The 70,674-nt window shown below is 47.2% G+C and overlaps 2 protein-coding genes across 5 annotated transcripts; both read left to right on the top strand.

Annotated features, from left to right (window-relative positions):
• The first annotated feature begins 13,794 nt into the window (after positions 1-13,794).
• On the top strand, positions 13,795-44,270 carry INCENP (inner centromere protein). Of its 4 annotated transcripts, none has more exons than XM_024255850.3 (19): positions 13,811-13,955; positions 18,049-18,199; positions 18,668-18,781; positions 19,683-20,491; positions 27,782-27,833; positions 28,657-28,714; positions 28,832-28,949; positions 30,177-30,228; positions 30,646-30,763; positions 30,855-30,986; positions 31,444-31,455; positions 34,898-35,007; positions 35,085-35,205; positions 35,544-35,666; positions 36,582-36,826; positions 38,406-38,484; positions 38,669-38,776; positions 39,987-40,137; positions 41,693-44,270. In XM_024255850.3, exons 2-19 carry the CDS (start codon positions 18,060-18,062, stop codon positions 41,905-41,907), a joined length of 2,757 nt encoding a protein of 918 aa, XP_024111618.1. In that variant the 5' UTR covers positions 13,811-13,955; positions 18,049-18,059; the 3' UTR covers positions 41,908-44,270. The 4 variants fall into 4 exon arrangements, with proteins under 4 accessions (XP_024111620.1, XP_024111619.1, XP_024111618.1 ...); XM_024255849.3 differs by having other exon boundaries at positions 35,544-35,678; XM_024255852.3 differs by lacking the exon at positions 31,444-31,455 and having other exon boundaries at positions 13,795-13,955.
• A 14,832-nt stretch (positions 44,271-59,102) lies between these two features.
• LOC100462628 (elongation factor 1-delta-like) lies at positions 59,103-59,627 on the top strand. The gene has a single exon (XM_002821669.4). The coding sequence runs from the start codon at positions 59,103-59,105 to the stop codon at positions 59,625-59,627; it is 525 nt and encodes a 174-aa protein (XP_002821715.2).
• Positions 59,628-70,674: the final 11,047 nt, after the last annotated feature.

Here is a 70,674-nt window from a genome sequence, read left to right as displayed (position 1 = left end):
TCCTCTAATTGGTAAATATTCCTCTAAACTATTAGCAACCCCATGCTAACTCCGTGAGTACTGACAACCTTCAGATTATCCGTGGCTTCCGTTGTGCCTTAGAGAGAGAACACACTGGATTGCCCCCAGGTTAACTGGCTACTCATGACAGTAATTCTTCACACTAAACCCTCAATAAAAGCCTCTGGCCAGGTGCAGTGGTTCACGCCTAAAATCCCAGCACTTTGGTGGGCCAAGGCAGGAGGATTAGTTGAGGCCAGTAGTTTGAGACCAGCCTGGGCAACATGGTGAGACCACATCTCTACAAAAAAGTAAAATATTACCTGGGTGTGATAGCATGTGCCTGTAGTTCCAGCTACTTGGGAGGCTGAGGCAGAGGACTGCTTGAGCTCCAGAGGTTGAGGCTGCAGTGAGCTATGATAATGCCACTGCACTCCAGCCTGGGTGCCAGATTGAGACCCTTTCTCTGGAAAAAAAAAAAGGGCTGATTATGATTTTCCTCATGTGCTCTGCTTATGAAAGAGACTGAACAATGATATGCACACGAACATTCTAGTCTGATGAAATTTTATTCTTTACTGCAAGTTGATAAAAGGCATTCTTTTTTTTATTTTAATTTTTATTTTTGATTTTTTTTTTGAGATGGAGTCTTGCTCTGTCGCCCAGGCTGGAGTGCAGTGGCGTGATCTCGGCTCACTGCAAGCTCCGCCTCTCGGGTTCACGCCATTCTCCTGCCTCAGCCTCCCAAGTAGCTGGGACTACAGGCGCCCACCACTATTCCCGGCTAATTTTTTGTATTTTTAGTAGAGACGGAGTTTCACCATGTTAGCCAGGTTGGTCTCCATCTCCTGACCTCGTGATCCACACGCCTCCGCCTCCCAAAGTGCTGGGATTACAGGCGTGAGCCACCGCTCCCGGCAAAAGACACTCTTATTAACCTTCCGTCTGCACATTTTTTAGTTAGTGTAAATGAGCCTCTCAGCCATCATCATCATCATACGGCAACAACTAACAATAGGGAGCCTTGGAGACTTCAACACACAGGCCCTCAAATAAAATACAGTACGGGTGACTTCTGCTATCATCTATGATGGAGGAACCGGTACAGAATTAGCCTTCCCACCATAAACAACAGAAAAACTAGATGAAAAATATGAGGCAACTCTTCCAGGCACTGGACCACAGGAAGAGAAAGACTGTAATTCTGGAAAGAATGGGGTTTGAGACCAGCTTCGCCAACGTGGTGAAACCCTGCCTCTACTAAAAGTACAAAAATTAGTCCCGTGTGGTGGCAGGCACCTGTAATCCCAGCTGGGAGGCTGAGGCAGGAGAATCCCTTGAACCCGGGAGGCGGAGGTTGCAGTGAGCTGAGATTGCGCCACTGCACTCCAGCCTGGGTGACAGAGGGAGACTCCTTCTCAAAAAAAAAAAGTCCTGTAGAGCTGAGGAGGCAAAAGATGCCAGACTCGAGAGCAGACAGTAGGCTACATTATTATAAGTATTATTATTATTATTTTGAGACGGAGTTTCGCTCTGTCACCCAGGCTGGAGTGCAGTGGCACTATCTCGACTCACTGCAACCTCCGCCTCCCAGGTTCAAGCGATTCTCCTGCCTCAGCCTCCTGAGTAGCTGGGATTACAGGCGCCTGCCACCATGCCCAGCTAATTTTTGTATTTTTAGTAGAGATGGGGTTTCACCATGTTGGCCAAGCTGGTTTTGAACTCCTGACCTCAGGTGATCCACCCGCCTCGGCCTCCCAAAATGCTGGGATTACAGGCGTGAGTCACTGCGCCTGGCTTATTATTATTATTATTATTATAATATTTTGAGACGGAGTCTCACTCTGTTGCCCAGGCTGGAGTGCAGTGGCGCAATGTCGGCTCACTGCAACCTCTGCCTCCCAGGTTCAAGTGATTCTCCTGCCTCAGCCTCCCAAGTAACTGGGACTACAGGCACACCCGCCACCACGCCCGGCTAATTTTTGTATTTTTAGTAGGGACGGGGTTTCGCTAAGTTGGCCAGGCTGGTCTCCAACTCCTGATCTCAGGTGATCCACCCGCCTAGGCCTCCCAAAGGGCTGGGATTACAGGCGTGAGCCACTGCGCCGGGCCATAAGTATTATTTTAAAAGCAAACTAAACTATAATGCTTAGGGATGCTGCTTGGATGGTAAAGCAATAATATGATTACCATATTTTTAATTTAAGGAGGGCGGGTATCGGAAGGGCTCAGGAGGCGTCTGGGAGGGTATGGAAGCTTTATTACTTGACCTGGGAGGTGGTTTTTCAGGAATGTTTTTGATAAAGTAATAAGCTGCTTAACTGTTTTGTGCACTTTTTAAAAGATGTGCTCTGTATTTCGCAACACAAATGGATTTTTTTTTTTTTTAATAAAAAGAAAACTTTATTCGGGATAAGCTGGGGGTGTCCGAGAGAAGCCAGGACCCACTCCCAGGCACATCACCATCTGCAGCCCGACCCCCTCCTCAGGCCGGGTGAGCGGCCTCGCGGGTCGCCAGACTCCCAGAACGACGGCTGCAGGCCCCAGAGTCCACGAGGGTGGGTACAAATCCCCTGGGCATAAACAGCCCGGGATGGACACCATCCAGCTCTGCACCCCCTCTTCCCGCACTCCGCTGGCAAACTCAGTAGCCTCGGACCGTCTGCGCCTGCGGGGACGACTCTGCTGCGCATACGCCCTCTGCCCCGCAGGAGCTGTTAACAGTAGCTGCAGTTTAAAGAGAGGCTGGCTGTGGGGTTGGGACTGCAGTCATGTGTCCCTTGGACTGCGCTGCAGGTTCCTAAAGGGGCAACTATGTTCAGTTCTAGAAATGTTCCTTTTTTTTTCTTTTCTTTCTTTTTTTTTTTTTTTCCTGAGACGGAGTCTTGCTCTGTCGCCAGGCCGAAATGCAGTGGCGCGATCTCGGCTCACTGCAACCTCCGCCTCCCGGGTTCCAGCGATTCTCCTGTCTCAGCCTCCCGAGTATCTGGGATTACAGGCACGCGCCACCACGCCCGGCTAATTTTTGTATTTTTAATAGAGACGGGGTTTCACTATGTTGGCCAGGATGGTCTCAATCTCTTGACCTCGTGATCTGCCCAACTCGGCCTCCCAAAGTGCTGGGATTACAGACATGAGCCACCGTGCCCTGCCCCCCTTTTTTTTGTTTAGACGTATTCTCCCACTGTCACCCAGGCTGGAGTGCAGTGGTGCGATCTCGGTTCACTGCAGCCTCCTCCTCCTGGGTTCAAGTGATTCTCCTGCCTCAGCCTCCCCACTATCTGGAATTACAGGTGCGCCACCACACCTGGCTAATTTTTGTATTTTTAGTAGAGACTTTCACCATGTTGGTCAGGCTGGTCTCGAACTCCTAGCCTCAAGTGATTTAACAGTCTTGGCCTCCCAGAGCGCTGGGATTACAGGCGTGAGCCACCGCACCCTGCCAGTTCTAGAAGTGTTCTAGCGCTGGGGTTAGCAGACTTCTGTAAAGGGTGAGATAGTAACTATTTAGATTTTGTGGGCCAAGAGACAAAATCCAGGACATTTAAGAGAGAAAAAATTGCCACAATTTTTTAAATTGATGAAATTAAAAATATAATAGAGTACATATATTTTTAGTATAGGCCTACTAATGAGAAGTATGGAATTCTTTTTTGGGAGTGGGGTATGGAGGATAATATTTTCCTTAATAGTGGCTCAAAGTTAGTGTTCTCTAGCTCTAAAACACAAATTGATTGCAATGTTCATCTGTTAATACAGATTTACTGTGAGATTTTACCCACTTCATTTTTTAAATGTCCTTTACTGCCAAAAACTGGTATGGGGCCCCCAGCATATGACTTCAATTGATCATATGCATCGCCAGGATAGGAGGGAGGCATTTATAGAATTCTATTTGATTCTTCTCTTGATAGTTGCCTTTTTGCAGGTCATTATATTGCAGATTAATCACTGCCAATAGAAGGTTAGGTGGAAGTGTGGTAGGAAGTGGAACTCCAGAGGTGGGGCTTGGACATCAGACCTAATTGAGGACTAGTTAAAGCAGGGATGGGGCAAAAGCACCACCCCGTAAGACACACCCACCAGCAAAGGACATGAACTGACACTTCTCAAAAGAAGACATACCTGTGGCCAAAAATCATGAAAAAAAGCTGAATATCACTGATCATTAGTGAAATGCAAATGAAAACCACAATGAGCCATTCTCACACCAGTCAGAATGGCTATTATTAAAAAGTGAAAAAATAACAGATGCTGGTGAGGTTGTGGAGAAAAAGGAAAGTTTTTACACTGTTGGTGGGAGTGTAAATTAGTTCAACCATTGTGGAAGACAGTGTGGGTGTGGCAATTCCTCAAAGACCTAGAGACAGAATTACCATCTGACCCAGCAATCCCATTACTGGGTATATACCCAAAGGAATATAAATCATTCTGTTATAAAGACATATGCACATGTATGTTCACTGCAGTACTTTTCACAACAGCAGACATGGAATCAACCTAAATGCTCATCAATAATAGACTAAAGAAAATGTAGTACATATACACCATGGAATACTCTGTAGCCATAGAAAGGAACAAGGTCATGTCCTTTGCAGGGACATGGATGGAGCTGGAGGCCATTATCCTTAGCAAACTAACGCAGGAACAGACAACCAAATACTGCATGTTCTCACTTGTAAGTGGGAGCTAAATGATAAGAACACATAGACACATGGAGGGGAACAACTCACACTGGGGCCTACCAGAGGACGGTGGGTGGGAGGAGGGAAAGGATCAGGAAAAATACCTAATAGATATTAGGCTTAATTCCTGGGTGATGAAATAATCTGTACATCTGTATTAGTCCATTTTCACACTGCTATAAAGAAATACCCAACACTGGGTAATTTATAAAGGAAAGAGTTCCACACGGCTGGGGAGGCCTCAAGAAACTTACAGTCATGACAGAAAGTTAAGGGGAAACAAGCAGCTTCTTCACAAGGTGGCAGAAGAGAGAAGAGCGAAGGAGGAACTTCCAAACACTTATAAAACCATTAGATCAGGTGAGAACTCACTCACTATCATGAGAACAACATGGGAGAAACCTCCCCCATGATCCAATCACCTCCCTTGCTCGACACAAGGAGATTACAGGTCCCTCCCTCAATACGGGGGGATTACAATTCGAGATGAGACTTGGGTGGGGACATAGAGCCAAACTATATTAACAACAAAACCCCATGACACACATTTACCTATGTAATAAACCTGCACATCCTGCACATTTACCCATAAAATTAAAACACATGCCCACCAGTGTGCCATGCCAGTTGACCATTGCCATGGCAACACCCCAAAGTTCCTGCCCTTTTCCATGGCAGAGAGACAACTGGGAAGTTACCACCTTATTTCTAGAAATTTCTGCATAATCTGCCTCTTAATTTGCATATAAACAAAAGTGGTTGTAATTATGACCGCAGAACTGCCTCTGAGCTGCTGCTACTCTGGGTGCACTGCTTATGGGGCAGCCCTGCTCTGCACACTGCCGCTTCAATAAAACCTCTGGCTGGCCCTTGATTTGTTTCCTAGGCAAAGCCAAGAACTCTCCCAGGCTAAGCCTGCCCTGCATTAGAAGCTCCTCAGTTGCACAGTTGACTGGAACTGTAGCTTAAATTTGAAAAATGTATCTGCTGCGAATTTGTGTGGGAATGGAGATTTTGATTCTTGTTTTGACTTTTGACATCATAAGAACCATGTAAAGCAATTTGACTTGTGATTCAAACAGTGTAGCCATCATAAAAATGACATTACTGCAGTATAAGTTTTGCATATTAGTGCTGTTTTGCCTGGTAATTTTAGGTTGAATTCATTAAGAAACATTACCAAGTCTATAGCAAAAGCTAATTTTCAAAGCCACTCAGTGTTCCTTAATAAGGGTTGAGGGCAGTTCTTATTCAGAAAAAATTCAGCTCTGAGCTTTAACAATCACTGTGAATCCCTTGAACTGCTGTGTAATAGGGCAAGCAAAGATATTCAGTTTCTATTTGGACAAAAATTCGTGGAGCTGAAGACGGCTACGGCACGAGAGTGAATTAAATTTCCTGTTGAAACTACAGGTTCAATAACACATGATAGATTCAAATATTTTCAGGAAAGTATCTACTGATATACAATATGATGAATAATCATAGGTTTTTAACACCTTACACTGTCACAAGGTTTGTAAATTTGTCCAATTAACCTTTTATCTGCTCTATACATTTTTACCACCATCAATTGTAACACATCCTAGCAGATTCCACTACAGGTTGTACTGAATTAGTGTTTCCTCAACTTCTATGAAAATATTCCCTCCTATAGTTATTCCATGCAGTCTATTCATAGAGGCTAACCCTGCAGTCATGCCAGCCTCAGCACTGACTCCTCAAGTAAAAAACAACTGAGAAGTATCAGTAACATCTGTCAATTCATGAAGAGCCAAGAAAAACCACCTAAAATCACTTTACTTGTTTTTTTAATTAACTACTGTATTAGTTTCCCAGGGCTGCTATAACAAATTGCCACAAACGTGGTGGCTTATAACGACATTCTTCTGGAGGCCAGAAGTCTGAATCATGGTGTTAGCAGGGTCATGCTCCCTCTGGAGGCTGGGAGGCAGAATTCTTCTTTGCCTCTTTCAGCTTCTGGTGGTTGCTGGTTTCCTTGGCTTGTGGCCACATCACTCCAATCTTTGCCTCCATTTTCACATCATCTTCTCTTCTTCTCTATGTCTCCTACAAGAAAACTTGTCATTGGATTTAGGACTTATTGAGGTTATCCAGGATGATCTCATCTCATGAACCTTAACTTAATTACATCTGCAAGGGTCCTTTTTCCAAATAAGGTCACAGTCACAGTTTCCAGGGACTTGAAGTGGATGAATTTGACATGAATATATATTTTAGAGGGCTTTTCTTTGGCCCACCACAACTATTGATATTGCTCCCAATGTCCTCAACTCTCTGAGCAACTGTTCTCACCGAAAGGCTAATAGTTTTATTTTTTAGAGGCAAGGTCTTGCTCTGCCACCAAGGCTGGAGTGCAGTGGCATGATCATAGCTGACCACAGCCTCCTGGGCCCAAGTGATCCTCCTGTCTCAGTCTCTCATGTAGCTGGGACTACAGGTGTGTACTACCATGCTCAGCTAATTTTACCATGATCAGTTTTATTTTTTGTAGAGATGGAGGTCTCACTTTGTTGCCCAGGCTGGTCTCAAACGCCTGGCTTCAGGTGATCCTCCCACCTTGGCCATCCAAAGTGCTGGGATTACAAGTGTGAGCCATCTTGCCTGGCCTGGGCTAAGAGTTTATTTTCTCTGGACACATTACTTGGCTGCTGCAATCAAACACAATTTAATCAAATTACCTGCAGAAAACAGTTTTCCTTGCTTGGTTAACAAATGAGGCACTAGGAAACTTACTTTGGTTGCACTCAAATTTTCATTTTTTATTTCTGTGAAGAAATTCTACTGTGATAAGATATAATGTTTTATATTTTATAATTTTTTGAACACTGCTTTCCTGTGAGTTGGGAATATTATAAGTGCTTAGTCTGATAATGCTGCTATATATCGTATTCCTTTAGCACAGCTTACTATCATTGCCTAATAAACACACTGCTTTGCCATCTAATTAGATAAAATAATCCACACTCCACTATTCCTTAATAGCACAACATTCTAAATCCACTTTTTTGTTTTGTTTAGGCTGATGGGTTTGCACTGGTAATTTTAAAATACTGTAGTATGGCTGGGTGCAGTGGCTCACGCCTGTAATCCCAGCACTTTGGGAGGCCGAGGTGGACGGATCACGAGGTCAGGAGTTCGAGATCAGCCTGCCCAACATGGTGAAACCCCCTCTCTACTAAAAATACAAAAATTTGCTGGGCGTGGTGGTGAGAGCCTGTAATCCCAGCTACTTGGAAGGCTGAGGCAAGAGAATTGCTTGAACCCAGGAGGCGGAGGTTGCAGTGAGCCGAGATCATGTCACTGCACTCCAGCCTGGGTGACAGAGCAAGACTGTGTCTTGGAGAAAAATAAAAATAAAAATAAACAAAAAAAACCCCCGTGGTACGGTAACACGTGTGGCACTTGAAATGCTGTTGAATTATAACTATGCCACTGCAATTTGTAGTGCACCAAGCAGCAGTTCTAAATGATGCATACCAGAAATGGTCTTTACTGCACCTATTCAAAAGCAGCCATAGGTAGTACAGCATTGTCTAATATTGGCTGTGTTCCAATAAAACTTTATTTATGGATGCTTAGAGTTTTCATCTGTCACAAAATATTCTTGTTTTGATTTTTTTTTTCAACCATTGAAAAATGCGAAAACCATTCTCAGCTTGTGGGCTATACAAAAACATGGTAAGCCAGATTTGACCTACCTGCTCTAATTTTTGGGCCCTGGTTCAAGATCTAAACTAGGAAAAGAAATGTGTCGGTGTCTTAGCCTCTTTTCTGTTGCTTATGACAGAATACCTGAAAGAGGGTAATTTATAAAGAAAAGGAATTTATTTCTTGACGTTATAGAGACTGAGAAGCCCAAGGTCAAGGACCTGCATCTGGTGAGGACCTCCTTGCTGATGGGGACTATCTGCAGAGTCCCAAGGTGGCACCGGGCATCATATGGCAAGGGGGCTTAGCACAATAGCTGAAGTCTCTCTTTCTCTTATAAAACCACCAGTCCTACTCCCATGATAACCCATTAATCCATTAACCCATTGATCCATGCATACATGAATGGATTAATCCATTCACGGGGTAAAGCCCCCTCATGACCCAGTCACCTCTTAAATACAGTCTGAGCTCAACTCCACTAACCAAAAGGTGGGAGTGCAATGCTGCTATATATTGTACATACGGTTTTTGTTTGTTTGTTTTTTTGAGATGGAGTCTCACTCTGTCACCCAGGCTGGAGTGCAGTGACACGATCTTGGCTCACTGGAACCTCTGCCTCCCGGGTTCAAGTGATTCTCCTGCCTCAGCCTCCTGAGTAGCTGGGATTACAGGCGCCTACCACCATGCCCGGCTAAATTTTGTATTTTTAGTAGAGATGGGGTTTCACTATGTTGGCCAGGCTGGTCTCGAACTCCTGACCTCAAGTGATCCACCAGCCTCAGCCTCCCAAAGTGCTGGGATTACAGGCGAGAGCCACCGTGCCCGGTTGGGTTTTTAAGTGCTGGAGTAAGCTAAAAGAAAAGTTCCGGAGCATATGAGGAGGGAGGCTGATCAATGGGATGCGTGAATTGCATCGAGTTATTCCACACTTTGCAAAGGTTTTTCTCTGTGATTAGGCCATCTGTGTTTGTTAATCAGCACCCATTGAAGTGAGGCAGGGGTCCTTCCAGACTCTGGGAGATAGGGGTGCTATCTTTCTTGATGGTTATATTTCAAAGAGATGGTACCCATGTTTTTTTAAAAAAATCTTTACTTAACTTTTAGGTTCAGTGGTACACGTGCAGGTTTGTTATATAAGTAAATCGCATGTCGTAGGAGTTTGGTGTACAGATTATTTCATCACTCAGGTAATAAGCATAGTACCTGATAGGTAGTTTTTCGATTCTCTCCCTCCTTCCACACTCCAGTCTCAAGTGGGTCCTGGTATCTATTGTTCTCTTCTTTGTGTTCATGTGTTCTCAATGTTTAGTTCTCACTTATAAGTGAGAACATGCAGTATTTGGTTTTCTGCACCTGTGTTAGTTTTCTTAGGATAATGGTCTCCAGCTCCATCTATATTGCTACAAAGGGCACGATTTTGTTCTTTTTTATGGCAGCATAGAATTCCATGGTGTACCACATTTTCTTTATCCAGTCTACTGTTGATGGGCATTTAGGTTGATTCCAGGTTTTTGCTATCGTGAATAGTGTTGTGATGAACATATGGGTCATGCGTCTTTACAGTAGAATAATTTACATTCCTTTGGGTATATACCCAGCAATGGCATTGCTGGGTTGACATCTCACACCAGGCACCCATGTTTTTGAGAAAGACATTCTTAGGTTGTAAAACAGACAAGAGGCTTTTAAAATTATTTACATATCGAAGCAGCACAGAAAGAGTCTACACTTCTTTCTTTATAAAGGTTTTTTTTGTTCTTTTTTTTAAACCGTGTCTAGCTCTGTCACCCAGGCTGGAGTGCAGTGGCGCAATCTCTGCTCATAGCAACCTTGGCTCACTGCAACCTCTGCCTCTCCAGCTCAAGTGGTTTTCCCACCTTGGCCTCATGAGTAGCTGGTAGTACAGACACATGCCACCATGCCTGGCTAATTTTTTGTATTTTTTGTAGAGAGAAGTTTTCACCGTGTTGCCCATGCTGGTCTGAAACTGCTGGGCTCAAGTGATCCACCCTCCTCAGCCTACCAAAGTGTTGGGATTACAGGCATGAGCCACTGTGCCTGGCCCATGACTATAATATTGATGGGACATTCTAAGTCCATAGGCTATGCTGGGGACTCTCTAGCTTAAAGGTGGGGTGGCTCCGTGGCCCACATTCCAAGAGTCCGGTTACACATTACCTACATATTCTTTCTGGTCCTGGAAGTCTGTATCCTTCAGCCAGGTGCCACAGACAGTTTAACCAAGCCCAGAGGGAGGCGGACACAATTCTAGCCTGGTCTTCCGGGCTTACTTGGGCTTATGTGCTTGCTCAGGGCTATTCTCGGCTCAGTGGTCAGACAAAAGTTTGACTGTGGTGAACCTTTGCAGCTTTTACCCCAGAGGCCCTCAATGCAAGGGGGATGTTGCATGCAGTCCACTGGTCTGCAAATCAAGAAATACGTCCCCCACTGCAGGTAGAAAGAAGACTTTGGGGAAAATAAAAGAAGAGTTTTAAGGGAGTCAATTTCATATTCTCTTAGGTGTGTCGTGTATGCACTTTTTCTTTTCTGTTTTTTTTGAGATGGAGTTTCACTCTTATTGCCCAGGGGGGAGTGCAATGGCACAATCTCGGCTCACTGCAACCTCCACCTCCTGTGTACAAGCAATTCTCCTGCCTCAGCTTCCTGAGTAGCTGGGATTACAGGCGCACGCCACCACACCCGGCTAATTTTTTTTTTTTTTTTTGTATTTTCAGTAGAAATGGGGTTTTATCATGTTGGCCAGGCTGGTCTCGAACTCCTGACCTCAAGTGATCCGCCCGCCTTGGCCTCCCAAAGTGCTGGGATTACAGGCATGAGCCACTGCGCCCAGCCTGCACTGCACTTCTTCTATCTGTTTGTGAATGTACCTGCCATCAGCTAGTTTTCCTTTCCCTCAGCCCCCCTCCTTTTTTTTTTTTTGAGATGGAGTTTCACTCTTGTTGCCCAGGCTGGAGTAAAATGGCACAATATCGGCTCACCACAACCTCCGCCTTTCAGGTTCAAGCGATTCTCCTGCCTCAGCCTCCCAAGTAGCTGGGATCACAGGCATGTGCCACGATGCCCGGTTAATTTTGTATTTTTAGTAGAGACAGGGTTTCTCCATGTTGGTCAGGCTGGTCTTGAACTCCTGACCTCAGGTGATCCACCCACCTTGGCCTCCCAAAGTACTGGGATTACAGGCGTGAGCCACCACGCCCGGCCCCCTCAGCCCCTTTTATAGTTGCTCTTCTCTCTCTTGAGAAAGACGGACCTTAATCCCCTCGGAAACTTGCTAAAGTGCACTGCACAGGGTAGAAAACTCTCCAAGGTAACAATCAAATAAACAATTTGAGATACTCATGTCAGAATTAATAAAGAGAACGATTAACGATTGGGTAACATATCCTTTTATGATTCAGCTGATTTCCAATTATTTACATTCTTCAAAGAATAACTCAGAAATGTTTAGTTAATTTGCTCACAAATTATTTACTCACATATGATGGAGTCAGTTGGTAAACTGAGTAAAATAACAAAGGCAAAAACAGAATTGATAAAGAGAGGGAAGAAGGGGAGAGGAAAAATACTACAGACGACCTGGGAACAGGGTAAACTATCTGTTGGTAGCTGATCGTGGATGTACAAATCTCTTCAAGATTTAACTGCCTTATTTTACAGGTAATAGCAACCTTGACTCACAGAGTAAAGTGACTTTGTCTAAAGCAGTTTCTCAACAACAGCAATTCTGGTATCTGGGGCCGGGTAATTCCCTGCTGTGGGGACTGTCTTATGCACTAGATGGTGTTTAGCAGCATCCCTGGCCTTTACCCACTAAATACCACTAACCCCTTCTCCCAAACCCAAATGAATTCACGCACTGCCAAATGTGGGGGGCGGAGGTGAGAGATAAAACCTCCTCTGCATGAGAACCACTTCTCTCAAGAAACGTCCAGTACCAGGGTAGGTGACCAAGGATTCTGTGGCCCAAGAGATGACAGAAGGCTCTAGATAAACGCGCACTCCGTTGCCATTCACAAGGCGTTTTGTTTTTACTTCTCAAAAGCGGCAGAGATTTTTTTTTTGAGACGGAGTTTTTTGCTTTTTGTGGCCCAGGCTGGAGTGCAATGGCGGGATCTCGGCTCACTGCAACCTCTGCCTCTCGGGTTCAAGCGATTCTCCTGTCTCAGCCTCCCGAGTAGCTGGGATTACAGGCGCAAGCCACCACGACCGGCTAATTTTTTTTGTATTTTAGTAGAGACAGGGTTTCACTGTGTTGCCCAGGCTGGTCTTGAACTCCTGAGCTCAGGCAATCCACCCGCCTCGGCCTCCCAAAGTGCTAGGATTGCAGGCGTGAGTCACGGCGCCTGGCCAGAGATTCTTTATAGGACATATTAGTCCTTGTCATTTCCCCCCCATATTGGAAAGATGAACTAATTGAAATATGACTTAGTAAAAACATTGTGCCAACTTGAAACCTTGATTTAGTAAAAAATGTCAATGTTTAGATCCTTTGTCCAATGGTAGTATTTATCAGATGTATTCAGCTTGCTCAGAAAACCAAAAGGGCATTACAACCACAAAAGCAAAGAAAAATAAAACGTCCCATGTTTGGATCTTGTTCTACTTGTAAAGACTAAATTGAAACGATTAGGCTTTTCGATTCATGAGCCAAATACCGTAACACCCTGGCCTTTCATGGGTTTGGATTTTTAACATTACTCGTGGGATTTCAAGAAGTGGGGTTACAGTTACACTCCTCATAGCTGCTAAGTGTATTAAGTTGAATGTAAGGATGCATAATATTGTTTGAATTGAGCCCCACTACCAATTCTTTAAAAAATGGCATGAATTCTTATACGTAAATGATTTGGTGGAACTATCCCCATCATAATTTCTAAATTGTTTATATACCAAGGTAGCCTTAATTTGTATGTTTCAGTACAATGAAATTTTACTCTCTCTGGGATGCTGTTTGGTTTGTATTTTGAGGAATGTTTTTCTCATGGGACGAGGAACCTATGACTTCCGTACCTAGATAATTTGTTACATTAAAAAGCTGCTCTTTCAGCATTGTAAGTATATACATACATGTTTTTATGAGGAAAAAAAAGCAGCAGAGATCAGAAGACTGCCACCGTGCTTGGAGAAGAAAGAAAGCCGCGCGTGGCATTCGCAGCGCTCGCCGGGACTCGTAGTTCCGGGTCTGCGGGCTCCTCCCAGGCGGGGGTCTACTTCCTCTCTCCGCCGCGGCCGCAGCTCCCGGAAGCTGAGGGGACTTAAAGTCTTTCGCTTCCTTTCCACGCCTCTTAGTCCCGCAGATTGCTAGTCGACATAGCCAATAGGAGGGCTGACTTGTACTTCCTGTTATTTGATTGGCTTAAGATTTTGCAACCGCCCGGACAAACTTGCCGAGGATTGGCTGAGCCTTCAGTTTTGAAAATCATAGATTTCGCCCGCGCTGCGCCGCCTGGTTGCTCCTCCCGAGCGGTGAGTCCCGAAGGCCCGGAGCCGAGTAGGTCTGGGCAAGCGGGGCCTCAGCTAGGGATACCACCGGACTTGGATCGGAGCAGCCTTCAGGGGACGTGGCGCAGTCGAGTGAGTGCGCGTGGGCGTGGGGATCGGGGGGTGGTTCGCGATTTTTTCCCCGGTCCTCTGCTCCGTCCCTGTCGACTCCGGACCGGGGTCGTGACTCCCCACCCCAGCCCCTGACTACCTGGGCATATGAGGGTCACCTCTTCCAAGTGGCGAGGTCGCCTGCCTTGGTTCTCGGGCCCGGGATGCCTCCCACCCCTTCCACCTAGGCCCTCACCTTCCTAGAGCGTAGCCCCGTCCCCTCCACTCCCGGCTGCCTGGCACCTTGTTTTGTGCCTGTGAGGATTATTGTTGACTTGGACGCGCAGGAAGCCCGAAACCAACCCTGTTGTTTGACGGAATGATGCCAGATGGCATTTCTGTGCAGTTAAACCCCTCTCTCAACGCCCCCGCCCCCAGCTGAGCAGCTTTTTAAACTGACCATTTCCGGAGGCTGGGCCGCCTCTTGTCACTCCCCAAGCCTGTTCGCTGTCAGCGGCTCAGTCTCGTTCAGCTAACATGGGTTGCTCGCGGGGTTGCCCAGAGCCAAGACTGGGCGCCTGCCTTTCAGAGGTTGATATCTAGAAGGCGGTATAGCCAGTGGTTAAGGGCACGGTTCTATTTATGCCCCTGATTTACCGGCTGATTTTGACTTGTCTTTGCCTCAATTTCCTCATCTGCCCATGCATATCCTCAAGGTTGTGGTGAGAATTAAATGAGATGATGTCTGACTCGGGCATGGAGTAGGACTCAGTAAATGGGAGCAGCTGCTATGCGCTTTCTGCACAGAGGTGTGGTAGGCACCCAACTTACGGTACCCTGAAAAGGACAGGAGTCATAGATGAGGACGATGGGGCCTTCAGTCTGGTGTATGGTGTGGAAGAAGTATTGGAGAGGAGGAAGACTGGAGAGTGTCTCCCTCGGTGAGGTGTTGAGTGCTCTTTGTCTGTGTGCAGGTGCTTACATGGGTTGAAGAAGAGATTTTTGCTGCTCTTCCAGGAGCCTGATTCTTGGTGCACTGATTCCTTCTTTTTCAGGGTCACCTCTGTTTTAACTTACGGTAACCCTTTTTAAATGGTTGTGCTAAGGTCTGCTAGAAGCAAACTTCCCCATGAAAGAAGTCCAATTGCTTTCATGGACTTTGTGAAAGAAGCTCTCATCCACGTTGCTCATTTGAACAAATACTTTTTAAAAAGTTAGCCAGTTGTTGCTTTTCTCTGCAAACCTTTGGCTTCCTTAAACAGTTTTTTCTTTTCTGGCCTGAGGTCCTGCGCTTTGCCAGGGCTGTGGTCTGGGTGCAGAAGGGTTAGGGGAAGGTGAGGGAAGGCAGTGAAAAGGGCTTGCCCATGATTGGCTGGCTGCAGAGCCCAGGTTTCAGCCCAAAGCCTGTACGATCCTGCCCATTTGGCCCTGCCCCGATTATTGCTGCCCTTGGCATCTAGGAACAGGGGTTTTGAACATGTGTTGGTCAGTTCTAACCTGTGCAAATTAAGTTTATTTGGTGCCCTTTGTGTGGTGGGATGAGCACCTATAGGATGTTTATTTCTAGGTGTAGAGTTGATGGGTGGATTAATTCATTTAACAAATATTCCTTGTTGCCAGGCACTGCTGTGCTCTGGGCATTCAACGATGAGCAAGACAGACAGGGGTTTGCCCTCAGAGAGCAATTGTTTAGTGGGCAGGGATAGGCAGTAAGCAACAGGTAAACAAGCACAAAAGTGCTCTGCAGAGAATTACAATCAATGAATGGGATCGTGGCTGGGGCTACTTTAGATTGGTGTTCAGGTTTTCCTGAGGATCTGAGATCCAAGCCATGAGGAGAGAGCCATACAAATTGCGAGACAATGTTCCAGACGCAGGGCAGAGCTTGTTGAGGAACAAAGATTACTGTTACTGTGTCCCTGAATCAAGCCTGAGGAAGTCCCATGAGACTGAAACCTGACCTGGTGCTACGCCCTGTGAGGGATCAAGGGGTCAGCAATTTATCCCTTCCTTCCAAGACCTTCCATTGTAGGTGGGAGGCCGAGCTGTGCATGGTTCTTGTTTTTTGTTTTTTTTTTTTTTTGAGACGGAGTCTCCCTCTGTTGCCTAGGCTGGAGTGCAGTGGTGTGATCTTGGCTCACTGCAGCCTCTGCCTCCCAGGTTCAAGTGATTCTCCTGCATCAGCCTCCTGAGTAGCTGGGATTATAGGCGTGTACCACCACACACGGCTAATTTTTTTGTATCTTTAGTAGAGACTGGGTTTCACCACGTTGGCCAGGCTGTTCTTGAACTCCTGACCTCGTGATCTGCCCACTTCGGCCTCCCAAAGTGCTGGGATTACAGGCGTGAGCCACCGTGCCCGGCCGGTTCTTGGTTTTAAAGAGGTAAGTCAGGATGGTGGATCACTGCCATTGACTTGAGGCATGCAGTCTGTTGTTATGGCTTATGACCACCACCCATTCATTTGTTCTTTCACTCATTCACCTGTTGGGATGTTTAATGAGCCCCTATTGTGATGTAGTAGAATATGGTTGTCTCTTGGAATCCTCAGGGGATTGGTTCCAGGACCTCCTTTGGATACCAAAATCCACAGATGTTCAAGTCCCTGATATAAAATGACATAGTATTTGCATATAACCTACACACATCCTCCTGTATACTTTATATTGCTGTATTACTTATAACACCTAATATGATGTAAAAGCTATGCAAGTAGTTGTTATACTGTATTGTTGGGGAATAATGACAAGGGAAAAGAGTCTATACATGTTCAGTACAGATGCAGCTCTTTTTCAAATATTTTCCACTGGTGGTTGATTGCATCCATGGATGTGGAACTCACAGATATGGAGGGCTGACTGTACTTCTTCCTTGCTTGAGGTTTTTGTAATGGCTATCAAGTTGTTTTTTGTTTTTTGTTTTTTGTTTTTTTTGAGACAGAGTCTCGCTGCTACGCCCAGGCTGGAGTGCAATGGCGTGATCTTGGTTCACTGCAACCTCCACTTCTTTGGTTCAAGTGATTCTCCAGGCTCAGCCTCCCAAGTAGCTGGGATTACAGGTGCACACCACCATGACCGGCTAATTTTTTTTGTATTTCTAGTAGAGTCGGGGTTTTACCATGTTGGCCAGGCTGGTTTTGAACTCCTGACCTCATGTGATCTACCTGCCTCGGCCTCCCAAAGTGCTGGGATTACAGGTGTGAACCACTGTGCCTGGCTGGTTATCAAGTTTTTTTTTTTTTTTTTTTTTTTTTTTCTTTTATTGTAATTATTATTATTATTATTATTATTATACTTTAGGTTTTATGGTACATGTGCCCAGGTTATCAAGTTTTAAGGAGGATACTTGAGCTGCTAGTTTTATAAGAAAGTGAGAAAAAACTGTTTTTGTGTTTTCTTTTGCTCAATGCTTGTAGGCAAGTTTTCTTAAAAGCAAGATATTGCTTACTGTTCCCTTCTTGTTCTATTTATGCTCCATTTGGAGGGCGTTTCAGCTCAAGGGAGAGGGGTGTGGGAGGCCCCTTGAGGGCATATCTCTGGATCACTACTTTCTCACTCATTTCTTTGGAACACAGAATCCCTTCTGCTCACTGGCCTCTTAAAGAGGCAGTTGGGTTTGATGTTCTTTGGCCTGATGTCTGGAGTCAGCTTGTATGTAGTGCAGGGTGGCTGTGTCTTAGCCCTTACTTAACCATGAGCAGTAAGATGAGGGCCTACTGGAGAGCGAGAGCAGGACTGTGTTTGGGCAGGGAGTGAGGAGCCCTGGGGTGGCCAGGAAGGCAGATGGCAGTGCCCTGTCGTCTTAAGCCCAGAAAAGGCCATTTATAAGGAGGACCGTCAATGTCAGAATTGGCTGGGAACTGTGGACTTATGGGGACAGTCATGCTGGCGGGGGTGGGGACAGGGAGGTATTTGAAGAGTGTGAGTAGAAGGGCTTCTCTTTGTAGAGACGAGGCTAGGGGATGAGTGTTTGGAATTCTGCAGCTCTGGGGAGTGGCTGTGAGCAGAGAGGGGCCCTGGTTCGGGCACTGGGTGTTTGTGGTGGTTGTGGGTCGGGTGGGTATTGCAGCTTGGAGAAAGCCCCAGACCCCTACCCTGGGCCCCTAACTTGTGCCTCTTGTCCCTGCCTTCACCAGACAGAGCCACCATGGGGACGACAGCCCCAGGGCCCATTCACCTGCTGGAGCTATGTGACCAGAAGCTCATGGAGTTTCTCTGCAACATGGATAATAAGGACTTGGTGTGGCTGCAGGAGATCCAAGAGGAGGCCGAGCGCATGTTCACCAGGTGAAGACAGGGGCACGGTGAGGGGCTGGGAACACCAGGGCCTGTCTGGGCTGCTTTGGTCTTGGGGACACAACAGCCCCTCGTCCCCGCCTACCTGGCAAAACAGACAGCCTGTCAGGGCTCCCTGCTGTATACTCTGTGCAGTGTGCTAGGGGCCTGACCTAGTATCATGGGAAGAGGCAGCAGGAGAGATCCAGTCCCTTGCCTATTTGCCATCGTTGCTGGCTGGGTCTCTCAGGGTGTGGAGCAATGGATGTGTGCCTGGGAGTTTGCTTCCCTGCCGTGTCTCCAGTAGGAAGCCCTGAGTGCCCGCAGGTGACTTGCACATGGCCTTGGAGAGCTCACTCAGTGCTGGATACTCCAGCTTGACCTGTCGCTGCCAGGAAATGGGCAGGGGCCAGGCTGGGTGGGAGAGGGGACCAGCGGTTCCCAGGCAGCCTCGAGTGACACCCTCCTTGTGCCAAACAGAGAATTCAGCAAAGAGCCAGAGCTGATGCCCAAAACACCTTCTCAGAAGAACCGACGGAAGAAAAGACGGATTTCTTATGTTCAGGATGAAAACAGAGATCCCATCAGGAGAAGGTAGGAGGGGTTGGGGGAGAGTGAGCTGAGCACTGGGCTCTGTGGAGGCTTGGTGCCATCTGGGAGAGTTTGATTCTGAAGGTGTTGATTTGGAAGTAGCAGCCTGTAGGAGGGGTGGTGGGTACCACCGCGGGTACTGCGTAGGCCATGCTGAGAGGGGTTGGGATGCCACAGGGAACTATAGCTTGACCCAAGAACCTGGAGTCCAAATCTGTGGCTGTGTGTTGGGGGTGGGGGTGTTTGATCTGGGCCCTGGAGAATGGGAAAGATTTCCGTAGGTGGGATGAAAAAGGGAAGCCGTCCTTCTGTTAGGTGAGTGTGACCAGGGGTGTAGACCACGTGCCTTGTCCCAGCCCTCATATTGTCATGCCTGTTTTAGTCCCCCTCAGGAATAATTGGGACTGCAGAGTGCTAGGGAAAGAGGCTGGATCTTGGGGTTAGGCTTGGGTGTGAACCCCAGCTCTGCCCCTTAGCAAAGCAGTATGGCTTTGAATTGAATTTCTGCCTCTCTGAGCCTCCGTTCCTCATCCTTAAAATGGGAATAGTGGTCTCTACCTCTCAAGCGCGTGCTCTGGATTAAGGCAGAGCGTGTGTCAGGCTTTCAGCTGGGGCTCGGTGCGGTGTAACTTCAGTCAGCCAGAGGTTTGGATGAATATAATCTTCCTAGCCAGTTCTGTGAGGACTGTGGCATGATCCCCAATTTACAGGTAGGAAGACTGAGGCTTAGATAAGAATGGCCTGGGGCCTCATGGCTAGAGGTGGCAGAATCTGGGCTTGGAACCCAGATCTTTTGCCTTCACATTCTCTCATCATACTCCATCCAAGCTGGTGGCTCTTGGAGAGACTGGGTGCCACCCTGTCCTGCTGCCCGTCTCAGCCTCTGCCCTGCTGCCCCTGCCAGGTTATCCCGCAGAAAGTCTCGGAGCAGCCAGCTGAGCTCCCGACGCCTCCGCAGCAAGGACAGTGTAGAGAAGCTGGCTACAATGGTGGGGGAGAACGGCTCCGTCCTGCGGCGTGTGACCCGTGCTGCGGCTGCGGCTGCCGCGGCCACCATGGCATTGGCTGCACCTTCTTCGCCCACCCCTGAGTCTCCCACGATGCTGACCAAGAAGCCCGAGGATAACCGCACTCAGTGCCAGCTGGTGCCTAAGGTGGAGATTGGCATCGGTGAGCGCCAGAACGCTGAGCAGCATGTCACCCAGCTCATGTCTGCCCAGCCTCTGCCCCGCACTCTGTCTCCGACTCCGGCTTCAGCCACAGCTTCAGCCTCCCAGGGCATCCTGACATCGGATGAGGAATCAACACCTAAGAAGTCAAAGGCCAGGGTACTGGAGTCTGTCACAGTGAGCTCCCTGATGGCTACACCCCAGGACCCCAAGGGACGAGGGGTCGGGACGGGGCGGTCTGCGTCTAAGCTCAGGATTGCACAGGTCTCCCCTGGCCCAAGGGACTTGCCAGCCTCTCCAGACTCTCCATGGCGGGAGCGGGTGCTGGCTCCCATCCTGCCGGATAACTTCTCCACGCCCACGGGCTCTCACACGGACTCTCGATCTGTGCGGCGCAGCCCGATTGCCCCGTCTTCCCCGAGTCCCCAAGTCTTAGCCCAGAAGTACTCTCTGGTGGCCAAACAGGAAAGTGTTGTCCGCAGAGTGAGCAGAAGGCTTGCCAAGAAGACTGCCGAAGAGCCAGCTGCCTCTGGCCGCATCATCTGTGAGTCTGGGGGCTTGGCAGTGGCGGGTGGTCCTTGGTGCCAGGCTCAGATGGAGGCTTTCTGAGGGATCATCCAGCAAGGAGCTGTCCAGAGAGCTTTCTGCAGTGAGGTAGATGTTCCACATCTGTGCTGTCCTGGGTGGTGGCCGCTAGCTGGCCTCATCTGGCGATTGTGTCCTCAAAATGTGGCTAGTCTGATTGAGGAACTGAATTTTAAATTGTATTGCATTTTACTTCTTTTAGATTTAAATAGTTACATGTAGCTAGTGGCTTCCACGTTGGATGGTGCAGATCTGACCCAACCTACTTGCTTTACAAGTGAGGAAACTGAGCTTCAGGGAGGTTGGCCATCGTGTGGCCGTGGTTACTGGCCATGTTGAGGCTGGAGCCTGGGCCTCTTCTGCAGGGCCAGCTCATTCCTCCCAACCCTGTGCTGCAGAGGCCGCTTAAATTCACCGGGTTTGTGCGCCGCCTATTAGCGACACTGTGTTTGATCTGGAGGAGGGAATTATGTCAGCAGGTTCCTTCTGGGAGATCAGATGACTGGGCATCTGATGGGAGCCAGGAGGGGGAACCAAGCTGACTCTGGAGCTGGCCGGCCTGGGTCTGAGTGCCAACTCAGCCATTCACCCACCCTGCAGCCTGGGGCAGGTCCTGGAAACTTCACGGGCCCCCACTCCTCGCCTGTCAACTGGGGCTAATCGCGTCACTTCAAAGAGTTGTTGTGAGGTTTTCTTTGGTCACCCCACACAGGGAGTTTAGAAGGGTGCCTGGCATATAGGAAGGACTCGGTAACGTTAGCTGCTCTCAGATCTCAGCTTAGGGGGCCGTTGCCCACTGGAGCAGGTGTCTGGAGGGGCGGGCTGGCTGCATGAGGAGGTGAATCTGAGCTGGGAGGGTTCTGAAGGATGGCTGTACCTTTGCTGAGTGGAAAAAAAAATGCAGAGATATGTATTATTGGCAGAGGGAACAGCTTGTACTAAGACCCTGATGCCTAAAGCAACAAGTCATGGGTGTCTGGGACTCATGCTCACACAAGAGCTTGAACTTGACCCCACTGAAGCAAAAGAAGTGGCCTGATGATGGAGAGGGGAGGGAAACAGGGAGACCAGATAGGAGGCTGCTGTAAGGATGCAGGCAGAGGACGGGCGAAGCAGTGGATTGGTGGCGAGGATAGGCCAGGATTTATCTTTTTTTTTTTTTGATACAGAGTCTCGCTCTGTTGCCCAGGCTGGAGTGCAATGGCACGATCTCGGCTCACTGCAACCTCTGCATCTCAGGTTGAAGCAATTCTCCTGCCTCGGCCTCCCGAGTAGCAGGGATTACAAGCGCCCGCCACCACACCAGGCTAATTTTTGTGTTTTTGTTTTTTAGTAGAGATGGAGTTTCACCATGTTGGCCAGGCTGGTTTCGAACTCCTGACCTCAAATGATTCACCCGCCTCAGCCTCCCAAAGTGCCGGGATTACAAGTGTGAGCTACTACGCCCAGCCCAGGTTTTATCTCAACGCATATTAAATAGTAGCTGGCATCTGCCTGGCACTTTAAGATTTATAAAAGGAAAGGTTATTTCATTTGGTCCTTACAGCAGCACTGTTAGCTTGTGAGGAATTTTTCACTTTACAGAGGAGGAAACTGAGGCTTAAGGAGGCCATAGAGTCTGTAAATCGGGAAGCTGGGGCTTGAGCACTGCGTGTTTCATTCTGTCCAGAAAGTCAGGTGCTTGCAGAAGAGGCTTTGTGTAAGGCCCCAGGGCAGGGCCTGTCAGGCAGGGGAGGGCACCTCATCTTGGCAGCTTTCTCTCTGCCTGAGTCACACTGCCTGGGGACGGGCCTGCTCCAGAGTTTGGGGTGACACACTGTCGGGCGTGTGCAGATGTGCAGTCTGGCACACTGTCTATTTCTGGATTCTCAGAAGGATCTAAATGGTTCTGATCTGTTTTGGAGATTTTCTCAGGCCTGGATCTGATCTTGGGAAGGGGCTTCAAGGGGGCAGGTGAGCCTGGGCCTGTAGAGGGAGGGCCAGGCAGGGTTACAGAGAATCTCTGGAGACCTTTGGAGCAGACATCCAGATCTGCAGCTCTCATGCCCTTCCCTCTCTATCTACCCTTTCCCTGCCCATGAATGGGCTTCTGATTTGACTGGTGCATGTTACCTAGGTCTGTCTGACTCGCAGCCCAGCATCATCTCTCCTCTTGAGGTGGGTGGAGGAGAGAGAGGAGGATACAGGATCTAGGATCTGGAGTCACACAGACCCTGGGTGACCTTGGGCACACCCCTTCTCTCAACCTCAGTTTTTCTGTGAAATGGTAATAACACTTGCTTTGAATGTGAATAGATAACTCATCTTGGTGCTTGGGTGTAGTGGATACTCAGTACATCTTATTTGAGAAAACTCACCAACGGCTGATGCTCAGTTTGGGTGTGACAAGGCCGACCCCTAGTGAGAAGCTGCAAGGGTGTCAGGGAGTGGGGCGGTGACAGGGGAGGAGGCTTCCCAGGGGGTCTTCCTGATACCAGGCTCTGGGAGAGGCTCTCGGGCAGCTCCGAGGTGGGGTCTTGGTTTGGATTTTCCCCACAAGCAGCCCTTGACACAGGGATTTGAGTTCAATTGGTTAATTTTTGGGAAATTAACAAATTTAATTTCCCAAAAATTAAATTAGGGATGGGAAGGAAACACCTGCACCAGAGGAATGAGAAAATGAGATGGGGAAAAAAAGCCAGCAGTCAGGGTGGGCGGAGGGGGCCTCTGGAAGCCAGAGTGTGGCCCCGGGGCGTGGAACTGCTGTGTGTCAGCAGGAATCCCCTGCCTCCTGGCCTGGTGCGCACCTGCCTGCGGGGCCCGTCGTCGGGCAGCAGTTCTGAAGTGGATAGGAAGGGACTGGCCCACTGCCTCAGGGCTCCACCTTGGGGCGTTCGAGCCACCTCTGCATTGGAGAAGATCCCTTCCGTCCCTTCCATCCCTCTGCCAGTGCTTAGGCCACTTCCCTACCACCAGACCAGCTCTGAGGCCCGAATGGCGTGCAGATGGCACTTAGCATTCCAGAGAACGCTTGTGCTGGTGGGAGAGCCATGTAGTCACATGGGCGTCTTCATCAGGGAGCACGTGAGCTGGGATGACACAGCATGGGGAGATGAGGGGGATGTATCTTCTGGTATAGACCCCTTAAATGGGGGTCATAGACCCCTTAAATGGGGGTCATCACCACCCGTGACTGTCAGTCCAGCCCTGCAGCTGCTCCCACCACCTCCCCAAACCTGGCTGCTATACCCAGGAAGGGTCCCGGCTTCCCTTCTCTGTGCCTGGCCTGTTGTCTTCCGTCTTTTCCTGTGCACCCCAACCTCCCGCTGGCCACCTCCCAGCCTGAACTCTGGCCAAGCCCCCATGGCTCAGGATGCGCCAGCTCAGCTACCTTCTCCCTGTTCCCCAAAAAAGCCTCTTTTTTTCCTGCCTCGTGGCCTGGGCCCTCCTTTTCCCTAGACCAGTGGCACTGGGAACAGGCATGCTCCCAGCTGGGAAGAAGCCAGGGACATAAAGCTAGCAGCTGTGGTGAGGATGCCAGGGTGAGTGCTGAGGGTGAGGGCCCCGGGCTTCCTGTTTTTAATGATTAAGCCTCAGCCTCAAAAAGCTTTTGACAGCCTGGACAACATGGCCAGACCCTATCTCTACCAAAATGGAAAAAAATCAGCCAGGTATGGTGGCATGTGCCTGTAGTCCCAGCTACTCAGGAGGCTGAGGTGGGAGGATTGCTTGAACCCAGGAGGTCAAGGCTGCAATGAGGTGAGATTACGCCACTGCACTCCAGCCTAGGTGACAGAGTGGGACTCTGTTAAAAACAAAAACAAAAACAAAAAGCTTTGATTATGAGGTTATATCTATTGATAGTTACTGTATTAGAAATTAAAACTGAGGAGTTTAAAAGTATTTTAAATATTAATATTTTTATATGCATATTTAGTACTTTAAAGATTTAAAAATATTGTTTAATATTTTAACATTATAAAATGCAAGTACCAAGCCTATCATCTGTTTACATTAAGACTTTTTGTGAAAAAATAACTTTTCCAAAACAAAAATATACAGAAGAGACTGGCATTATTCTACATTTTGCAAATCTCTTTATTGTGTGACTTTAAATAAGCCACATTCTGCGTTTGATCTGTTGTTGCATTGCGCTGTTTGGGTTAAAGTAACTGAAGAACTGGATGGGCGCGGTGGCTCACACCTGTAATCCCAGCACACTGGGAGGCTGAGGTGGGCGGATCATGAGGTTAAGAGACTGAGACCATCTTGGCCAACATGGTGAAACCCTGTCTGTACCGAAAATACAAAAAATTATCTGGGCGTGGTGGCAAGTGCCTGTAGTCCCAGCTACTCGGGAGGCTGAGGCAGGAGGATTGCTTGAAACCAGGAGGTGGAGGTTGCAGTGAGCTGAATTCACGCCACTTTACTCCAGCCTGGGTGACAGAGTGAGATTCTGTCTCAAAAAAAAAAAAAAAAAGTAGCTGAAGAACATCTGGCCTCACACAGACGTGTAGTTGGGAAAGGGAGGAGTGTCTTCATAGCTTTTTCAGATAATTGTGCATATTCTTTGTTATCAGGACCAGTGCAAGAAGTGGTAGTTCTTAAAGGTTTGTTGTGGTGTGGAATCTGAAACCATGTTGCTGATTCCACACGGGTCTACCTTGCACTCTGTTTTTTTTTTTTTTTTTGAGATGAAATCTCACTCTGTCACCCAGGCTGGAGTGCAGTGGTGCGATCTCAGCTCACTGCAACCTCTGCCTCCCAGTTCAAGCGATTCTCTTGCCTCAGCCTCCCGAGTAGCTGGGATTACAGGCGCCCACCGACGCCCAGATAATTTTTGTCTTTTCAGTAGAGACGTTTTACCATGTTGCCAGGCTGGTCTCAAACTCCTGACCTCAAATCATCCATCCGCCTCAGCTTCCCAAAGTGCTGGGATTACAGGCGTGAGCCACCATGCCTGGCCACACTTTGAATGGATCTTTTAGATGTGTGTGATTTCATAACCACATACATCGATCATTTGGAAAATATGGTTTCACCAAGTTATGCATGTCTTCCAAGTGTTGACACCCTTCATTATATAATATTCTAAAAAAGCACATTTGTTTTCTGACCTCGTCAGAAAAGTCCTTAGGTATTAGGATACTGTGACCCTCTGCTGGTGGTGGATACACGCTTTTCAAAATTCTATTCTTGGATTCTTTTTGGCTCAGTTTTTTTTTTTTTTTTTTTCTTTTTTGAGATGGAGTCTCGCTCTGTCGCCCAGGCTGGAGTGCAGTGGCGCAATCTCAGCTCACTGCAAGCTCCACCTCCCGGGTTCACGCCATTCTCCTGCCTCAGCCTCCCGAGTAGCTGGGACTACAGGCACCCGCCACTACGTCTGGCTAATTTTTTGTATTTTTAGTAGAGACGGGGTTTCACCGTGGTCTTGATCTCCTGACCTTGTGATCTGCCCGCCTCAGCCTCCCAAAGTGCTGGGATTACAGGTGTGAGCCACTGTGCCCGGCCTTGGCTCAATTTTTAAATTATTGTCAGCACATGATGTTTTATTTTTGTGATGGATTCACTTCATTGACTTGTGAGAAGATGTCTTCCAGATACCCAAGATTGAATAACCATTGTTTGTCGGTTGTTCTTTTAATTAATAATAGTGTTCCAGGTGAAAAAGTGGCTAGTGCAGCTGGCAGCTTGGAGACTAGCGCTTTTCACGGAGAGCTGGGTTTGCAGCAACAGGCATTGTGCACACTTCCCACCTCAGCACACAGAAGAGTAGAACGGCATGTACTTGAATTTAGATTTAGTAAAATTAGGACTTTTGCAGGCGCGGTGGCTCATGCCTGTAATCCCAGCACTTTGGGAGGCTGAGACAGCTGGTTCACTTGAGGACGAGTTCAAGACCAGCCTGGCCAACATAGCGAAACCCTATCTCTGCTAAAAATATAAAAAGTTAACTGGGTGTGGTGGTACGTGGCTGTAATTCCAGCTACTTGGGAAACTGAGGCACAAGAATCGCTTGAACCCAGGAGGTGGAGGTTGCAGTGAGCTGAGATTGCGCCACTGCATTCAGCCTGAGTAACAGAGTGAGAGTCTGTCTCAAAAAAAAGAAAAAAAATTAGTACTTTTTACACCTTCATCAAGGACATTCCTCAGTGAAACTGGACATCTCTCCTTCCCGTGAGTGTATGGTCTGAGGATAGTGTTTGATGCTCTGGCCTTGACTGGGGCTGAGGCTTCAGCAGCTTGTTCCTCATTGCTTTTGTGCCATCAGGGCAAATGTCAACATAGTGAAAGGGGAAAGTAACATTTTAGTATCATGATTTTAGTATCATGATTTTAGTATCATGATTAGTTATGACCTTGTGGATCCCCCACAGGTCTCAAGGATGTCCAGAGGTCAGAGGATGCAAGCTGAGAACCACTGGCCTGGACATCCTCCTCCTTTGTCTGTAAACTCCTCCAGGCCAGCTCAGGTCCCCCCATCATAGGCTTTTAAAATTCTCTGCTCTGGACCAGGCACGGTGGCTCACGCCTGTAATCTCAGCACTTTGGGAGGCCGAGGCGGGTGGATCACTTGAGGTCAGGAGTTCGAGACCAGCCTGGCCAACATGGTGAAACCCTGTCTCTACTAAAAATACAAAAATTAGCCGGAAATCGCTTGAACCCAGGAGGCAGTGGTTGCAGTGAGCTGAGATTGTTCCACTACACACCAGCCTGGGCAACAGAGCGAGACTCCGTCTCAAAAAAAATAAAAGAAATTTCTCTGCTCTGTTCTATCATTGCCTGTGCCGGTGTTGTTGATAGGACTATTTGATGATTGTTATCTAGACCAGATAGTGGTTCTGTTTTGCTCACCACTGTGGCCCTGGGGGCTGGCCCAGGTCCCAGTACACTGTAGGCACTTGATGAATATTTGTTGACAGAATGAGTTGCTTTGTGTTGGGCCCCATGCTGGGAGTTTGGGGCCTGGAGCTGCAGCAGACATTGTCCCTCTTCTCAAGATATTCCCAGCCCAGTGAAGGTACCCAGCTGTGCTCTCAGATGGGCATGGGAAGACTGTCTGGGAAGCAGCAGGGGACACGAAGCCAGCAGTTCCGATGAGGACACTAGGATGAGTGGTGAGGGGAGGGTCCTGGGCATGGCGGGGGCTCTGCGGCTAGTGATGGGAGCAGTGGCCAGGCCCTTGCTGGAACCCGGTCCCCTGAACCCCTTAGAGTGGGACCTGTGTGGTCTCTGATGAGATCTTTTGTGCCTTTCTTTTCCCCCTCAGGTCACAGTTACCTGGAGAGGCTCCTGAATGTTGAGGTGCCCCAGAAAGTTGGGTGAGTTCAGTTCCAGGGCTTCGCAGGTGGGCAGGGCACACCAGGACAGGGAGCTAAGGTGAGCACCAGGGCTGGAAGCAATTCCTGGGCTGAGTCTTCCCCACTGAGCCTTGACCGCCCAGGGGCTGCCTGTTTTCCCTGTCTGACCAGGCAGTGAGTGATGTGGGTGTTGGCCACCTGGTCTCCTTGCAGCGCCCATCAGCGTTGCTGGTTGCCTGGCCAGACCTGACCCTGGGGCATGGGCTTCAGAGGTTGGGGGTGAGGCGGGGCTGCCAGGAAGAGCTACATTCAAACTGGCTGGGGTAGGATAGGGGTGCTCCAGGTTTACACCCAGTGCTTCGGGCCAGGACACAGACTCCTTTTCCTGGAGGCCGTGTCCTGCCGTCACTAAAACCAGCCCCCTCCCTCCTTGCTGCAGAGCAGAGGGTTTGTTCTTGGGATGGGGAAACAGGGTGACTGGGCAGACCTGCTGGCCTTGCCAGCCCCATGGTGAATAGAGAACAGACCACAAAAGAGATGCAGCTCACCTGGGCCCAAGAGGTGGAGGCGGAGCTGAGGACAGGGCTCACATCCTGAGCCAGCTCTGTGGTGGGGTGCCGGGGAGATGAAGCCACATTCTGAAGCTGACATCCCTCGTCTGTCCATGGAGCCATTGCCGGGAGCTGCCATCCTCCCATCCCGCAGGGGGCTGTGGGTTGGTGGCCCTGGAGGGCACCTTGTGTTGACCTCTTGGGTCCCCATCCCTGGAATGGGAGAGGGACTCCTTAGGGGGAGGGCTTGGACTAGCTGGGCAGTCCCCTCAGAGTCCCCCTTCTGTTTTCAGTTCTGAGCAGAAGGAACCCCCCGAGGAGGCTGAGCCTGTGGCAGTAGCTGAGCCAGAGGTAAGACGGCTGCCTGGGGAAGGGAGGACTCACCTCTGGGGCTCCTGCTCTGCCCTACGGCCATCCTGAGCCTTGGGTTCCAGGTTGAGACCCCTAAAGCCTTGGTTCTTTCCACAGGTCCCTGAGAACAACGGAAATAACTCGTGGCCCCACAATGACACGGAGATTGCCAACAGCACACCCAACCCGAAGCCTGCAGCCAGCAGCCCGGAAACACCCTCTGCAGGGCAGCAAGGTGAGGCTTCCTGACCTGCCGTGTGCAGTGCCCGGAGCCACAGTGGGCCTTGGTGGCCTCGGCCTGACCTTCTCTCTGGGGATAAGGAAGCCCCATTTTCTGGGCCAGTAGGCTAAAGACAAATTAAACCAAGGTTGCAGAGATCCCTTTTGAGTCTGTAGGCTTCACCTCCCACCGATGGGCTGGAGCTGTCACTGAGTGCAGCATGGGGGGCTGTGGCTGGTTGGGACAGGAAGCAGAGGAAGGGGCTGCATCGGGCTATGGATATGAAGAGGCCAGGGCAAGGCCTTGACCTTGACTCCAGGGGCCAGTGGGAAGAGCCGCGGGCTGGGGATTGAACCCCCACCTGGCCTCCTGCTTTGCCTCCCCCGCCAGCTCCTTTCTGACCTTTGTATGTCTATCCTTGTCTAAAGAGGGCTGGAGAGCAGTGGGTTTGGGAGTGTCCCAGGGTCCTGCTCACATCTCTCTGAGAAGGGTGCCTCTCTCTGGTGGAAAGTGCACTGTAGCTGTGAGATCTTGAACACGGCCTCTTCCTCTTTATGACATGGTCAAGGACAATGGTCATGCCAGCCCCACAGCCCCAAGGGCTGCTGCGAGGAACTTTTGGAGTAAGGTGCACCTTCTCCTAGTAGTGAAACAAAACAATACTCACCCTACACCCTGCATGTTGACCCTGCAGCAGGAGCTGCCCCCTCCTCCTGTCATGGCCACACCAGCTGCATGGCCCAGGAGGGGTGGGATTTAGAAGCCATGCAAGGGTCTTGGAGCTCCTGCTTCTACAAGGTGTCCACACACCGTTCTAAGTGTCAGAGGTCGGTGGGGCACGTCTGGGGCCGCCGCCTCAACAGGACTGTCCTGCCCTGCCTTGCCTACCATAGAGCCAGGCACTCGCGGGGAGGTGTTCATGAGCTGGGGGTAGCCAGGCCCTGGCATCTGTAGATTTGTATTTTTAGTAGAGGCGGGGTTTCACTGTGTTGGCCAGGCTGGTGCTGAACTCCTGATCTCAAGGGATCTGCCCGCCTTGGCCTCCCAAAGTGCTTGTAGGTTCCTCAAGGCTAGTCAGGGTTAAGGCTGATATGTCTGCGTTTGGCCACCCCGGAGCTGCCAGGAAGGGAGCCTTGCCTGCTGCCAAGGCTGCTGCCCAGGGACCCCTTCCCCCTACAGCCCCATTCCCACCCTGCTGCCACCGTCATTTCTGCAGCCTTGCTGAAACTGCTGTCTTCACAGAGACCAAGACGGACCAAGCAGATGGACCCAGAGAACCACCGCAGAGTGCCAGGTTTGCATCAGGGAGGGGTGTGTGGGCAACTCTGAGGGCCCTGGAGGACGTGGCCTTGTGACCTTGCTCAGGGAAGGTGGATGTGTGCTCAGGGGCTTCAGAGCCTCTCTGTTGGGGTGTGGCCTGGTGTTGTGACTTAACCAAGGAGGCAGCTCCATGCTGTGGATAAGCGCAAGCCTGGGAATAGGGCGACCCGATTGTTGACCCCGTCTTAGTGTGGTCTCCTGGCCATGTGACTTTGGACTGTTTACCTCCCTTCCTCTGAGTGGGCAGCAGAGGGTTGCTTAGGCTCTGCAGCCTCTTTCAGTCTAGAGGCCTGTGGCCTGGGCCCGGTATTGTTCACCGGGGTGACTTTTGATGGGGTGTGGCTGGGCTGTGGCAGGCTGCCCTGTGATGCCGCCGCCCGCGCCTTGGCAGGAGGAAGCGCAGCTACAAGCAGGCGGTGAGTGAGCTGGACGAGGAGCAGCACCTGGAGGATGAGGAGCTGCAGCCCCCCAGGAGCAAGACCCCTTCCTCACCCTGCCCGGCCAGCAAGGTGAGCCGGGCGCCTGCCCTGTCCTGTAGCCCTGACCCCCTTCGGTACCCTGCCCCGCCTGCCCATTCCTGACCCTGGTCTTCGTCTGCAGGTGGTGCGGCCCCTCCGGACTTTTCTGCACACAGTGCAGAGGAACCAGATGCTCATGACTCCGACCTCAGCCCCACGCAGCGTCATGAAGTCCTTTATTAAGCGCAACACTCCCCTGCGCATGGACCCCAAGGTGAGGGGCCTGTGCCCAGGCCGGGCTTTGTGGGAGCCGGGCAGTGTGGCTGAAGGTCCAGTCTGTCCCCTAAGATACTGGAAGTAGTGTGAGCCTGGGTGGAGGCAAGTGTGGCCTGGCACTGTTAGGGGCCAGCTGAAGCCTCTGTGGCCACTGGCTGTCTTGACCTCTGGGGGCACTGTCCTGCACTTGACCTTGTGGGCTCTGGATTGCAGCCTGGAGGCTCGGCCGGCTCGGTGTGAGCCCTGGGGATCTGTGTGGTTAAGGTGAGGGGTACTTGTGGACACCTCCACCATTGGGGTGAGGGTTGGGTGACAGGAGAGGCGGTGGGGGTGCTGCTGGCAGGAGGGCAGGCCCCACGCAGGCTTGCTGGCACAGCTGGGCATGTGGCCTGCCTGGCAGGATGCTCCCCGGCCTGGCATTAACTCTCGCCTTTTCCCTTGTCTCCTCTCCACAGTGCAGCTTCGTCGTAAGTAAAGCCTTTTCCTGTTGGTAACCTCGCCCCACCTAGCACTTACCCGCTGTAGCCCCTTCCCTGCGTAGCTGACAGCACCTGTAGATGCACTAACATTGTAAGCGGGAGGGGAGCCTTAGGAAGAGAGTGGGACGGTGAGGGGTGCACTGGCTGGAGGCGCCCAGCAGTTCTGGGCCCCAGCGTCCTTCTCTGCCCTCCCTGCCCTTGACTCTGCTCCTAGGAGGAAGCAAGGGGGTGCGGCTTTTCACCAGGGCTACAGCTTGATGTGTTCTCCACAGCCACCTTCCCTCTCTCCTCCCCTGCACCAGGCCCCGTCAGGGTCTGTGGGTCTTTGAAGAGAGCAGACAGATTGTCTGCGGTCCCCAGAGCCACTGAGATTTATTGGTTCGCAGACCTGAGCAGTAGCCTTGAGGGAAGGGGGCGATGGGGGAGGGCAAGTGTGGGTCTGAACTGAGGTGGAAGTTCCGGGTCTTGCTATGCTGGGTGACAGTGGAACAGTGGGTGGCAGCATCTAGAAACAAGTCGCAGAAGCTGTTCTCTTCTCAGACACCTCAGAGCTGAGCTGAGCCAGGCTGGCCCTGAGCAAGGACCCTCAGATGGGGACATGCTTAGCCCGCAGCCCCAGCTCCCCATGCCATTTGCCAAGGCCACAGTCGCCTCATTCCTTTAGTTCCTACAAGCCTTCTGAAGGGTCCTCTGCAGCCACACAGGGACACCTGTGACAGCCGGGAGGGCTTCTGCCTCCAGTTGAGGGCCTCGGCAGGTGAGAGGGGCTTCCCAGCAGCTGGCCAGGTGGGCCCTGAACTGGCTTCTCCTCATGGAGGCCTGTTCCCCTCTTGTTGGAGAGGGTGACTGACAGTATACCTTCCAGTGGCTTACCACCTGTGCCGATTAGAGCCCTGCAGGTCTCACAGGGTGATAGAGAAGACCGGGAAGTGGTCCCCTTTCCTGCTTTGGGGATCCCAGGTCCCTGCACAGGGCATCTAGTGGGTGGGGACAGTCCATAGTTAGGAGACCAGGGGCCTATGGAGTCATTTCAGACCGCATCCTGAACATTATGCTGTGAGCCTCTGGGTCTTGTTTAAATCTACGGACAATGTTGATATTTTCTCAGCATTGCAATTTAGTAGCAATTGACCTGGTTAGGTTTAGGCTGCAGGTTCTCATCTGCCTTCTGTGGACTGTGGTTCCAATGTTAGTCCCAATTTTGAAGATGGCAGTGCTGTTTGGACTTCTCCCGGGTGTGTGCCAGTCAGCAGTCAGCCTGGGACTTGGAAGGTGGTCTGTTAGTTTAGTTCTCAGCCTTTGGTGTGGTAATTAGGGTCAGATCCTAGCATCTGCAGCTTGGAGCTGAGCCTAGGCGTTTGTCAATAACCTGCAGTATCATTTTCGCGATCTCTGGGGTTCCCTTTACTGTCCTCCAGCCGGGAAGCTGGGGCTTCAGTTACCTTGTTCTGCTTTGTGTGCTTCTACGACTGTGTCCAGGGCCACCTGCCAGGGGGACAGGGAAAGAACAATACACAGGATTTGGCCAACACTTTTGGGATCACAGCTCCTCCTCTGAGTTTTGACTTGGCAGCTTTCTCTCTTCAGGGTCACCTGGCAGGGGGACAGACAGAAGAGCAACATACAGGGTTTGGCCCACACTTTTGAGATCACAGGTCCTTCTTCGAATTTTGACTTGGCAGCTTTTCTTCAACTGCTGCTGCCCCTGGTTGTCGTAGGACTGCTTGTGGGCCGGGGCACAAGGCAAAGAAGAAAAGAGAACAAACAAAAATGGGGTTTCTGCCTTCTTTGAGCATTAGATACTCCCTTTCTGCTGCTTGAGTCAGGACTAGAGGGCTTGTCCTGGAATTCTTTCTGTCCGTGCCCCAGTGACTCCTTTGGAGTTCCAGGCTGTGTTGAGTTAGGCTGGAGGAAAACAATGGGGAACTCACTGCTGGTTGGCTGGTGCTTCCAAGTCTGGTCTTCTTCCCCATCTGCCTGCTCCTCTTTAGTTTTCAGAGGCCTCAAGTAGCCGCTCCTTGCATTCTGTCCAGGTTTTGTAGCTGTGTTCAGTGGGAGAGAGAGGTGGAGTGTGTCTACTTCATCTTACCCGTTACCGGGACCCGTTCTCTCCGTCTTTGGGAGGATGGTATTACCTTGGAGCCAGATTTCTTGAGAGTGCTCCTCCAGTTAGGCTCAGAAGGCAAGGAGAAATCGATAGTAACCAGTACAGGAAGAGGGGGCAGCTATTGGACACTGTGCCCAAAGGTGGGAGTCTACTGGGGGCCAGGTTGGGGTGAGGGGTGTGGGGCTTCACTCTGGGTCCCAGCCTCCACCCAGCCCCAGACTGTTCAAGGGGAAAGCACCAGCCTTGTCCTTGGCCAGGGAGGGCTTGGAGCCCCTGCCCATCCCTGCTGGCTGTGCCCCTGGGACTTTCTGTGTCTGCCCAGGAGGGGGTGCCAGCATCAATCAGCTTTTCAGCCAAGAGTACTTTTTAAAAGTTGCCTTAAAAATGAACGTAGCCGGCTGGGCATGGTGGCTCACACCTGTAATCCCAGCACTTTGGAAGGCCAAGGCGGGCGGATCCCTTGAGGTCAGGAGTTCAGCACCAGTCTGGCCAACATAGTAAAACCCCGCCTCTACTAGAAATACAAAAACTAGCTGGGTATGGTGGCAGATGCCTGTAGCTCCAGCTACTCGGGAGGCTGAGGCACGAGAATCGCTTGAACCTGGGAGGCGGAGGTTGCAGTGAGTCGATATCGCGCCATTGCACTCCAGCCTGGGTGACAGAGCAGACTCTGTCTCCACACAAAAAAAAAAAAAAAAAAAGTACATAGCCGTGTCACAGGAAGTTTGGAAAATAAAAGAAAGTTAATACCATCCCTAATCCATCTCAGTAGACTGTTAGCATTTGGCAATATTTCCTTTTATTTTTTTCAACTATTATGAAATAGTTGATATACGCAATAGAATGTATTATACATATAGTATGGATATTATAAAGCATGATAGTAGCAAGTTAACCCTTGTGTCTGCACCACCCCCTTACTGGAACATTCACCATGATTGGGAGAGCTGCCTTTCTGCTCCTCACCCTTCCAAGCTCATCCTTCATTTTCTTTTTCAATGCACAGTTTATGTAGTTGTCATCAGCACATAAATCCTATTTGGAGCCTGACTTTTGTGCTGCCCAAAACTTGGCAGGGCTCAGTGGAGGACACTGTGGCTCAGGCCCTCGCGAGGTAGCTGAGTGCTCCTGGGAGGAAAGACGGGAGCTGCGGGCCTTGGCTTGGGTGCTGTTGGGGCCACGTTGGGGACACCTCTGCCTAAGAAGCATTCTGATGCTGCCACCTACGTGGCTGCAGGCTGCTGGGGACTGTGGGCAGCTTTTGGGGCTGGGTGGGGGTTGTCCTTGCTCATGTCCCATCTCCCTCGCTCCCCGCCACCCCAGGAGAAGGAGCGGCAGCGCCTGGAGAATCTGCGGCGGAAGGAGGAGGCTGAGCAGCTGCGCAGGCAGAAGGTGGAGGAGGACAAGCGGCGGCGGCTGGAGGAGGTGAAGCTGTAAGTGGCCTGGCTCCCTGGACTGTGGCCTGTCCCAGCCTTGGTGGGGCTCCCCATGACTGTCCTATGCCCCGCAGGAAGCGTGAGGAACGCCTCCGCAAGGTGCTGCAGGCCCGCGAGCGGGTGGAGCAGATGAAGGAGGAGAAGAAGAAGCAGATTGAGCAGAAGTTTGCTCAGATCGACGAGAAGACTGAGAAGGTGGGAGCCTGGGCTGTGGGGGCCCAGGCAATTCAGACTTGGGCCAAGGGTTAGGACTGGACCCCTCAGGAAATTGCAGATTTGTCACTGTACCCCTGTACCCATCTCCTGTCTGCCCCACGGGCCCTGGAGTCCACTCGGCTCTGGGTTTCCCTGGCAGCCCTTTGTGAGTGGGATCTGACACTCAGGCAGGACTGGCTTCTGGTGTCCTCTCCCTGGGCGGTGGGAACAAGCCAGGTGTGCAGCGGCAGGTGGGGCCTGCCACACAGAGTTCTGGGCCCCACTCTGCAGGATTGAATGTGGGTGCTCCAATGGGCACATGTGGGTGGGCTCTGCAGGCCAAGGAGGAGCGGCTAGCAGAGGAGAAGGCCAAGAAAAAGGCGGCGGCCAAGAAGATGGAGGAGGTGGAAGCGCGCAGGAAGCAGGAGGAGGAGGCGCGTAGGCTCAGGTGGCTGCAGCAGGTGCGAGCGCAGGTGGGCCTCAGGGAGGAGGTGGGCGGGGTGGGCGCTGTCTCAGCACCATGGGGCCCTACTGGGGGCACCCCACCTTGTGGGGTTGACCCAGACCGTCTTGTTGCTTCATGCTAAGAAGGAGGTTTCCCAGAAGCCTCCAGGGTGGGGATGGTGACCAGAACCTGCCTCTCATCTTCTGTAGCAGCAGTAATTTGAGGGTTAAGTCCTTGTACTTGGAGCCAGACTGCCTATCTCAGCTCTGCCATTTATTAGCTGTGTGACTTTCTATAGGCTGCTTGACCTCTCTGCTTCCATGTCTTCAAGTAGCAGTGAGAGTTAAATGTGTTAATGTCTGTAAAATGCTCAGTAGTGTCTGATGCCTGCCAAGCGTTCTATACAATTGCTGTTATGGTCCACCCCCTGACTGTTCTGCTTATAAGCGTGAGGGCCCACCTCTTCCCAGTCAATCTTAGGACTCTAGAGAAGGCAAATCCATCATTAGGGGTTATGTGACTAGTCACCAAGGTCAGTTATTTACTGTGTGCTAGGCCCTGTTCTAAGTGTGTTGTGCATATAGACCCAGCAACCCCATGAAGTGTAGGAATAACTGCCGTCTCCATTTTATAGACTAGGAAACAGGTCAGAGGGTTTAAATGCTTGCCCGTTGTTTCATAGCTAGCGAGTTTGGCTCCGAGGTTCCTTTCTGCTAAATCTACAGCAGCAGCAGCTGTCACAAGATGCCTTTTCAGGCTGCTACTGGTGGTTCTGGCAGAGCCTTGCTCGGGATGTCCCACGGCGCCATTCCTGTGTTGTCCGTGGTGGTGGCTGATATGAGGGGCACCTGGGCTTCAGGGGAGTAGGGCTGCTGTCCTGCCTCTCTGGCCCAGGCCTGGCCACAGCACCTGATCTTGCTCTCCGTTTCAGGAGGAGGAAGAGCGGCGGCACCAAGAGCTGCTGCAGAAGAAGAAGGAAGAGGAGCAGGAGCGGCTGCGGAAGGTGGCCGAGGCTAAGCGGCTGGCAGAGCAGCGGGAGCAGGAGCGGCGTGAGCAGGAACGGCGTGAGCAGGAGCGGCGTGAGCAGGAGCGGCGTGAGCAGGAGCGGCGCGAGCAGGAGCGGCAGCTGGCAGAGCAGGAGCGTCGGCGGGAGCAGGAGCGGCTCCAGGCCGAGAGGTGAGGGACCTGCTGACCCGCCTGCCTGCCCTCCATGTGTGTGGAAGAGAGAACCTTGCCTGGACACAGCCCCACCTGCACGTGACGGTTTGCAGGTGCTTTCCTTGGCACCAAACCCAGAGGCCTACAGCTAGTGGCCCACCTGAATACACTGCCCACTGGCTATGGGAGATCTAAGGAGTGGTAGGTGGGCTTGCTTAGGGCTTGGCTTGGTTCTGCCTCCAGCCGCATGTGCTGACCTCTTAGGTGTCTTTTTGTAACTGGCAGGGGTGTGGTGCTCAGAGGATGAGCTGATATTTCTCAGCAGGGCCACCATGAACATTTTGGGCAGGAGAGATCTTTGTGTTACATTGCAGGATGTTTGGCATCCTTGGCCCCTGTCCCCACTAAATGCATCTCCCCTGGTGAGGATGATAACTCAGATTGCCCCCTATGGATATTTTCAGACTGTTCCCTTGCCTTGGGAACCGTGGACCCAGGAGCCCTGGGATCTTCCAGCTCTGCAGATGCAGTGGTCTCTGTACAATAGACAAGAGTTCCATGTTTAGTTTGACAGGCATTTGTCCCAGGCCTACCCTGTGCCTGGTTGTTCTGAGAGTCGTAGGGATGCCAAGGAGGAAAAGCCACACTCACTGTTGGTCAGGAGATATGTGGGGTCCTGTGTCTGTGCGTGCAGAAGTAGAGCACAAGCCCCGTGTGCGTGAGACACGCAGGCCCCGTAGCTGTTTCCTCTCCCGCTCTACCTCCTGGGAAACACCAGGCAGCACTTTTTTTCCGTGTTCATCTTTGTGGGTGGCTTCAGGTTTATCAGAGAAGTGAAGAGTCACAGCCAGAGGGCTGTACTGCGTCAGGGCTGCTTGATGGGGACAAAGCTGTCCTTGGTCCTCTGGGCAGAGTCTGGGAAGGCGAAAAGGCATAGGGTGCAGCTAATGTGCAGGGTGCTGGGCAGGGCAGGGGGCTTTGAGGGTGGCAGTGTGATAGTCATAGTGTCGGCAGCTTTGGTGGGTACCTGAGCTGCATGCTTTACACCTATTTCCTTTTTAGTCCTCAGTTGAAGCCCATGGTGGCGTGGGAGGCATCAGCTCCACTTCACACAGGGGGAAACGGGTCCAGAGAGGTTAAATGACATGTTCAAAGTCATGAGCCAGTGTGTTGTGGAGGTGACTTCAGAACTCATCCACAGCCCCTTGTTCATGCTTGGAGCCGGTGTCTGTCCTGAAGGTTAGGATAATAAGGGGTATTATGGATTATCCCATTTGATTCTCATGTTGACCCTGGAGGGAATGTGTTATGGTCTCCATTGTATAATAGTGTTATGAGGCTCAGAGACCTGAGTTACAAGGAAAAGCGGGGGCCAAATGTTGGGCTCCAGCTTGCGTTCCCTGCACCCTCAGGTGTGCACGCTTCTAGCCCTTGGGGCAAAAGCACAGCTCTTAGCTCTAAGCTGGTTGCCCATTCGGCAATCCCACTTTCTAAGGTGTGTCCTACTGGCTGGGCCTGGCTTCCCCAGCAGGTATGGGAACAGGCCTTGGGCTGGGGCTCCACTTCCTGTCCTAACAGGCTCTTGTTGGGTCCTCAGGGAGCTGCAGGAGCGGGAGAAGGCCCTGCGGCTGCAGAAGGAGCGGCTGCAGAAGGAACTGGAGGAGAAGAAGAAGAAGGTGAGGGGGACTGGGTTGCGGGCTCCCCTGGGGTCTGCCCTGAGCTGTGGGCCAGTCTGGACTCCTGCGGCAGGGGCTGCCTAGGGAGGGGAGGGAAGGGGAGGAGAAGGGAGAGGAGAGAAGGGGAGGGGAGGGAAGGGCACCTGCACAGCTCCCTAACACCCCGTTGCCACCTGGGTTCCAGGAAGAGCAGCAGCGTCTGGCTGAGCGGCAGCTGCAGGAGGAGCAAGAGAAGAAAGCCAAGGAGGCAGCAGGGGCCAGCAAGGCCCTGAACGTGACTGTGGACGTGCAGGTGCAGCCTGGGCCCCAGTGGAGAGGCCCTCAGGTGGAGGGGCCCACTCTATTCTCTTCCCAGTAGCTGGAGGCACAGGCTATGTTAGGCCCCTAAGGAAAAGGACAGATACACTTGGCCCGATTGTTTTTACTATTTTTTACATTCTTTGTTATTCTAAAAGTAGAATTTGTTGAGGTTGGGGATAAAAAGGAACTAAACTTTATAAAAGAGTATAAAGTTTTTAAAAAAGGGACCCTCAGGAAAACTCTACTAAGCCCGTTGTATATCTTTGTAGATTTTTACATATGTAACCCTTTTAACACACACACAGATATCCACTCTCTCTCTCTCTCTCTTTCACCCATACACATACATGTTTAAAACGGGCACATACCATTTGGTGGCTTGATTTCCAGCCCCCCAGCCCCCACGGTTTTTTTTCACTTAGTATATTATAGACATCTGTCTATTTCAACACAGGTCAATTTCTTAGTTTTGATGGCTGTGTACCTTAATTGTGCTGGAATTCAGCCGGCTCCTCTTGATGAGCGTTTGATCTATTTTCACTTCACTGCTGTTACCAAACAAAACAATGTTTTCACTGCAGCATAGTTAAGATGTGAAAAACTTGGAAGTTAGTATGGTATCTGTCAGTGATGGATGGTTAAGTTGCATATCCTGGAGTCTCCTCAGCGGTTCCCAGGAGGATTCTAGACACACTGACCTGGAAGAAAGTTTACAATACACCTTAGCATGAAAAAAGGAGATACAGAGTAGTGTGTGTTCTGTGACTTTTTAAAATTAAAAAGTAGGCCTGGTGCAGTGGTTCTCGCCTGTAATCCCAGCATATCGGGAGGCCAAGGGGACAGATTACTTGAGGTCAGGAGTTCGAGACCAGCCTGGTCAACATAGTGAAACCCAGTCTCTACTAAACATACAAAAAATTAGCCGGGTGTGGTGGTGCACACCTGTAATCCAGCTACTTGGGAAGGCTGAGGCATGAGAATCTCTTGAACCTGGGAGGCGGAGGTTGCAGTGAGCTGAGATCGCACCACTGCACTCCAGCCTGGGCGACAGTGAGATTCTGTCTCAAAAAAAAAGAAAAAGTGATCCTGCACCTTTTGTTTCTCCTGTGAAATGGGAGGAGGTGAGCAGTGCCCCAGCACTCCTCGGAGGTGAGAGATGGGAATGCCGCGGAGGGAGCTGACGGCCACGTTTGTTTTTCCAGTCTCCAGCTTGTACCTCATATCAGATGACTCCGCAAGGGCACAGGGCCCCTCCCAAGATCAACCCAGATAACTACGGGATGGATCTGAATAGCGACGACTCCACTGATGATGAGGCCCATCCCCGGAAGCCCATCCCCACCTGGGCCCGAGGTAAGCAAAGCCCACAGCTCCCTGGGAGACTCAGGCCCTCCCTGGTCCTCACCTTGGGAGCCCTGGCAGTAGTGGGTTGGCTGCTGCGGTGTTGGGAGGCTGCCGTGTGCTTGAGTTGGCAGTTCGAGGCTCTGGCCTTGGGCATGCATGTGCCCTGGGGAGTGTGGGGCACCGTGTGGTCATTGTGCTTTCCTGAGGACCAGACCTATGAGGTTGGGTTCCTTTGTTCTCAACAAATACATGAAATTGCGCTGGGCTCGGGCATGGCATGTGCTGCTGGGTGTCCTGACTTGGACTAGGCCCCTCCTTAGAGTCCCATCCAGCAGGGCTGAAGAGACTTGGACCCAAGTAAGCCACCTGGGGCAGGGGCAGAGCTAGAATGGGGAAGGGTTTAGGCAGAACACCAAGCTGGAGCCTGGGGCTTCCGGCCAGCTGGGGGAGGCAGGAAAGGCCCTGAGGAGTGCATGAGGCACTTGAGCAGGATGTGACCTGGAGTTTACAGGCCCCAGCATTAAACCAGAATGTGGGTGAGCGTGACTGCAATGTCTCAGGCCTGAGTGCAAGGCCACCTTGAGTGAGCAGGGTAGGTGCTAGAAGTGGGTGCTGCCAGAGTGGATGGGGCCCATGGGTACCGTGGGTGCCTTGCAGTGGTTGCTGAGCTGGAAGTCAGGGAGGGGCGCAGACGCCCCAGAGGGAAGGGCCTGGAATCCCATAGCTGGTAGGCACTCTACAGAAACTTGTTTTTGTGAGTTTCACCTCATCTGAACCCTACAGTAACTGGCATGTGCTTTAAGCCTCTCAACTACTCGTGTCAAGTCATTTCGGAGACGGCAGTGAGCAGGAGCCAGCTGGCTTGCAAAGCCATCTAATTGGAGGTGACTTCGAACAGCTTACTTAAATAGTTTCCTCATCTGTGAAAGGGGGGTGAAGACAAGACCCAGCTGAGGAGTTCTATTGAGAGTGACATGAGTGAGCTCACGGCTGGCCCTTAGAGCCGCACCCGGTGCTGAGCAAGTGCTGGTGCATGTCTGGCCTCCTGATCCCCTGGGTCTTCCTCAGCCCCGTTGTCAGGACTGTGCCCTCCCACATCCACTGCCCAGAGGCCCCCTCAGCACTGCGCCAGGGCCTGTGGGGTCTGTGAGAAGCAGCTGGCCAAGGTGGTCGAGGATGGCATCCTATGCTTAAGCTCTGGAACTGGGCTTGTCTTCAAACATAGGCTCTGCCATTATTAGCTGTATGCCTTTGGGCAAATCTGCTGAATGGGAGAATACAGAACCTTCCTCCCAGGTGGTGGTCGGAACAGGTTCAAGGAGTGCATGGCTCACGCGAGCTCTCGAGGACTTTGTACAGGTTAAGCTGCCAGAGGAAGGTTGGAAGGATGTGACACAAGGGCATTCTCTGGGTTTGGTGGTGGTGCAGGCAGGGGCAGGGCTGAAGAGGGTGACAGAGCTCTCTGTAGGGAGGTTGGAGAGGGTGACAGGGCTCTGTGGCGGGCAGCGGATGGGGAGGTTCATGGAGAGCCCCAAGGCAGTGTCTGGTCTGTGGTCTCCTGCAGGCACCCCGCTCAGCCAGGCTATCATTCACCAGTACTACCACCCACCGAACCTTCTGGAGCTCTTTGGAACCATTCTCCCGCTGGACTTGGAGGATATCTTCAAGAAGAGCAAGCCCCGCTATCACAAGCGCACCAGCTCTGCTGTCTGGAACTCACCGCCCCTGCAGGGCTCCAGGGTCCCCAGCAGCCTGGCCTACAGCCTGAAGAAGCACTGAGGCTGGCCTGCGGCCTTCTTGGCAGCCTCGCCTCCTGTCCGTGTCTGTCTGTCTGTCGGTCTCTGTCTTGGTCTGTTGCCCTCCTTCTTGGCATGTCGCCATGGAGGGCTCGGCCAGGTGTATATAAACATCCTCTGTGCTGAGTGTTTCTGCTGCAGGTGGCAGGTGGCCCCAGGCCTGTTTGGAGGATGAGCTGGGTGGGTGGGTGGGGAAGAAACGGGCCCAGCCCCACATGGCCTGCAGACAGTGCTCTGTAAATAGTTGTTTTAATTTAGCTGAATGTTAGCATTTTAGTCTTTGGCATTTTAGCGTTTGGGAGGTAGATTAATAAAGTATATTCCTTCAAGCCTGCTGTTGATACCGTGAAGACTGGGCGCCTCAGCCCTGGCCCTGTAGCTGTGTGTCATGGGCCACCAGTGGCCTGCAGGACCAAGGTACTGTTCCATCACCTGTGGTGTGCCTCAGGATCACCAGGTGCAGGCCCCCACCCTCGGAGATGCTGCTGCAGTGGGTGGTTCCACTGCCTGGATAACCCTTGAGGAACACTTCAGTTACTGTCACGATGGGGCAGGTGGAGCTCCTTCCTGTTTTTTGGGGTGCTCCCTGTTTGTAAAGGGGAGCTTGTTCATTGGGAAAGACCTGGGTCTTGACACAGCCCTGCTGCTTAGTCCCCTACCCTCTCCGTTCCCCAGGCTCCACCCTTGCTGCTCAGGTGCAAATGGACTTGAGAACATCTATGTGCTGGTGAAGCATGAGGTCTGAGCAGAAAAGGGGTATCCCTTGAGACCACCTTGGGACCAGTGCTTGCAAGCAGCGAGATATTTCCCCAGCAAAACCAGGCAGCTGCTAATTAAATGCTTAGAACCAATGAAAGCTGGCTGTGGTCCTGCCTGTGAGCTGCCTACTGCTGCCTTCTGAATGCATACATCTGCTACTCTAGCCCTGGGTTGCCAGACTATGGCCTGTGGGCCAAATCCAGCCGCAGTCGGTTCTTTAAAGTTTTATCGAAACACAAGCAATGGAAATGCCTATTTCCATTGTTGTCTCCAGTTGCTCGGCTCCGAGGGCAGTGTTAAGTTGTGCAGCAGAGGCCCATCCATGCAAAGCTGAATATGTTTACTATTTGAACTTTTTCAGAAGTTCTGCTTAAGGACAAAATAAAGCCTAAATCCAAAAATACTTTTAAAAATGAGGAAATAGTGAACACAATAGATGGAAGTCTGGAAGTTTCTACCCATGCCAAGAAAAGCATTTTATGTTTTGTTCAAATATGTTGTGCAATTCAAATTTTTTTCCCTATATTCTCTGACTAGACACTTGTACTGAGTAAATTGGCGAGTGTGTCTGTCTAAAACCACAATATCAAAATATCACTTAAAGCATCTTTATATAGTGTGTTTAAGAAAAAGTTGTTATTCAGCAGAAAGGTAATTCCAATTGGTCTGCATATTTATCAGCACTTGATATTGTCTGTTTCTTATTTTAGCCATTCTGATAGGTGTGTACTGATATCTAATCATGGCTTTAATTTGAATTTCCCTAATGGCTGATGGTGAACATCTTTTCTTGTGCATTTCTGTCATCTGTATGTCTTTGGTGAAGAGTCTTCAAATCTTTTGTTCATCTTAAAATTGGATTGTTATATTACCGTTGGGTTTAAGAATCTACATATTATGGATACAAATATGTTGTCAGATATGTGCTTTGCAGCATTTTCTCCCAGTCTGTAGCTTGTCTTTAAAAAATTTTTTTTTTTTTTAGAGATGGGATCTTGCTACGTTGGCCAGGCTGGTCTCAAACTCCTGGCCTGAAGTGATCCTTCTGCCTTGACCTCCCAAAATGCTGAGATTGTAGGCATGAGCTGCCATGCCTAGCCCAGCTTGTCTTTTTGTTTACTTACCAGTATTTTTCTCAGAACAAAAATTTTAATTTGATGAAGTCCAATTAATTAAATTTTTAAAATAGAGTGTGTTTTTTTTGTCATGTCTAAGAAACCATTGTCTAGTCCTAGGTCCTAATTCTTCTTTGTTTTCTTCTAAATGTTTTATTATTTTACATGTTACGTTTAGATTTATGATCTATTTTGAGTTAACTTTTTTTTAAGTATGAGGTTTATGTTTTTTGTTTGTTTAGGAGCATATGGATGGATGTCTAGTTGTTCCAGCACCATTTGTTGGAAAGACTATCCTTTCTCTGCTGAATTTCTTTTATATCTTTGTCAGGAGTTAGCCATATTGGTATGGGTCTATTTCTAGACTTTTTATTTTCTCCCATTGATCTGTACATCTCTCCTTTTGCAAATACCACATAAGTCAAGATGACTATAGCTTTGTAATAAGTATTAAAATCTGGTAATATAATTCTTCCAATTTTATTTTTCTTTTAAAATTATTTTGACTATTGTATCAGTGTTACCTTTCCATTTAAATTTTAGGATCAGCTTAGCTACAAAAGTCCTGCTGGGATTTTGATTAGAATTGCATTAAATCTATAGATAAGTTTGGGGAGAATTCACATATTTATGATCGTGTTTTAATCCGTGAACATGATGTGTCTCTCCATTTATTTGCATGTTTAGTTTCTTTCTTCGGCATTTTATAGTTTCAGCATACAGATCTTGTACATATTTTCTTAGATTTATAACTATTTTCTTGGAGCTGTTGTAAATGGTATTGTTTTTCTGATTTTTGGTTTCTACTTGTTCATTGCTGGTGTATAGAAATACCGTTGTCATTTGTGTCGGCTTTGTATCCCGTGATGCAAGTAAAGCAGTACTGAGGGAAATTTATAGGGCTCAATGCCTGTGTTAGAAAAAAAGGTCTCAAATCAGTGACCTCAGCTTCCACTTTAAGAAACTAGAAAAAAAAGACCAAATTAAAAGTGTACACAGAAAAGGGGAAATCATGCAAGTAGAGCAGAAATCAGACATTAGAAAGAGAAAATACAGAAAATTAATTAACCAAAAGCTGGTTCTTTGAGAAGCTCAAGAAAATTCTATTCAGACTGATCAGGAGAAAAGATAGATTACCAATGTCAGAAATTAGGTAGCTTCACTACAGATTCTACAGATATTAGAACAATAATAAGAGACTATTATGAACAACTTCTAGGAATACATTTGACAATTTAGATGAACCAATGCAGATTCCTTAAAAGATACAAATTACTTAGGAAGAAGTGGAAAACCTACATAGCTCTATGAAAGATGTGTTATCACAAAGAAAATGGTAGACATAGGTAGCTTTAGTGGTAAATGTTGCCACGTATTTAAGGAAATAATACTAATTCTGCACAACCTCTCACAAGAAATATAAGAGGAAAGAATACTCAGTTCTGTCTCTGAGGCCAGCATTGCTTTGATCCCCAAATCAGACATTGCAAGAAAAGAAGACAATTATCCCTCATGAACATCAACACAAGAATTCTTAGAGTTTTATCAAGTCCAACAAGTTAAATAAAAAGGATTACACTTTTTGTTGTTGTTGTTGGAGGCAGGGTCTCACTCTGTTGCCCAGGCTGGAGTGCAGTGGTGGGATCTTGGCTTGCTGCAATCTCTGCCTCCTTGGTTTAAGCAACTCTTGTGCCTTGGCCTCCTGAGTAGCTGGGATTACAGGTATGCACCACCAGCCCAGCTAATTTTTGTATTTTCAGTAGAGATGGGGTTTTGCCATGTTGGCCAGGCTGGTCTCAAAACTCCTGGCCTCAAGTGACCCACCTACTTTGTCCTCCCAAAGTGCTGGGATTACAGGTGTGAGCCACTATGCCCGGCCAGGATAATGCATCTTGACCAAACAGAGTTTAGAATGCAAGGCAGGTTTAACATTTGGAAGTTAATGTAATTTGCTATTAATTATAGAGGAGGAAAATCATATGATTAAATTAGTAGATGCAGAAAGTCAATGATTTGATGATTCCACACTAGTAATTTAAGATAAAAGCTTTAAGATTTAAAGGGAATTTCCTCAGTTTGATAAGGCACTTCTACAAAACTCCAGCAAACACTTCCTGGTGAATGTCTAGACGCATTCCTCCTGCTACCAAGTCAAGTACGAGGATGCCCACTCTCACTCCTTTTGAACATTTTATGGTAGTTCTGGCCAGCACAGTAAGGCAAAAAGAAAAAGGCGTTGGGGAGGAAGAATTAAAACCTGCCAGAGACAACTTGTAGGAAATCTGATAGTATCTATCTAAAAGCTATTAGGATTAATACGGGCTTGGCATACAAGGTTAATATACAAAAATCTATTGTATTTCTATGTACTAGCCATGTGCAACTAGGAATTGAAATTTAAGGAATACAGTTTATCATGTCCAAAATTATCAAAATCTAAGGAATAAGTCTGACAAAAGATCAGGAAAACCTATGCAATACAGTGAGAACTTCAAAAGATGGCTGAGAGAAATCAACAAAGACTTAAGTGGGATATACATACTGTGTTCATGGATCAGAAACTCAGTATACTGAAGATGTCAGTTTCCCCCTAAAAGATTTAGCCCAGTCTTAACCAATTCCAAATGGCCTTTTATTTATTTATTTATTTTGGAGAGTGTCACTCTGTCACCCAGGCTGGAGTGTAGTGGCATGATCTCTGCTTCCCGAGTTCAAGTGATTCTTGTGCCTCAGCCTCCCAAGTAGCTGGGACTACAGGTGTGTGCCATCATGCCTGGCTAATTTTTGTATTTCTAGTAGAGATGGGGTTTGCTGTGTTGGTCAGGCTGGTCTCACTCTAGTGATACACCTGCCTTGGCCTCCCAAATTGCTGGAATTACAGGCCACTGCACCCAGCCCCAAATGGCTTTTTTTTTTTTTGGGGGGGGGGGTAGAAATTTATGAAAAAATTTGGTTTTAAAATTTGTATTTATGCTGGGTGCAGTGGCTCACACCTATAATCTCAGGACATTGGGAGTCTGAGGTGGGTGGATGGCTTGAGCCCAGGAGTCTGAGACCAACCTGGGCAACATCGTAAATCCCTGCCTCTACAAAAAATACAAAAATTAGCTGAGCACGTGTCTGTAGTCCCAGCTACTCAGGAGACTGAGATGGGAGGATCACGTGAGCCTGGGAAGTCAAGACTGCAATAAGCAGTGATTGTGTCACTGCACTCCAGCCCGGGTGACACAGCAAGACCCTGTCTCAAAAATTGTATTTAACAGCATAGGACCTACAATAGCTAAAACAACTTAAAAATAACAAATTTGGAGAGGTCACACTACATACAAGTCTCACTTCAAAGCTACAGGAGGAGATTGATTTGAATAACAATAAAACTCCCATCTCCCGCACAGCTGGCTCTGCATGAATTACTCTTTCTTTATTTTGATTCCCCTGTCTTGATAAATAGGCTGTGTCTAGGCAGCAGGCAAGGTGAATCCCTTGGGCAGTTACAAATTTGGGGGCTCATCTGGGATTGCCCTTGTGGCTACATGCTTATGTTTTGGTGGACCCCCTTCAGCGACGGATCCAACATCAGCCCAAGCGGCTGCCTAGTTCTCAAAGCTCCAAGAATCAGGATAGTATATTGGTATAAAGGTAGTCATAGATATATGAACTTTTTATGGAATCCAGAAATAGAACTACACATATATAATCACTTGGTTTTTGGCAAAGGTGGAAAGGCAATTCAATGTGGGCAGCATAATTTTTTCAACAAATTGTTGTGGAACAATTGGATATGTTTTTAAAAAGCTCCAGCCTTTCTTAACACCATATATCAGGTTTAATTCCTAATGGATCATAGGCCTAAATGTAAGAGCTAAAAATACAACACTCCTAGAAGAAGACGGATTGCTGGGAAGATGGCCAAACAGGAACCTCTCCAGTCTGCAGCTCCCAGCAAGATCGACACATAAGGCAGGTGATTTCTGCATTTCCAACTGAGGTACCCGGTTCACCTCACTGGGCCTGGTTGGACAGTGGGTGCAGCCCACGGAGGGCGAGCCAAAGCAGGTTGGGGCGTTGTCTCACCTGGGAAGTGCAAGGGGTCGGAATTCTCTGCCTACCCAAGGGAAGCCATGAGGGACTGTGCCTGAGGAACGGTGCACTCCAGCCCAGATACTGCAGTTTTCCCACTGTCTTTGTAACCTGCAGACCAGGAGATCCCCTCCAATCCTACGCCATCAGGGCCCTGGGTTTCAAGCACAAAACTGGGTGGCCATTTGGGCAGACACTGAGCTAGCGGCAGGATTTTTTTTTTCCCCATAACCCAGTGGTGCCTGGAATGCCAGCGAGACATTACTCCCCTGGAAAGGGGCTGAAGCCAGGGAGCCAAGTGGTTTGGCTTGGTGGGTCCCAGCCACCACAGAACATTGGCGAACATGAAAGTGACAGGGAGAATGGAACCAAGTTGGAAAACGCTCTTCAGTATATTATCTAGGAGAACTTCTCCAATCTAGCAAGACAGGCCAACGTTCAAATTCAGGAAATACAGAGAATACTACAAAGATACTCCTTGAGAAGAGCAACCCCAAGACACATAATTGTCAGATTCACCAAGGTGGAAATGAAGGGAAAAATGTTAAGGGCAGCCAGAGAGAAAGGTTGGGTTACCCACAAAGGGAGGCCCATCAGACTAACAGCAGATCTCTCTGCAGAAACCCTACAGGCCAGAAGAGAGTGGGGGGCCGATATTCAACATTGTTAAAAGAATTTTCAACCCAGAATTTCATATCCAGCCAAACTAAGTTTCATAAGAGAAGGAGAAATAAAATCCTTTACAGACAAGCAAATGCTGAGAGATTTTGTCCCCACCAGTCTTGCTTTACAAGAGCTCCTGAAGGAAGCACTAAACACTGAAAGGAACAACTGGTACCAGCCACTGCAAAAACATACCAAATTGTAAAGACCGTCAACACTATGAAGAAAATTCATCAACTAACAGGCAAAATAACCAGCTAGCATCAAATTTGACAGGATCAAATTCACACATAACAATATTAACCTTCAATGTAAATGGGCTGAATGCCCCAATTAAAAGACACGGACTGGCAAATTGGATAAAGAGTCAAGGCCCATCAGTGTGCTGTATTCAGGAGACCCATTTAACACGCAAAGACACACATAGGCTCAAAATAAAGGGATGGAGGAATATTTACCAAGCAAATGCTAAGCAAAAAAAAGCAGGGGTTGCAATCCCAGTCTCTGATAAAACAGACTTTAAACCAACAAAGATCAAAAGAGACAAAGAAGGGCATTACATGATGGTAAAGGGATCAGTGCAACAAGAAGTGCTAACAATCCTAAATATAAATGCACCCAATACAGGAACACTCAGATTCATAAAACAAGTTCTTAGAGACATACAGAGAGACTTAGACTCCCACACAATGAGAATGGGAGACTTTAACACCCCACTATCAATATTAGATAGATAATGAGAAGAAAATTAACAAGGATATTCAGGACTTGAACTCAGCTCTGGACCAAGTGGACCTTATAGACATCTACAGAACTCTCCACCCCAAATCAACAGAATATACATTCTTCTCAGCACCTCGTCACACTTATTCTAAAATTGACCACATAATTGGAAGTAAAACACTCCTCAGCAAATGCAAAAGAATGGAAATCATAACAAACAGTCTCTCAGACCACAGTGCAATCAAAGTAGAACTCAGATTAAAAAAAACTCACTAAAAACTGCACAACTACATGGAAACTGAACAACCTGCTCCTGAAAGACTACTGAGTAAATAACGAAATGAAGGCAGAAATAAAGATGTTCTTTGAAACCGGTGAGAATGACACAACGTACCACAATCTCTGGGATACATTTAAAGCAGTGTGTAGAGGGAAATTTATAGAACTAAATGTCCACAAGAGAAAGCAGGAAAGATCTAATATCGACACTGAAACATCACAATTAAAAGAACTAGAGAAGCAAGAGCAAACAAATCAAAAGCTAGCAGAAGACAAAAAATAACTAAGATCACAGCAGAACCGAAGGAGATAGAGACATGAAAAACCCTTCGAAAAAATCAATGAATCCAGGAGTTGGTTTTGTGAAAAGATCAACAAAATAGATAGACCACTAGGCAGACTAATGAAGAAAAGAGAGAAGAATCAAATAGACACAATAAAAAATGATAAAGAGGATCCTACAGAAATACAAACTACCATTAGAGAATACTATAAACACCTCTACCCAAATAAACTAGAAAATCTAGAAGAAATGGATAAATTCCTGGACATATACACCCTCCCAAGTCTAAACCAGGAAGAACTCAAATCCCTAAATAGACCAATAACAAGTTCTGAAATTGAGGCAGCAATTAATAGCCTACCAACCAAAAAAAGTTCAGGACCAGATGGATTCACAGCCGAATTCTACTAGAGGTACAAAAAGGAGCTGGTACCATTCCTTCTGAAAGTATTCCAAACAATAGAAAAAGAGGGAACCCTCCCTGATTCATTTTATGAGGCCAGCATTATCCTGATACCAAAACCTGGCAGAGACACAACAAAAATAGAAAATTTCAGGCTAATATTCCTGATGAACATTGATGCGAAAATCTTCAATAAAATTCTGGCAAACCGAATCCAGAAGCACATCAAAAAGCTTATCCACCATGATCAAGTTGGCTTCATCCCTGGGATGCAAGGCTGGTTCAACATACGCAAATCAATCAAGGTATTTCATCACATAAACAGAACCAATGACAAAAACCACATGATTATCTCATTAGATGCAGAAAAGGCCTTCGACAAAATTCAACACCCTTCATGCTAAAAACTCTCAATAAACTAGGTATTGATGGAACATATCTCAAAATAATAAGAGCTATTTATGACAAACCCACAGCCAATATCATACTGAATGGGCAAAAATTGGAAGCATTCCTTTTGAAAACCAGCACAAGACAAAGATGCCCTCTCTCACCACTCCTATTCAACATAGTATTGGAAGTTCTGGCCAGGCCAATCAGTCAAGGGAAAGAAATAAAGTGTATTCAAATATGAAAAGAGGAAGTCAAATTGTCTCTGTTTGCAGATGACATGATTGTATATTTAGAAAACCCCACCATCTCAGCCCAAAATCTCCTTAAGCTGATAAGCAACTTCAGCAAAGTCTCAGGACACAAAATCAATGTGCAAAAATCACAAGCATTCCTATACACCAATAATAGACAAACAGAGAGCCAAGTCATGAGTGAACTCCTGTTCACAATTGCTACAAAGAGAATAAAATACCTAGGAATACAACTTACAAGGGATGTGAAGGACCTTTTCAAGGAGAACTACAAACCACTGCTCAAGGAAATAAGAGAGGACACAAATAAATGGAAAAAGATTCCATGCTCATGGATAGAAAGAATCAATATCGTGAAAATGGCCATACTGCCCAAAGTAATTTATAGATTCAATGCTATCCCCATCAAGCTACCATTGACTTTCTTCACAGAATTGGAAAAAACTACTTTAAACCTCATATGGAACCGAGAAAGAGCCCACATAGCCAAGACAATCCTAAGCAAAAAGAACAAAGCTGGAGGCATCACACTACCTGACTTCAAACTATACTACAAGGCTACAGTAACCAAAACAGCACGGTACTGGTACCAAAACAGATATATAGACCAATGGAACAGAACAGAGGCCTCAGAAATAACACCACACATCTACAACCATCTGATCTTTGACAACCCTGACAAAAACAAGCAATGGGGAAAGGATTCCTTATTTAATAAATGATGTTGGGAAAACTGGTAGCCATATGCAGAAAACTGAAACTGGACCCCTTCCTTACAGCTTATACAAAAATTAACTCAAGATGGATTAAAGACTTAAATGTAAGACCTAAAACCATAAAAATGATAGAAGAAACTTACACAATACCATTCAAGACATAGGTATGGGCAAAGAGTTCATGTCTAAAACACCAAAAGCAATGGCAACAAAAGTCAAAATTGACAAATGGGATATAATTAAACTAAAAAGCTTCTGCACAGCAAAAGAAACCATCATCAGCGTGAACAGGCAATCTACAGAATGGGAGAAAATTTTTGCAATTTATCCATCTGACAAATATCCAGAATCTACAAAGAACTTAAACAAATTTACAAGAAAGAAACAAACAACCCCATTAAAAAGTGGGCGAAGGATATGAACAGACACTTCTCAAAAGAAGACATTTATGCAGCCAACAAACATGAAAAAAAGCTCATCATCACTGGTCATTAGAGAAATGCAAATCAAAACCACAATGAGATACCATCTCATACCAGTTAGAATGGCGATTATTAAAAAGTCAGGAAATAACAGGTGCTGGTGAGGATGTGGAGAAATAGGAACACTTTTACTATCAGTGGGAGTGTAAATTAGTTCAACCATCGTGGAAGACAGTGTGGCGATTCCTCAAGGATCTAGAACTAGAAATACCATTCTACCCAGCAATCCCATTAGTGGGTATATACCCAAAGGATTTTAAATCATTCTACCATAAAGACACATGCATATGTGTGTTTATTGCAGCACTAGTCACAACAGCAAAGACTTGGAACCAACCTAAATGTCCATCAATGATAGATTGGGTAAAGAAAATGTTGCACATATACACCATGGAATACTTTGCAGCCATAAAAAAGGACGAGTTAATGTCCTTTGCAGGGACATGGATGAAGCTGGAAACCATCATCCTCAGCAAACTAACACAGGAACACAAAACCAAACACTGCACGTTCTCACTCATAAGTGGGAGATGAACAATGAGAACACATGGACACAGGGAGGGGAACATCACACACTGGGGCCTGTCAGCATGTGAGAGGCTAGGGGAGGGATAGCATTAAAAGAAATACCTAATGTAGGTGATGGGTTGATGGGTGCAGCAAACCACCATGGCACATGTATGCCTATGTAACAAACCTGCACATTCTGCACATGTACCTCAGAATTTAAAGTATAATAAGTAAAGAAAGAAATAAGAAAACAGGAGAAAATCCTAGTGTCTTTGTGTTTGGCACAGGTTTTTTACATATGACACCAAAAGTGTGAACTATAAAAGCAAAAGTCAATTGGACTTCATCAAAATTAGAAGCTTTTGCTCTTTAAAAGTTACTGTTACTCAGCATCTTTCATTCTGTCCCGGGGTGGGATGGTACAAATAGCCCATCCTGCCATATTCTCAGGTATAGGAAGGGGCTCGATCCTCACGCCTTGGTTAGGATGACGATGAGAAAACCTAGCATCATCCAGGCTTTCTTGCTTCAGTAGGACCCATTTATGGATGCTAACCCCACCCCTCACTGTAGCCCACCCCGTTGCATGCCTGGCACACTTCCTCTTGTCAAGTACCTGCTAGCTACCCGCCATGTGAGGCTTTTCCTGTCTCCCTTAGGTAAACTAAGCCACAGCTTTTTTCTGTCTCCATCTGGGCTTTTCACAGCACACGCCTAGTCAATGTGTTGCAGTGGGATCTGGGGCCTTGAGCTGTGAGTACCACCTGCTGCTGAGCAACTGTGGATGCTGGCTGAGCTCTGCGGGTGCAAGACCCATAGCAGCCTCTCTTCCCTCTGGGCTTCCATGGTGCAAACATTCCTCCAGGTTTAGGAAGGAAGAAAGAGCAGGCATGAGAAGGAAAGTGGGCTGTAACCTGTATTCCAAGGGATTGCACACAATGCAGATCGCAGGTTATTGTCCTACCTGAACCTCTTGGAGCTTGATTCTGAGGCTTCCTTGGACATCTATAGAAACCTGGGTAGCAGCACTCAGAGCTAAGCTGAGTTACCTGATGCCTGAAGCACCTGCTCTGTACTCCTTACAGTGCTCACTGCTCTGAGCCAGCAAAGTAAAAAGTAACTTACACGGCCAAACCCAACCACATCCCCACTCCTGTCCAGTAATTTTGAATGTTCTCAACCAGAGAGATCTACACTGCATGCTGGAAGGAGGAAGTAAACTACAGCTTGCAAAGGGGAGCATTTTTTTTTTTTCCTTTCTGAGACAGAGTTTCGCTCTTGTTGCCCAGACTGGAGTGCAATGGTGCAATCTCAGCTCACTGCAACCTCCGCCTCCCGGGTTCAAGTGATTCTCCTGTCTCAGCCTCCTGAGTAGCTAGGATTACAGGCACACGCCACCATGCCTGGCTAATTTTGTATTTTTAGTAGTGATGGGGTTTCACCATGTTGGCCCGGCTGGTCTCGAACTCCCGACCTCAGGTAATCCACCCACCTCGGCCTCCCAAAGTGCTGGGATTACAGGTGTGAGCCACCACAGCTGGCCAGGGGGGCTTTTAAAGTGCCCTTTAAGTAGTCATTCCTTCGTGGGGGTATTTGCTTTTATTGCAGTTTATTAAGCCTGAAAGAGCTGACATGAAGATGGATACTTTGACTCAGGTTGTTTGGTTGCCTGATCCATGAAGCTTTAATCTTATTTGCTCACAGATACACACACACATACCCCTACCTATATTACTTTGCACTTTAAATATGCCCATTCCTCTGCTATTAAGATATAGGAAAGTTGATAGCATCAGATTAATTTCAGGTGAACTGTTCTGGAGTTACCTATAAAAGAAGAGGAGCTGATAACCCATGAGTGCTATGATGTTTTTTTGGATCTCTATTCTTCCTGCCAGCTCTGCCCCTGGCCTGGCAGGATTGGTTTGAGTGGGCAATTGGTCCTTGAGAATTGGAGTAAGTGATCTTGAGGAATGTGTTTAGTGTCTTTGAGTTGTGATTTGAGAATAACAGAGGCAGAAGCCCTCTGCGGGGCTCCTGTCCTACTTGCCCCTGGGACACTGTAATAAGACAAGCATGGATTATCCCCAGTGAGGACTCCTATAACTAATTATTTAACTCAGAAAGTGCCCCAGAGGTGCTGGGGGTGCAGCAGAAAGGACTGGAGGGGTGCAGCCACTACTGCGGGAATGGTAGGGAAAGGGGCTAGAGGCCTTCTGCCCCAGTTATCTTATGTGTGTGTGGTTTTTTTTTTGTTTTTTTTTTGTTTTTTTTGAGAAGGAGTCTCGCTCTGTCACCCAGGCTGGAGTGCAGTGGCATGATCTCAGCTCACTGCAACCTCTGCCTCCCGAGTTCAAGCTATTCTCCTGCCTCAGCCTCCCGAGTAGCTGGGATTACAGGCACCCGCCACCACGCCTGGCTAATTTTTGTATTTTCAGTAGAGATGGGGTTTCTCCATGTTTGTTGTCCAGGCTGGTCTCGAACTCCTGACCTCAGGTGATCCACCTACCCTCCGCCTCCCAAAGTGCTGGGATTACAGGCTTGAGCCACTGCGCCTGGCCCAAGTTATCTTACAGTGTCATTGTTTGCATGTTTGTGATGGCCCTAGACTTAACAGATTGAGAGCAGGCTCTATGGCTTAGAGAAAGACAGAAAAGAGACAGTGATTGATTTAGGGTATGTAGGTAATCTGTAAGCCCAGGGCAGTGATGGTGGTTTCATCCAGTCAGAATTTCATCAGAGATACTTCTCGGGGCTAAAAAAGACCAGACTTTTTTTTTTCTTTTTTCTTTTTTTTGCTACTTGGGCAACACTGGCTTGATCTAGGTGACCTCTACGTTCCCTAGATGGACAACTTGTGTGGCCCCCAAACCTCTCCCTCTTACCCCAGTACCTCTTATTACCCTCAGCTACCATGCCACTCTCTTCCACCCCAGCACCCAGTCCTCACCTACCTCTGTAGGAGACCTCCACAGGGAGGAGCCTCACCACGAAGGCTATTGCAGTTTTTTTAATGAAAGGGGCCAAGAAAAGGCGGCAACGAGGTCCTGCTTCTACGAGCGCCACTATCTGGATTGAGGCAGTGACGATTGTGGGAGCAGGGGCCACTGAGGCCCAGTCCAAGGGCTCAGGTGGGAGAGCATCCACTGTGGCACTGCTGCGCTCAGGACCAGGTCCCGCTGGCCTTCAACAGTCATGTCTCACATTCTACTGAAGCAGATTGAGGACAGTGACTTGGGCAGAGAACGTAGGGTGTTCTCCGTCTCCCTCCAGTAGACTAAGGCATGTTAGTCTACATGAGGTCAACATGCAGACTGCAATGGAAGGAATCCTCTCTCATTCCTCGGGTAGGAGGGCAGGGCTGGGAATTACAACAGGGACTTCTCCTAGTTGCCCCCCAGCTGCCTGGAGTCACTTAGTAAAAAATAAAAATAATGAAAACCTGTGTTTGGCCCTGATGTGGACTCTACAGCTCCTTTTGCCACTCCCTGTGTCAGGGCCAAGGAGATGGGGTTTGTTCTCCAGCTCTGTCTAACCACTTCCCAGGGAATAGTCTGGGAATATGGATGACAACCTTTAATCACAAAGCGCCTACTGTGTGTGAGGCACTGGGCGAGTTGAGTTGCATTGGCCATAACCTTCAATCGCATTTGCTGAGTTGACGGGTGATATAATCTTCATCTTCATTTTAAGCCTCTGGAAAGTGACTCAAAGAGTTAAAGCAACATCAAGCCCAAGGTTGTATGGAGGGTGCAGTCAGGCAGGAAGCTCCATTGGACTTCGAAGGTGTTGCTCTAAGGCAAGCCTGCTACGACGCATGTCAAGACATCAGAAATGTTAAGAGGCTTTCCTCCATTGCCTCTTGATGGCCAAAAGCACCCAGACTTTTCTGATGGCAGTGGGGACTTCCCAGTCCTTGCCCTGGCAAAGTTGGGCCCTCTCCCAGACTGCTATTTCCCACCCAGGGTTTCTGGCCCCTGGCCGCAGGACATGGGATCTGGTACCACTGATGGAGCTGTACAGATGACATATCCCAGAAGTGCAGGGAATTGAAGTTTATGGGGTGAACTTTGGCCAATGGGAAACAGGAGGCAGGAGGGGTCTGGGCAGGTGAATTCTGCCACCTTTGCCTCTCCAATGCTGGACCTCAGCATTGTTTCTCCTTGCAGCCCATCAGGAGAAATCCCACCTGCTGAGCAAACGACTGTGTCTCTTGATGCCTAGGTGTGAAATAACCATCACTTCACATTTTCTTCATATCTGTCCTGTCTCACTTCCCTTTTGTCAGGTTCCTGTGAGGCCAGGGGAGATGTGATGGGACAGGGGGAACAGCAGGGGTGCACAGAGTCCTGGGGTTTGGCAGAGAAAGGGAGTGGCCAAAGGAGCTGTAGAGTACATGAGGGTCAAACACAGAGTTGCATTATTTTTACTTTTTGCTAAGCGCCTCTAGGCAGCTGGGGGACTTTTGGGGCTCTGTAACTTTGGATATTGGGAACTTTACTGGTCAGGCCCTAATGGCCAGATTCTCATACCTGAGCTGCATATTGATAAGGCACAGTGAAGTGGATATCCTGCCCTTTGGGCCTCCAGGCCAGTTCCTCTCGGGGTTGTCCTGCCCAGGACTGAGCCCTGACTCAGAACATCACTGTTAGAGAGAAGCGCAGAGAGGGGCTCACTACCATTGACTGTTGCTGCTTTCTGCTCAGCTGGCTGGATATCCACCTCCTCTTTGAACTTCTTCAGACCCTCAAAATCAGCACCCTTGAAATCAGGGTCCTTGAAATCAGGAGTCTCAACACTGGGAGAGGACCCAAAAGGACCAGTAGCAGCTGGAAAGTCAGCTCTGGAGCCCTCAGAGAAGCTTTGCTTGACTCAACTACCTTTGTGCACATGGAGGTGGGAAGAAAAGAGTTAGGCACATTTATCGTGATGGGGGAATGGCCATCATGCCTTGTCCAGGGAACAATGCACACAGAGCATGAGCCCACCTGTGCAGCAAGATGCTGATATCCAGGTATCTGTGTCAGGATGGATGGGAAAAGACTTGACCCCATGAGCCCAGCAAATTAACACTGGTTGTATATGGGTGACTTCTCTGGGCTTTTCTTTATTTCCCCAAATTTATTTATTTAATTAATTAATTTATTTTGAGACAGGGTTGCCAAGGGGGGAATGCAGTGACACGATCACGGCTCATTGCGACCTCAGCCTCCCAGGCTCGAGCAATCTTCTTGCCTCATTTTTTTATTTTTTGTAGCGATGAGGTCTCACTATGTCACTCAGGCTGGTCTTCAACTCGTGGGCTCAAGTGATTCTCCTGCCTCAGCTTCCCAAAGTGCTAGGATTACAGGCGTGAGCCATCACACCCAACCCTGTATTTCCCAAAATTTCTAAAGAATGGTGGGCACAGTTTGAGACTAGCCTGAGTGACATAACAAGACCCTGTCTGTATTTATTAAAACAAACAAACAAAATAATAAAGTCTCCAAGACACACAACCTTGCCTAATAACTTTAATTTGTTTGGAAAAGCCCTGCCCTCTAAGTGAAAAGCTGTCACATGAAAAAAATTCCCATTACTTTGTTCAATTCTTTTATTGCAGTAAAGTACACAAAACATGAAAATTACCATCTTAATCGGTTTTTTAAAATAATTTTTAAATGTATACATCAGTGGTATTAAATACATTTTGCAATTTTGTGCAACCATTACTGCCATCTATCTCCAGAGTGCTTTTCATCTTGCAAAACTGAAAAGTTATACCCATTAAACAATAATTTCCTATTCCTCCCTCCCCCGTTCCCTGGCAATCACCGTTCTACTCTGTTTCTATGATTTTGACTATTTTACATACTTCATATAAGTGGAATCATACATTATTTGTCTTCTTTTGTGTAACTGACTTATTGCACTTAACATGTCTTCAAGATTTATTCATGTTGTAGCATGTAGTTTTCCTTCCTTTTTAAGGCTAAATAATATTCCATTGTATGTATGTACTATATTTTGATTATTCATTTGTCTGTTGATGGACACTTGGGTTGCTTCTGTGTTTTATTGTGAATAATGCTGCTATGAACATGGGTGTACAAATCTTTTTATGAGACTCTGCTTTCAATTATTTTGTGTATACCCTGAAGGGGAATTGCTGGATCATGTGGTAACTCTATTTTTACTTTATTTCTGGCCTTTCTATTTTATTCCATTGGTCTACATGGCTGTCTTTATGCCAGTACCACATTGTTTTGATTACTATCACTTCGTAGTAAGTTCTCCAGCTTTGTTCCTTCTTTTCAAGATTGCTTTCACTATTTGGGGTTCCTTGATATTCCATATGGATTTTATAATTGTTTTTCTATTTCTGCAAAAGCCATTTTTGGGATTTTGATAGGGATTGCATTGAATCTTTGGGTAGTATTGACATCTTAACAACACTAAGTATTCTGTTCTCCTGCCTCAGGCCTCCCACGTCCACCGATTCCTCCTCCCTGGTCACTGTGTCCTTGGCTGGCATCAGAAAAATGGCTACAAACTTCTCAGTATATGAGAAGATCTGGTTCGACAAGTTCAAATATGACATTGCAGAAAGGAGATTCTACGAGCAGATGAACGGGCCTGTGGCCAGCACCTCCCACCAAGAGAATGGCACCAGTGTGATCCTCCATGACATTGTGAGAGCCAGAGAGAACATCCAGAAATCCCTGGCCGGAAGCTCAGGCCCCAGGGTCTCCAGCGGCCCCAGTGGAGAACACAGCGAGCTCGTCGTCCAGATCGCCATTCTGGAAGTGGAGAACCAGAGCCTGTGCAGCGTGGTACAGGAGCTGCAGCAGGCCACGTCCAAGCTGGAGGCCCAGCTGAACGTGCTGGAGAAGAGCTCTGCTGGAAGTGGAGCCCCGGCCAAGAAGCCAACCACACCAGCAGAGGATGACAAGGACGATGACATTGACCGTTTCGGCAGCGACAATGAGGAGGAGGACGAGGAGGCAGCACAGCTGTGGGAGGAATGGCTGCCATTTCCCCCAGTAATTAGAAAAGCCTTATTGTGAGGTTTTTGATACCTTTTTATAGTTTTATGTTGTCTTCTTTGTTTTAAGGAATATATGAAGTTGTTTCAAAATTGGGAACAAGAATTGTCAATTCTTTTGTTTTTTCTTCATATTTTCTCCATATTTTTCTTGTTTTCCTCTTTTGCCCTCCAGTCCTGGGAGGAAAGTAAGTGTCATGGGTGAGGACTTTCCACTTCCTGGACCATTGGAGTCTCTGGGACCATCCACAGTCCCTAAGCCTGGGAAAGTGCTCTGTTCTTTAGCATATTAAAAATGGCCCTAGCCTGCCCTTAAATGACTCTAGAGGGGTCATTCAAGTGTATGTTTGTATATGGAAAGATGATTAATATGTCAAATATGGCTTAAAGGAGCCAGCAGGATCTTGAGACACAGTAAAAATATCTCCCCCGCCACCCTTCAGAGGTGGGGAATTTTGATTCCTCCCTGGTAAATCTCTGTCAAATTACTAATTATCGATCTCTGATAATTACCAATTATTGATCCCTAAATCATGATTGCCTCCTTTACAGCTGGTGAGCAAGCCACTGATTCTAGACTTTCATGACTTTCTGATGACTTCCTACTGACCAAATGATAAACCGCTCAGAATTTCCTGTCTGCACTGTGTGGGATAGTGTCCCCTGAGCCACCTTCTTTCTCAAATTGCTGTTATATTGTCTTAATCCACAAGGAAGGTCTTGTGTGGACATATGTATACATTCAGAGTGTTCTGGTAGGATTATAGCTCCCCTTGCACTAAGGGGTGCCTGGGGCACTTATGTGATGTGTACTTGTTGTTAACCACCGCTCCCCAGGGGCTGGAGCTTATCTCCTGTGCAAAATTGGAAGCAGTTTCCCTAGTCTTGGTTTGCCTGGTTGCAGTTCTCACCCTCTTCCTAGGAATCCACTCTGCTGAGTTCCCATCAGGTCTTTTTCTGCACTGACTCTATGCCAGATAGCTGGAGGTTAGACTGCTCCTTCAGCCTAGGTACTTTCTTTCTTTATCTCTTCATCATGTCCTCCAAAAAGCCTCCTCTGAATGTGTAGGTTGGTTTAGGAGGCCATTTTTCTTTCTCTTTCTTTCTTTCTTTTTTTTTGTTTGTTTTTTGAGACGGGGTCTGGCTTCATCACCCAGGCTGGAGTGCAGTGGTGCGATCTCGTCTTACTGCAACTTCTGCCTCCCAGGCTCAAACGATTCTCCTGCCTCAGCCTCCCGAGTAGCTAGGATTATAGGCATGCGACACCAGGCCTGGCTAATTTTTGTATTTTTAGTAAAGACAGGGTTTCACCATGTTAGTCAGGCTGGTCTCGAACTCCTGACCTCCATGATCCACCCGCCTGGGCCTCCCAAAATGCTGGGATGACAGGCGTGAGCCACTGTGCCCCGCCCGTTTTATTCTTTTAATTACCAAAGCCTAGCCGGTAGTAGGATATGTCTGATGAGTTTTTCTTAAATTGAACGCCAACAATAAGGTTTGAGCCTCAAGGTGGCGCCATTTCATGTTGAGTCTGAAATCTCTGAACACGCAATAGACCATCGGTCACTAGCAGGAGCCCTTGAGTTCCGTTCCTGGATGCCGTTCTCAAAGTGAACACAATGAAATACAAGTTTCACTTGTGTTTGCATAAGGTCAAAACAACTGACAGGGTCGTTTCTTCTTGAGAGGAGAGGACTGTGCGTTATCCCAGCAGGTGTATATACTATTTATCTCTTCAGATTTCTTACCACGGAGACAGAAGCTGAGAATAAATGAGATTAGGGGTTGTCTATCAAGGACAGAGGGAAAGAAGAGGGTAGCTATGACTGTGTTTGTGGTACGTGGGATGAAAAGGAAGATTTGAAGGATAAAACTAGAAGGGAAGTGAAAATGACTCCCAAGTGCCTTATTTGGAGAGGAATGAGACTGACTGGATGGTTCATGTTAAAGGGATCGAGGGTTTTTCACATATACTATTATTTAATTCTAATGACTTTCACGTAAAGACAGTGTAGTCTTTATTTACTGAGACTTAAAAAGATCAAATGGCTTTTCCAAGCTCGCACAGTCCATATAACCTGGAGATGGGAAACTATATCTGGACCCCAAATCCTTGATTTTACTTATCTGCCTGCCCGCCTCTTCCCTGTTGAACCTGGGGAGGCATCAGGGCACCCAGTTAGTGGTGTCCCACAGATAGACAAATTTTAAACTGGATTATGAAAAGCTGGACTAGCTTTCTTAAACAACACTGGGGCCGGGTGCGGTGGCTCACGCCTGTAATCCCAGCACTTTGGGAGGCTGAGGCGGGCAGATCATGAGGTCAAGAGATCAAGACCATCCTGGCCAGCATGGTGAAACCCCGTCTCTACTAAAATACAAAAAATAAATTATCTGGGCACAATGGCGCCTGCCTGTAGTCCCAGCTACTCGGGAGACTGAGGCAGGGGAATCGGTTGAACCTGGGAGGCGGAGATTGCAGTGAGCCAAAATCACGCCACTGCACTCCAGCCTGGCGACAGAGCAAGACCCTGTCTGAAAACAAAACAAAACAAAAAATAATACTGGAACTTCTTTCCCTGCTGTTGCTCTAATTCCCTTCCCTGGATTATCTTCCTCTTTGTCACTACCACACATCTAGAAAGATTAGCATTTCTATTACAGAAGCAAATGTCAAAAGGAGATTTAGAGGGAGTTACAGTTGCTTTAAAAAAAACAAACCCTGCCCTTTGCCATCACAAGCCCATGATCATCACAGTTATCTGTCAGTCAAGCACCTGACCGTAATGGAAGTTAACAAATAAAATGCATCACTTGAGATCGGATAAAGAACACAGGATGAGCATGAGTTTAATCCTTGTCTATACTCTTTAGAAATCTGAAAAAAATAACAAAATGACAACAAAAGAACAAAGTGGCAAACTCTACAGTGTTGTGGAAACAAGCAAGTGACGATATCTGATGAGAAATATTTAAGATATTCTGATGGATGGAGAGCAGATAGGTTGAAATCTACAGAGAAATAAGATGAGAGGAAACTGAAGTTCAAACATGTGCTGGAGAAAAAAACCTTCAGATAGAGGAGCTTTTGGAAAGAAAGAGGAAATTAGGTTTAAGATAGGTCTTGGATAATTATTGAAATTGAATACAGGCAGGATGAGAGTTGAAATACACAATGAGATGTGGACAGCGACCTCACACCACTTTGCTCTGTTCTTCCGCAATATGTGTTTTTTTTCACATAATGTTTTTATTGTTCCCGTCAGTGCAAAGTACTATTGGGGAAGAAAGGTCTTCCCAGTGGGCAGCAGAAAACCATGAGATTAAGCAAAAAAAATTGCTATCAAGGATCCTAGGTGAGTACGAGTTCAGAAGTTTGCTGGTCCATCACAAGTCTGGGGGTTATTCAGTCTGCTTCTCTGTGCAGAATTCTTCTAGAATTCTGTTAAAAAAAAAAGCCATCAACTCATTATGGGTGCCAAAGGGATAACCCCTTTTCCTTCTAGGCTAAACATGAAAAAAAATCTGATTTTCATCATCCTAAGTGGCACCTGTTTTTGCAGAGGATACCAACTGCCTCTTTTGGGTGGTCTCAAACTCCCCTTCTTTGGGTGGTACCTTTGATATGGTTGTGCTTGATATTCTTAAGTTTCTGGTTTTCAAGGTGGGACAGACTTACCATGAGATGCAGTTATCTCAAGCAATGTCCAGCATGATTTACTAACTGCGGGGATGGTCAAGATGGGGCGTTAGGGCCTGGCTTACTTAGCTGCCAGGCAGTTCTTTCTCTGAAATTCCTTTAGAATTTAGGAAAGATCAGTTTTTAGGTAAGATCAGTTCCCCAGGTAGAAGAGATGTATTGGAACAGAGCCTCACGTTGGTGTCAGCCTTGACAGGAACTTAGGATGGAAGGAGACTCCTTTCCTTCCTTCCTTCCTTCCTTCCCTTCCTTTCTTCCTTCCTTCCTTCTTTCCTTCCTTCCTTCCTTCCTTCTTCTCTCTCTCTCCCTCTTTCTTTCTTTTTTTATTTTGAGACAAAGAATCACTCTGTTGCCCAGGCTGAAGTGCAGTGGCGCGATCTCAGCTCACTGCAACCTCCGCCTCCCGGGTTCAAGCAATTCTTGTGCCTCAGCCTCCTGAGTAGCTAGGATTACAGGCACCTGCCACCACACCCGGCTAATTTTTTTGTGTTTTTAGTAGAGACAGGGTTTCACTATGTTGGCCAGGCTGGTCTCAAACTTGTGACCTCATGATCTGCCCGCCTTGGCCTCTGCAAGTGATCTGCAAGTGCTAGGATTGCAGGCATGAGCCACTATGCCTGGCCAAAACTCCTTGACTTTCAAGGATCTGCTCTATTACAGAGGAAAATTGCTGGACCTCTCCTGGAGCCATGATGATTTCACAGGAGCAGAGCCCCACAGCTCATTTGAACACATCCTGCAGGTTCATCAAGACATTAGGAGGGTTTTAGGCCACATAAAGTCTGCTGACTGTAGCTTATGTCACCTCTGTTTTGCCACTGAATTTGTGTATAGCCTTGTCAGAGCTCTGGGGAGGGTGTGGGATATATGGTTGTAATTTGATGTTTGAGGCTTTGCATATCCATTGGAAAATTCCATAAAATGAGACCCTTGTCCTGAGTCTTTGTTGAATAGAATTGCCCCAAGGAGACTGTATTACTAAAGCAAATGGAATAAGCCCTCAACAATAAATGGAACTGGGTAAAGCTATACAGACGTATCATTGCAACATTGACTGGAGTTTGAAGCTAATTCCAAATACAAAGTTATGGAATTGTATTGTATTACTGAGGTAGAATGTGTCATGATTAAAAAGTGCCTGCTTTCTAGAAGCTTCAGGCCAACCAGAGAATGTACATTTTAGATCTGGATTATGGATGTACCCCACTAATGGGAGATGATGTATGAAGTCAATTTAAAGGTGGATGAAGAAGGGTCCCCAAACTCTAGGTGGTGTCCCAAATGGTATCTGCACTGGTTTGCAGCATTATGAACAGCACAAGTAGGGTAGTGCAGCTGGGCATGGTGGCTCCCGCCTGTAATCCCAGCACTTTACAAGGCTGAGGCAAGTGGATTGCTTGAGGTCAGGAGTTTGAGACGAGCCTGCCCAATATGGTAAAAACCCATCTCTACTAAAAATACAAAAATTAGCCTGGCGTGGTGGCATGTGCCTGTAATCCTAGCTACTTGGGAGGCTGAGGCACGAGAATTGCTTGAACCTGGGAGGTGGAGGTTGCAGTGAGCTGAGATTGAGATCGCGCCACTGCACTCCAGCCTGGGCAACAGAGTAAGACTCTGTCTCAAAAACAAACAAACAAATAAACAAACAAAACAAATAGGGTAGTGCATACAGTGAGAAAATACTATTTTGGAAAATTCAAGAACAAACTAAGAATCTTTTCCTTTTCTTTCTTTTTTCTTTTTTTTGAGACGGACTCTTGCTCTGTTGCCTGGGTTGGAGTGCAGCAGTATGATCGTAGCTCAGTGCAGTCTTGAACTCCTGGGCTTAAGCGACTTTCCCACCTCAGCCTCCTGAGTAGATGGGCCTACAGGCATGTGCCACCACACCTGTCTAAGTTAAAACTTTTTGTTTGTTTGTTCGTTTTTGCAGAGACAGGATCTTGCCATATTGCCCAGGCTGGTCTCAAACTCTTGGGCTTAAGCGATCTGCCCCCTTCAGCCTCCCAAAGAATTGGGATTACAGGCATGAACTACTGCACCTGGCCCCAAACTAAGAATTTCTGATTTCTTTCCTTCATTCTTCTTCCTAGGGTATGACACAGCTAAAGGATTTAGACAGCACAGGACCATTTGATCACGACAAGATTTGGTGAATAAAGTGAAGGAAATGACCTCAGATGTCCTTTTCCATACTGTGGGACTTACAACTCAGAACTTGCAGCAAGAATTCTGAGTATGAGGTCTGCAAGGAGTTTGTGACATGTGATACATTGGTGACCTGGGTACCAGCAGAGATTCTTGAAGCTTTGACTAATGACCTGACATATGTATTTCAATTTTTGATAATCATTAAATAAATGAAGTAACATGTTAATATATCTCTTAAGAAGCTGAGTGCTTAATGAAGCCCTTTTTAATTTTATATATTCATGGATTATATTTTTATTGCTAAAATGAGACAATTTTATTCATGTTTTTCATCTTCATAGATGTAAACTCTGTAAATACTTATTACATAAATGGGCAGATGGGAAAAGAATGACTATTGCAGTAGTGATACCACTTGGTTCTCTGAATTCCTCTGAGCTATAGGCTAAAGATGACATAGTGATCTATCACTCAAAATTATTATTTTTAATTTTTAATCGACACCAAATACAAAAGTGTGATGTTTTAATAAATGTATACATTGTGTAATGATCAATCAGGGAAATTAACATATCCATCATCTCAAACATTTATCATTTCTTTGTGGTGAGAACATTCAAAATCTTCTCTTCTAGCTATTTTAAGATATGCAATATGTTATTATTAACTACAGTCGCCCACTGAGTGATAGGACATCAGAACTCATTTTTCCTAATTGTAACTGTACCTGTTGATCAGCCTGTCTCCATCCTCTCTCTTCCATTCCGTAGCCTCTCCAGTATCTGGTAACCACTGTTCTACTCTCTACTTCTATGAGATCAATGTTTTTCATTTATTTATTTATTTATTTATTTATTTATTTATTTGAAACAAAGTCTTGCTCTGTTGCCCAGGCTGGAGTGCAGTGGGACAATCTGGGCTCACTGCAACCTCTGCCTACTGGGTTCAAGTGATTCTTCTGCCTCAGCCTCCCGAGTAACTGGGATTACAGGCACGTGTCACCATGCCTGGCTAATTTTTGTATTTTTAGTAGAAACAGGGTTTCACCATGTTGGCCAGGCTGGTCTCGAACTCCTAACTTCAAGTGATCCACCCACCTTGGCCTCTCAAAGTGCTGGGATTACAGGCGTGAGCCACCTTGCCCGGCCAGATCAACAACTTTAGATTCCACTTACGAGTGAGAACATGTGTTATTCTTCTGCTGCGTCTGGCTTATTTCACTTTACATAATGTTCTTCAGGGTGATCCATGTTGACACAAATGACAGTATTTCATTCTTTTTTTATGACCCAATAGTATTTCTTTGTGTACATATACCACATTAAAAAAATCCACTTATTTGCTTTTTGACACTGAGGTTGATTCCATACCTTAGCTATTGTAAATAGTTCGGCAATAAGCATGGGACTGTAGATGTCTCTTGAACATACTGATTTTGTTTCCTTTGCATACAAGGTTGACCCTTGAACAACGTGGGTTTGAACTGTGCAGGTCCACTTACACACCGATTTTTTCAACAAAATGTGAGTTGAAAATGCAGTGTTTGAGGCATGTGAAACTTGCGTATATGGAGGGCTGACCTTTTGAATATAGGGGTTGGACAGAACCGAATGCAGGACGTGAGTTTGTGCAGTTTTTGATATACGTAAGGGGTGAGTGCCTGGAACCAATCCCCTGAGTATAGAGAGGAATGGTTGTATACTCTGTGGTGGGATTGCTGGATCATATGGTTGTTTTATTTTTAATTTTTTGAGGAAACTCTACACTGTTTTTCATGACCGTACTAATTTATATTTCCACCAATAGTGGCTCAAAGGTTTTCTTTTCTCCACATCCTTGATAATACTTGTAATAGCCATTCTAACAGGTATGACCTAACGTGGTTTTGATTTGCACTTCTCTGATGATCCGTCTATTAAGGTCTATTAAGTCTTAGGTCTATTAAGGTCTTTTGCCTATTTTAAACATTATTTTTAATGATTTATCAGCCACCGCTAAATTACGACCTTCTTTGAGTTTATTAAAAACAATAAATTAGATACCACTTGATATGGAAAAAATGTTGTTATCACAAAACAATACTTTAAATAGTTTCTTTGAAGTCTAGAGATTTCTACCTGCAGAGTCCATGCTCTGTGTTAAGATTCTGATGAAGGATGCATATGCCTTCTGTCTTTGGTGAAATGGAACGAGAGTGATTACGGAAGGGAGGTGGGAAGGAGAACCAGTGTGATCACATGATCCATAAGTAGTAAAAGCCTATGTGATGTCAGGATCTCAAAGTGATCCCTTAAAAGTTTCCATCCCCAAAGTGTGTGTTCATCAATTTGAACACTGAGTCCCTAGAATATCCTTGGATGATAACCTCAGCCAAAAGGACACTTGTGACCAGCACATCCTGCTGAGGACAGGAGTTCAGAGACTCTGTGTGTCTTGGGGATTGGTAATATTTACCCAACTTCCCAACCTTCTATGTCCTTAGGTCCAAGATTCATTAAGCACAATGATATTCACTTGGACTTGACCATATGTGAGTAATTATCTTAACTGTGAGAAATGTCAATGAAACCAAAGCCAGATTCTGAAGCACACTTTGGTAGCATAGGATAAATAAACATTCCTTATTAATAGACTCAGATTTAGTTTGATATTTTACTTTGGGATTGAGGTGATTTATTTTATTTGACTTTCCCTCCCCTTGTTGTTACATAATTGTAATCATTGACATTTACGGCTAGGCACTGTACTGGGTACTTTTCCTTTATTAATTCATTTATTCTTTATACAAATCCTATGAGGTAGACACCATTTTTATCACCTTATTTTACAGATGAGAAAACTGTGGCTGCAAGGCTAAGCAACGAGCTGAAAAACTCACAAGTTGGGTATATATCCAGAGAACGATTCATATTCCAAACATCACTTCAGAATTTGAAACAAAGCATACAGCTACCCTATTCGGATTCTGATGGGGGCTGCCTGAATTTGTAGAATAATTGAGAATACTTGACATCTTAAAATTTTCCAAAATTTGCTTCAGAACAAGGTGTGTGTCTCCATTTATTTAGATTCCCTTTTATCTTTGTGTAAATTTCATGTAAAATTTCATGATTTTATCGTTAAAAGTTTGTATATTTCCAATACATATATTTCAGTATATTTTTGTTGCTGCTGTCGTTACTATTGTCAATGGTATAATTTTTTTCCTGTTATATAATGCAATAGCTGGTTACAGCAAAAGGATTCATTTCCAAATTGTGATCGTTATTCAGCTAACTTGATAAACTCATCAGTTTCATTATTTATCTATTTATTTTCTAATTAATATTATGTAATTTTTTTCTTAAGGAAAATAAAATACGAAATTATCAGACACCAGAATGATGGATGATGGAATTCATTCAGCATCTGTTACTGTACTCCCTAAGTTTCCAGTTGAAATATTTAAAAGCCATGATAGATGGCTTTTTTTTTTCTTTCCAACTTTGTTTTTTTTAGGTTCAGAAGGCACATGTTCAGGTTTGCTATATGCGTAAATTGCATGGCATGGTGGTTTGGTGTACAGATTATTTCATCATCAGGTAATAAGCATAGTACCCAATAGGTAGTTTTTCAGTCTTCACCCTCCTCCCACTCTCCACCCTCAGGTAAGCCCTGGTATCTCTTGTTCCCTTCTTTGTGTCCATGTGTATTCAGTGTTTAGCCCCCACTTGTAAGTGAGAACATGCAATATTTCATTTTCTGTTTCAATGTTAATTTGTTTAGGATAATGGCCTCTAACTTCATTGCTTCAGAAAACATGATCTCATTCTTTTTTATGGATGTATAGTATTCCACGGTACCATGTTTTCTTTACCCAGTCCACCGCTGATGGGCGTCTAGGTTAATTCCAGGCCTTTGCTATTGTGAATAGTGTGACAATGAACATATGTATGCATATGTCTTTAGGGCAGAATAATTTATATTCCTTTGGGTATATATCCAGTAATGAGATTGCTGGGTCGAATGGTAGTTCTGTTTTAAGTTTTTGAGAAATTTCCAAACTGCTTTCCACAATGGCTGAACTAATTTACATTCCCACCAGCAGCGTACAAACATTCCTATTTCTCTGCAAACTTGTCCCCATCTGTTAGTAATAGCCATTCTGACTGGTGTAAGATGGTATCACATTGTGGCTTTGATTTGCATTTCTCTAATGATTAGTGATGTTGGGCATTTTTCGTATGCTTGTTGGCCACGAGCATGTCTTCTTCTTTTGAGAAGTGTCTGTTCATGTCTTTTGCTAACGTTTTTTTTTTAGGCAGGATCTTGCCCTATTGCCCAGGCTGGAGTGCAGTGGCACAGTCATGGCTCACTGCAACCTCAGCCTCCCAGGCTTAAACAATCCTCCCACGTCAGCCTCTCAAACTGCTGGGGATTGCAGGCATGAGCCACTGTGCCTGGCCTTTGCCATCTTTTTAATGGGATTGTTTGTTTTTTGCTTGTTAATTTGTTTAAGTTCCTTTTAGATTCTGGATAGACCTTTGCTGGATGCGTAGTGTGCAAATATTTTCTTCCATTTTGTAGATTGTCTGTTTACTTTGTTGATAGTTTGTTTTGTTGTGCAGAAGCTCTTTAGTTTAACTAGGTCCCATGTGTCAATTTTTTTTTTTGCAATTACTTTTGTCATCTTCGTCACGAAACCTTCAGTAGGGCCTATGTCCAGAATGGTATTTCCTAGGTTTTCTTTCAGAGTTTTTATAGTTTCAGGTTTTACAGTTAAGTCTTTAATATATTTTGAGTTGATTTTTGCATATGGTGAAAGGAAGGGTCTCGTTTCAATCTTCTGCGTATAGCTAACCAGTTATCCCAGCATGATTAATTGAATAGGGAGTCCTTTTTTCCTTGCTTGTTTTTATCAACCTTGTCTAAGATTCAATGGTTGTAGGTGTGTGACTTTATTTCTGAGTTCTCCATTCTGTTCCATTGGTCTATGTGTCTGTTTTTGTACCAGTGCCAGACTGTTTTGGTTACTGTAGCCTTGTTTGAAGTAGGTAATGTTATGTCTCCAGCTTTGTTCTTTTTGCTTAGGATTGCTTTGGCTAGTCAGGCTCTTTTTTGGTTCCATATGAATTTTAGAATAACTTTTTCCAATTCTGTGAAAGATGTTATTGGTAGTTTGCTAGGAATAGCATTGAATCTGTAAATTGCTTTGGGTGTATGGCCATTTTAACAATATTGA

The sequence above is a fragment of the Pongo abelii genome, chromosome 9 (assembly GCF_028885655.2).
Source record: "Pongo abelii isolate AG06213 chromosome 9, NHGRI_mPonAbe1-v2.0_pri, whole genome shotgun sequence".
Lineage (NCBI taxonomy): Eukaryota > Metazoa > Chordata > Mammalia > Primates > Hominidae > Pongo > Pongo abelii.
The sequence above is the reverse complement of the archived record's forward strand: the minus strand, read 5'-3'. Positions and strand labels throughout refer to the sequence as shown.

Excerpts from the sequence above, each read along its gene's own strand:
- INCENP (XM_024255849.3), top strand. The coding sequence starts at position 18,060 with ATGGGGACGACAGCCCCAGGGCCCATTCACCTGCTGGAGCTATGTGAC. Across the intron at positions 18,782-19,682 it reads AGAGATCCCATCAGGAGAAG|GTTATCCCGCAGAAAGTCTC; the intron begins GTAGGAGGGGTT and ends TGCCCCTGCCAG. Across the intron at positions 30,764-30,854 it reads CACCCTGCCCGGCCAGCAAG|GTGGTGCGGCCCCTCCGGAC; the intron begins GTGAGCCGGGCG and ends CTTCGTCTGCAG.
- LOC100462628 (XM_002821669.4), top strand. The coding sequence starts at position 59,103 with ATGGCTACAAACTTCTCAGTATATGAGAAGATCTGGTTCGACAAGTTC.